This window comes from Oryx dammah, unplaced genomic scaffold, assembly GCF_014754425.2.
Source record: "Oryx dammah isolate SB20612 unplaced genomic scaffold, SCBI_Odam_1.1 HiC_scaffold_21, whole genome shotgun sequence".
Taxonomy (NCBI): Eukaryota; Metazoa; Chordata; class Mammalia; order Artiodactyla; family Bovidae; genus Oryx; species Oryx dammah.
The window spans coordinates 7,355,274-7,424,914 of NW_024070205.1; the positions used below are offsets into that span (position 1 = coordinate 7,355,274).

A 69,641-nucleotide genomic window follows, 5' to 3' on the forward strand; every position below is an offset into this window, starting at 1 on the left:
CTATCCGTCCTCCTCCTTGTCACTGTGGGGTCCCAAGACAGTTGCTCCACCTTCAGCATCACTCTGTGATTCAGGCCAAAAAACAAACAAACAAAGAAAGAGAGAGAGATGTGAGAGGCTAAAAGTGCCCACCAACTGAGCCTGACCCCTAATAAAGAGCCAACAGGAAAGCCCCAGCCAGGACTTCCACTCACGTCCCATGGGCTAGAGCCACGTCTTGGGACCTCCCCTCACTTCAAGAGAGGTTGAGAAATGCAATTTTCAGCTGAGCACAGGTCCATCTCAAACAAAAATGGGGTTCTGTTAGCCAACCACAAGTGCTGGTCACAACGTCTGAGATACAGAGCAGAAGGACACAGTCCCTCAGATGCCAGGCTCCCGACCGCGGGGACGGGATGGGCCATCTGCAAGGCCCTAACTATGACTCCTTCTCCTCCGTCAAGAATGTAAGAAAAGGCCCTCCAGAGCAGGTAGCAGGGAGCCCTGGGGTGACTCACATCCACGGGGGATGGGCAGCCAGCGGCTGTTTCTGGAGAATTCCCTCCCAAGGGAAGGTGTGTCCCTCCTCACCTCCAAGTCTGTCCACACGGGCTGGGCTGTGTGGGCCTTTCTTCTTGGCTGGGCAGCTCTCAGCCAGCACCTCAGACCTCCCCTAGAGTCCACAGCAAGCTCCAGAGATTCTCCAGAGCAGTGGTCTCTGAAAGTTCGGATCTCACACTTCATCGTTAAAACATGATTCAGTTCAGTTCAGTTCAGTCGCTCAGTCGTGTCTGACTCTTTGTGACCCCATGAATCACAGCACGCCAGGCCTCCCTGTCCATCACCAACTCCTGGAGTTCACTCAGACTCACATCCATCGAGTCCGTGATGCCATCTCATCCTCTGTCGTCCCCTTCTCCTCCTGCCCCCAATCCCTACCAGCATCAGAGTCTTTTCCAATGAGTCAACCTTCTCATGAGGTGGCCAAAGTACTGGAGTTTCAGCTTTAGCATCATTCCTTCCAAAGAAATCCCAGGGCTGATCTCCTTCAGAATGGACTGGTTGGATCTCCTTGCAGCCCAAGGGACTCTCAAGAGTCTTTTCCAACACCACAGTTCAAAAGCATCAGTTCTTCGGCACTCAGCTTTCTTCACAGTCCAACTCTCACATCCATACATGAACACTGGAAAAACCATAGCCTTGACTAGATGGACCTTAGTCGGCAAAGTAATGTCTCTGCTTTTTAATACACTATCTACGTTGGTCATAGCTTTCCTTCCAAGGAGTAAGCGTCTTTTAATTTCATGGCTGCAGTCACCATCTGCAGTGATTTTGGAGCCCAAAAACATAGTCTGACACTGTTTCCACTGTTTCCCCATCTATTTCCCATTAAGTGATGGGACACGATGCCATGATCTTCGTTTTCTGAATGTTGAGCTTTAAGCCAACTTTTTCACTCTCCTCTTTCACTTTCATCAAGAGGCTTTTTAGTTCCTCTTCACTTTCTGCCATAAGGGTGGTGTCATCTGCATATCTGAGGTTATTGATATCTCTCCCGGCAATCTTGATTCCAGCTTGTGCTTCTTCCAGCCCAGTGTTTCTCAGGCATATGTATATCTGATCGATACATAGCTACTATTTATATAATGTGTGTAGGCGATATGCGTGCTAATTTGCTTCAGTCATGTCCGGCTCTTTGCGACCCCATGGACTGTAGCCCACCAGGCTCCTCTATCCTTGGGACTCTCCAGGTAAGAATACTGGAGTGGGTTGTCATGCCCTCCTCCAGGGGATCTTCCTGACCCCAGGAAACCCATGTCTCTTATGTCTCCTCCACTGGCAGATGGGTTCTTGACCATAGGCACCACCTGGGAAGCCTATTTATATAATGTATGTATGTAATATTTACTAACACAAAACATATGCAAAAATAGAAATCTTAAAAAGACAAGATTAAAAAAATAAATAAAGAGAAAGTCTAATATTTTTCTCCCTACACCCCAGTAGTCCCGGCAACACATCCCCTTGGGAGACTACAGCTCTACAGTTGCGTGAGAGGGCTTCCCCGGTGGCTCGGTGGTAAACACCCACCTGCCGATGCAGGAGACACACCTGGTTGGATCTCTGGTTCAGGAAGATTCCACACGTCGCGGAGCAACTAAGCCCACATGCACAGCTATTGAGCGTGTGCTCTAGAGCCCGAGAACCACAACCGAACTACTGAAGGCCCCGCACCCTGGAGTCTGTGCACCAAAACCACAGAGGCCACAGCAGTGAGAACCCCGCGGACACAACTAGAGAAGAGCCCCCACGAGCTGCAACTAGAGGACAGCCTGCCCCGCAGCGAAGACCCAGCACGGCCAAAAATACATTTAAAAAATAAAATAAAATAAAGCTGTGTGAGAGGAAGAAGTCAGCATACGTTACACTACTTACCGGCCCTTTGGGACCTGAGTTACAACCTTCCCTTGGCTCAGAGTGCATTCTATTCTTCTCTGAGGATGTTACACGTCGGGTAGAACCCGTATCCCTTCTTGTGGCCCTACCGGCTGTCCAGGGACTTTGCCAAGAGCCCACATTCTTCTTCATCAGTGCCCAGCCCAGAGCACGGGGACACACGTGCTGACCTAGTCCCAGGAGCCTCCCTTCATTTCTTAAGGGAGGTATGTGAACCAAGCTAACTTGCAACATTAAGGGAAAAGAAAAACATAGCCGTGCTCATCAGGAAATGTCTCCAGCAGGTGTGCCTCAGTGTCAGCCTCTCAGCACCCCTGGGTCTCCATCCCACCCAGAGAGTTGCCAGCTCACGAAGGATGCCAGGGGAAGTCAGGACACCCCTTACCTGCTGTATCCTCCTCTTCTAGTTTTTAGACTTTAACTTCATTAACTTCTCTAATTGGTAGACTGACAAGTTTTGTAATTAGATTTAAAATATGTCTAAATTCTCTAGTTTTTCAAGATGGGGGTGGGAGGTAGGGATGAGGACAGGGCAAACATGAAAAGAAGAGGCAGACGGGGAAAAAAAGAGAGAGAAATTTTAAATAAAAGGTGAGATAGGACTTAGAACTACAATGCCCACAGGCAAAAAAAAAAAAAAAAACCAAAGCCAGGAGAAGCAGACCTCGGCCTGCGCAGATCCCAGGACACACAGGGTGAGGATACACTCAGCCAAGAAAGGAGAAGGGAAAATCGATTCCTAAAAAATGAAAGGTACCAAATGAGCACCTGCTGAGTGGGGAGGCTTGGGAGATGGGAGCTTCTGGGAAGGGAGCAAAGGAAACAGAAGTAAAAGGGGAGCACATATTGGGTCATGGAACTACCTGGAACCAACACGTGGAAACAGGACAAGTCAAAAGACACACACCAGCCAGGACAGAAGCTTGAAGGACCCAAGAAATGGCATTGTTGGCTGACCTGGGACTGTTGGTTGGGGCGGGGGGGGGGCGGTGGCTGTGCTTTGGGACCTCTCTCATACTGTTCTTGACCAGCCTGTGGCCCCTGAACTCCAGGTAACAAGATGGATGCAAAAGCTACCCCCTTCCGAAGCAGCAAAGCAGTCCAACCCAGACATGCTTTCCACGGGCCTCCCTTTTTACAGCCAGGGGCGGCAGCGCCACCCAGTGGCTGAGTGAAGGGCACGGTGGACCACGCATCACCAGCATTCCTTACCCCCAGGCTCCTTGGCCCCAGGTTCGGCTCAAGGGCTACCACCAGTCCTCACCGCGTGCCTCACTTGTGCGTCAGCTCTCAGGGCGATTGAACAGCCCCGGAGGGGGCGGGGAGGCACTCGGCCTCCGGTGGGACCACCGGGAACCCCGCAGCCTAGGACACCATTGGCCTTCAGCTGGGGGCAACCGGATCTGTTCAATAGCGACAGCTAGCAGTCATCTTCAAAAGCAAGATGCTCTGAGCCTCCAGGGCAAAGAAACGTCAGGTATGTATGGGGAAACTAAGACAAGATTCTTGGCTGCGAGCGGAGGCTGGCGTATATCCAAAGCCACCCTTGGCTAAAATGGAACTGTAGCCCACCAGGCTCCTCTGTCCATGGGGATTCTCCAGGCAAGAATACTGGAGTGGGTTGCCATCTCTTCCTGCAGGGGATCTTCCCAATCCAAGGATCGGACCCAGGTCTCCCCACACTGCAGACAGATTCTTTACCGTCTGAGCCACTAGGGAAACCCACGTGGAATGTAGGAAACCTAAACTCTTTAAAGTGATGTGCAAGGAAGGACCCTGGCCACCTGCGCAGACACAACTCAGGTCACCTGCTGGGCTTTTGATTCCCCAAGGGCACAGAACTGTTGGTCCCCTGAAGGCACCCTGCTATTCTGTGCCTATGCCCAGGCCATCTCCTCTGCCCAGAATGCTCTTCACTCTCTCCATAGTCTGCTTAACTCCTGCTCACCCTTTAAGACTCAGCTCAACCGTTACCTCCTCTAGGAAAACTTCCGCGACTTCTCCAGGGCCCACCCCTCAAGACTGGGATGGGTGCTTTCCCACCCGTCTCCCATGCTTCCAACAGCTCCTGTATTTGTCTGCCACTTGAGTTCATCAGCGCTAAATGTGCCTCTTTAACTGCCTCTTGTAGTCCCATCCAGGGACTTGCTGTAGTTTGCTTCTCATTGCAGCCCTAGTGCAGAACACAGACACTGGCGTGTTGTTGTGCTACACTGTGTGTTTAGTCGCTTGGTTGTGTCCGACTGTTCTGCGACCCGATGGACCGTAGCCTGCCAGGCTCCTCTGGTCATAGCATCTTCCAGGCAAGGATACTGGAGTGGGTTGCCATCTCCTCCCCCAGGGAATCTTCCCAACCCAGGGACGGAACCTGAATCACCTGTGTATCCTGCATTGCGAGTGGATTCTTTACCCACTGAACACAGATCTTGGCATGTAAAAGGTATTTAATTAACATTTAAGAACTAAAGGACTCTTAGAACCTAATACTGGGAAAGATTTTAGAGGAAACGAGAGCCAAAAAGACAAAGCAATTTTACATCTCAGGAACAGATGGATCTAAAAGTCATTTCTTCAGATTCCAGACCGTTCCTCTTTCACCACTCCCGCCTGGCTCTTCCTCCTCGATAACAGCCGGCAGCACTGAGCCATCACGCTGTGGGAAGGCCCCAGCCGCTCCGCGCCCTCCTGACTCTGCCATCTCCAGCAGCGCCTGTGCCCTCGCTGTGTTCCCTCCTGCCCACCTCCTGCAAACCCTTCTCAGAATGAAATCACTTCTTTGTGAGCAAACCCACTCCTAGATTGTTATCCTCAAGGAAGTATTTTAAAAGAAGAAAACACATAGATTCATGCATGAAGATGCTCACTGGCAACACTGTAGCAAACGCTGTAAGTTAGAAATTACCAAAATCTCCATATAAATAAAGTTCATCCATATAAATCAAATTATCAATCACATCAGGCAAAACTAAAAAGACTATCAACACTTTGGGATACATTTTCTTCCTTCGTGTATTAGCAAACACTTCCATATACTTACTATGCTCAGGCACTATTCTACAGTATTAACACATTTGATTCGGTTCAATAGAGTATAGACGTCAAATGGCCTACCAGACACTTCTCTGGAGGAACTCTGTGAGATGCCTCAAATAATTTTCTTCCACATAGATTGAAAAGTGAAAGTGATAGTCACTCAGTCGTGTTCAACCCTCTGCGACCTCATGGATGGTAGCCTGCCAGGATCCTCTGTCCATGGAATCCTCCCGGCAAGAATACTGGAGTGGGTTGCCATTCCCTTCTCCACCACAGAGATTAGCTCAACACATATTCTTAAAAGAATCCGGTCAGTTGACTTGGTTGAGTTTACACTACCATGTGTAAAATAGCTAGTGAGAAGCAGCTGTATAACACTGGGAGCTCGGTTTGGTGTTCTGTGATGATCTGGAAGGGTGGGATGGGGGTTTGGGAGGGAGGTTCAAGAGGGAAGGGATACCTGTAAACATATGACTGATTCATGGTGTTGTAAGGCAGAAATCAATACAACACTGTAAAGCAATTATCCTCCAATTAAAAATTAAAAAAATTTTTTAAGCTACATATTTTAATTTTTGCCATCGTTTCATGGATGGACAGGTGTCACGTGTTTATTAACCTTTTGAAGTTTGGTAGTTAACCTTTTGATAGTTTAAACATTAACCTTTTAATGTTTAATTAACCTGATTAACCTTTTGATAGTTTTAAACATTTTTCCTGGTAGATATAATTGGAAATTATATCAGATAATTTAGTGTTTCACTAAAACACTCCTTCATACTCATACAACTGCAGGTCCAAGTGAGGACTCATTGCATCCGTCAATAGGTCACAAGGGCTAAAAGAGTACTGACAGCTAACATTTATGGAGTGCTATGTAAGTGTTAGATCATGTAATCCTTGAATAATCCCATCATTACAGTCATTTTACAGAGGAGGAAACTGAGATGTAAAGAGGTAAAGTAATTTACTACCCTGAAACAGGCAGCAAAGGTGAAGCCAGGCTTACAACTCAGGCAGCCCTACCCGGAGCACCCCTGTTGCTCTATTGCCCTAGGCTGCCATTCAGGGAAAAGTGCTTCCCAGTGAGCAACAGCCCTGGAGAGGCGGTGTCAGCTGTGATACATAAAGTAATCTTGTTCCCAAGTTGAACGTTACCCCAGTTCTGAATTTATCATCGCAATTATAGAAAATTATTATAACTCATGTTTTTTTTTTCCTTATGTCTATTAAACTGTATTAACCAGTGGTTAATCACTACCCTGAGCAATGCTAGGGAGGCATAGCGACCATTCAATAGTAAGGAAATTATTAAACAGATCGTAGAGCACAAAAAAATTATGAAAGATGGTGACAACGCGAAAAGGTAAAAATGTGAAAAAAAGGTAAAAACATGAAAACTAGTTTTAACACAGTATCAAGTGGAAAGCAAACACATAATTGTAGATTCACGACACAAAATATGTGCTTAAAAAAAAAATAAAAGATGGGTGCATACAGGCCAAAAGTAGAAGGGAATGTGAAAAATATGAAATGAATTTGTTTGGGTGGTAAGATGAGGTCTTTCTTTTAAGGGTTATCAGATTACCACTTTTCTAAAACTGAAAAGAAAATGAAAGGAAATCAGAATGCTTTCAGACCATTTTATCCACCAAGCTGGCTTCATTACTAGTCTTCAGGTTCCTGGAATGCTCTCTGCAGAACAGGCTGACAGCAACCTAACATGTCAGAGCTCTGGTGAGACCAGCCTGGTGTGGTTTTACAGCATCAGCTCAAATATTCTTGGTTATGAATAATAGATTGTGCTGAGTATAAAACAGATCAGAAAGGTAAGGGTAGAAATGTATAGTTCAGATCAGTCGCTCAGTCGTGTCCAACTCTTTGCGACCCCATGAACCTCAGCATGCCAGGCCTCCCTGTCTATCACCAACTCCCGGAGTCCACTCAAACTCACGCCCATCGAGTTGGTGATGCCATCCAGCCATCCCATCCTCTGTCGTCCCTTTCTCCTCCTGCCCCCAATCCCTCCCAGAATCAGAGTCTTTTCCAATAAGTCAACTCTTCGCATGAGGTGGCCAAAGTATTGGAGTTTCAGCTTCAGCATCAGTCCTTTCAATGAACACTCAGGACTGATCTCCTTTAGAATGGACTGGTTGGATCTCCTTGCAGTCCAAGGGACTCTCAAGAGTCTTCTCCAACACCACAGTTCAAAAGCATCAATTCTTTGGCGCTCAGCTTTCTTCACAGTCCAACTCTCACATCCATACATCACTACTGGAAAAACCATAGACTTGACTAGACGGACCTTTGTTGGCAAAGAAATGTACAAGGTTTATAGAAAACACTCTGGAGCATATTATAGTTTGGAATGTCAGGCCATCTGCAAAATAATTGAGACCATTTAACCAAAGCTGTGGCCAAAAAATAATGACAGTTCAAAAGCAGAGACATTACTTTGCCAACAAAGGTCCGTCTAGTCGAGGCTATGGTTTTTCCAGTGGTCATGTATGGATGTGAGAGTTGGACTGTGAAGAAAGCTGAGCACCAAAGAATTGATGCTTTTGAACTGTGGTGTTGGAGAAGACTCTTGAGAGTCCCTTGGACTGCAAGGAGATCCAACCAGTCCATTCTAAAGGAGATCGGTCCTGGGTGTTCTTTGGAAGGACTGATGCTAAAGCTGAAACTTCAGTACTTTAGCCACCTCATGCGAAGAGTTGACTGATTGGAAAAGACTCTGACAGTGGGAGGGATTGGGGGCAGGAGGAGAAGGGGACGACAGAGGATGAGATGGCTAGATGGCATTACCGACTCGATGGGCATGAGTTTGAGTGAACTCCAGGAGTTGGTGATGGACAGGGAGGCCTGGCATGCTGCAATTCATGGGGTCGCAAAGAGTTGGACACAACTGAGCGACTGAACTGAACTGAAACCAGGAAGGAAAACTGCCAGTTTCAGAAAGAGGATAACACTATTAAATAACCTAGTTTTACCAGAGAGCAAACGTCTCTGGAATTACAGCACTGGGGAGCGCAGTTACTCTTGCTGAGGCTCTCAGAATTCTTGGCTTAAGACAAATGTAGGCTATCGCGAAAAAAACAATACATAATGAAGTAAAGTAAATGAAAGCATGTTTTAAGGAACAGAAGCTTCATATTTCTATTTTTTCTTAAATGACTTTTCGTAGAGGAGCCTGGTGGGCTGCAGTCCATGAGGTGGCTAAGAGTCGGACACAACTGAGCGATTTCACTTTCCATTTTCACTTTCATGCATTGGAGAAGGAAATGGCAACCCACTCCAGTGTTCTTGCCTGGAGAATCCCAGGGATGGGGGAGCCTGCTGGGCTGCCGTCTATGGGGTCGCACAGAGTTAGACACAACTGAAGCGACTTAGCAGCAGCAGCAGCTCAATAGTCTACGTTAAGTAGATTGTTTTTAAACAAGTGGGGTGACTTTCTAGTGATAAGCTAGGAGTTCTCAGAGTCTTGTTACTGGACAACTCCCCCTGGAGAGAGGAGGGCAGTGCTTTTTAATTGAGAAAAAGCAGTACATTTTAAAGTTCAGAACAGGGAATGACATACCTAGGGGGCAAGTCATGGTGATATTTGACTCAGGGATAAGACTTATTTTGTATTCTGGCAGGCCCAAGGGGATATAATCTGAAATGGAGTGTAAAGGGAGAAACTAAATTGCTGTAAAGATTAACACAGTTTCACAGTTTTTCCTTTTAGTCTAGAGGTTGGTATCTGGAAGGCCCTTCTTTTCTGGCCTACCTTTCTCTTTGCTTTTCTATCTGTCCATTCTAACACACACACACACACACACACACTCTCTCTATATATATATACTATCTCAGGCCTTCTTTTCTGGCCTACCTTCCTCTTTGCTTTTCTATCTGTCCATTCTAACACACACACACACACACACACACACAAAATACTATCCCAGGCTTGAAGCTGCATCCTGTCTGGGCCCTTCTAGGTCAAAGCCAGTGAGATGGTCCTTCTCTGGAGCCTTGGATGAAAAGTACCTTGTTTCCTGCTCAGCGCTTGGACCCACAAGAATGAATCTGCAGTTAGTTGTGTCTTAGGGTTAAGCCTTTCAGATTCTCTATAAAATAGATGAATCTCACACCAGTACTGATCATTTCTTACAGCATAACTTGGAGGTTTTATTGCAGAAAAAGGTCCTCTATCAACAATGATAACAGAAAGCAACCAAAGAGGACTGAGAATTCTGTCCTGCCACGAACATGAAGTTGTAACTACTGAAAAGAGGCAGGCTTGCAAATGGAGGAGTTAAGAAAATATTTATTTTCTCCTGATGACTTTAGACTGTGTCATCTCTGAGAATGAATGTTTGTCCTTGGGACGTCTATATGGACATCTGATTAAACAGTTACCAGCTACAGACTTGGAAGACTAAAGAGGAGAGCCTGCACTGTGGAGGATTTGCATGCGAGCAGACAAGTATGTCCACAGGACCGATCTGCAGGACTTGGAGCTCCAAACTACCCCCACCACACACCCCAGCCACCTTCTGCAGAATGTGGACTGCCAAGCCCACCAGGTACTATGCTGTTCAATGTCCATGACCTTATTCTAAAATGAATAACTTAGACTTGAGGAATGCATTGCTGAGAAAATGTTGGAGGGTGCATGGGGTGCCAATTCTGAGGCAAGAACCACTTCTTATGGACAAGGCTGCCATTTCCCCAAAAATGAATAGGATGTCATCCAGAAGGGTGGAAGTGGGGGAAAAGATTAGAACTAGCAGCTCCCATGGCGGGGGGTGGGAGGCTGGGGAGGGGGGCCTATAGAGGGTTAACTTCTTAGCGCTGTTCTTGGCGTACGGGAAAAGTCATATTAACATACAGTTAAAATTTTTCTTTTTCAAAATTGGGATTCCCTTTTGTTACCCCAATCCTACTATAAAATCTGACAGTCCTACACATTCCCGTGTGATGTTGTGAAGGGTAAACCACAGTGTTTTCCTATCCTGTGTTTATCCCTTCAAGGGAGCCCAGAGAGGGCTCAGCATCCATCAAGGAGACCATGTTCCAAAGTTCAGGATTTGACCTTCAACAAAGGGACCCGGAAACAGTGAGGAAAAGCACAGAATGCTGACCAGTAAATGCTAGGTGATCAACTCAACAGGGGCCTGACCTACATCCTCCTCCTCACTAACCCACACCAGAGGAAGGGAACCCTCAGGCAGAGGAGGCTAATGATTAGACTATCTATGGATTAGACTATTAAAGTACCTACCTCTGTGTTGTGCTGTGCTTAGCCACATCTTAGCCAGGTTCCTCTGTCCATAGGATTTCCCAGGCAAGAATACGGGAATCGGTAGCCATTCCCTTCTCCAGGGGATCTTCCCAACCCAGGGATCGAACCCAGGGCTCCTGCATTGCAGGCATATTCTTTACTGTCTGAGCCACCAGGGAAGCCCACCCCATTGCATGCATAGCCCTAAAAGAGATTTCAATCTTCATACTCATTTCTTGCAGTGGAACCCAAAGAGCTGGCCCACAGGAACTCCTACTGCCATCATCCATCCTCTCTTATGTTCTTATGCCCTAAAATCCCAGAACCTCTCCCATTTCTACACCCATAACATTCTCTTATCCTGCTGTCTTGGGCTCCTCAACCCCACTGCCCTCACTCCCATCTCCATGGGTCAGGCACAGGATCTCAGGCAGTTGTCTCTCATCCAGAGGAAATGCCGTTGGCCTTCAGTCTCCGTGCTTGAGAACCCATCCTCAGCACCCTTCTCTGCCTACTCCTTGTTCTTTCTCTCCTCAGAGAGTGGAGGCAGTAGTAGGCAACCAAGAAGGCTGTGACACGCTCCCAGCATGCCGCTAATTGTTACCTTATCACAGCTGCTTAAAAGGCTCATTACGTGCCTCCATGTGAAGTCTTGGACTTCGTGGGAGCCACATAACTCATCCATTCAGACACTGAATGGACCATTCAGACACGGTGAATTGCACAAGGCTACAAAGCTACTCAGTTAACTTGTCCCAAGCCGCTCCCCTCTCCATCATCTTACCCTGAACTTCTTGGGAATTTCCTGATTATTGCATTTGTAATAGTTCCCTTTTAAGGCACACAGACAAACTCCTTTTAGTTTTCCCCCAAATTTCCTAGTTCAGGGGACTAGGAAATTCTCATAAGACTCTGCCTGCTATTGCTCCCCTTATTCCCCAATCAATCAACCATCATCTCTTCACCTTCCCCTATCCCCTGCCCCGATCCCACTGCTTCAGAAAGGAGCAAATTCAGAACTGGCCTCATTTCAGAGTTCTGCAGAAATACCAGTACTTTAGAGGAGCAGAACCTCTTTATGATACCAGGATGAAGAAGAGGTAACTAAAGGGAAGACAAAATCCTTACACAGAAAACTACCTGATACAGATAAAAACCTACACTGGGAACCTCTCTTGTGGATGAAAAATATCTTTTTCCCCCTTTATAGAAACTACAAGATTTGAATCCCCTTTTTAATTTAATTAGAGTATAATTGCTTTACAATGTCGTGTTGGTTTCTACTGTACTAAAACATGAATCAGCTCTGTTTTTACCTACATTCTCTCCCTCTTGAGGCTCCCTCCCCAACCCACGCCTCCATCCCACCCCTCTAGGTCATCACAGAGCACCAAGCTGAGCTCCCTGTGCTTTACAGCAGGTTCCCACTAGCTATCTATTTTACATTTGGTAGTGTATATATATCGGAGAAGGCAATGGCACCCCACTCCAGTACTCTTGCCTGGAGAATCCCAGGGATGGGGGAGCCTGGTGGGCTGCCGTCTATGGGGTCACACAAAGTCGGACACGACTGAAGCAACTTAGCAACAGCAGCAGCAGCAGTGTATAGATATATCAATCCCACTTTGTCAATTCGTCCCACCCTCTCCTTTCCGCACTGTGTCCACAGGTTGTTCTTTATGTCTGTGTCTCTTTTCCAACCCTGCAAGTTGCAAGGTTTGAATCTGACCCAGAGATTCATCTTTGCCTAATCCTGGAAAGGGAACTTTGGTGTGAAACAGTCCTAGAGTTCAGACCAATCGAATAAGAAGAGAAAGGGCGGTTGGGGTGCCCACCGGTGGGAGGAGCTCCTGAGCTCGGCCCTGGAGGCCTCAAGAGTTTAGGGGCCCCTCCGATCGTGCCAGAGAGCAAGAGAGAGGAACTGGGGTGAGCAAGTGCTGTGGCTTTGTCTGTTTCCTGTTTCAGCAAGGCTGCTGTGCAAAAAGAAAGACAGTACCAGGAAGGGAAATGCTCAGAGGGCCCCGAGCCATGGATTGAGATCTTGCCCCTTTGGAGACCACGGCCGAGACCTGCCCAGGAGCTGGGATGCTTTCCTGAGTTGCTGGGGCTGGAGCCTGGGACCTCAGGTAACTGAGAAGGAGAAGGCTTCTGCATCCAGGTTGGGGACCTCCGACTCTGGGGTGGGGCGGAAGACGCTGTCTGCCAGCTTCCCTGGGCTGAATGGGGAGACACTGTCCACTCCGGTGGTTTGAGTGTTGGATGTGGGGAACCAGGGAAGTGTCCCGTGTTGGTGTCCGGAGGCCCAGCTCCCAGCGTCCTCTGCTCCATCCATTGGATGAGACGAGCCGGGAGTCAGACGACTGAGGATGCAGGCTCCCAAGGATGGGCCGTACACTTTACAGCTCCCTTCCCCACAGGGACCCCGTAGCACCCAGCTGCCTTCCCAGCGGCGTGGGTGCAGACCCTTCGCTCCTAGCTCGTGCTGAGAGCTCTGGGCTAGGAAGGTCTGACCATTCATTCATGCAGGAGGCCACTCATCACACACGCAGCCGGAAAGTAGGAGCCAAGACCGGGAAAGGCAGCGACAAAGCACTGTCCAGTGAGGGCAGCGCCCTGACAGCCACGGGGACACCGAGGACAGCCCCCCGGGCCAGTGCCACCTCTTCCCAGAGCTCCAGCTGAGGCCTGTCAAGCTGCCAAGGGCTGCCTGGGCAGTGGCCCAGTGACCTCTCTTTGAACCACACGGGGAGCAGTTCCTTTTTGTCCCACAGCCCATCTCTGTCAGTCAGCCGTCCACATGGCTGCTTGCGTTTAGAGCCAATCGGAATAGTTGAGACCTCCTGGAAAGCTGGGATGATTCAACCCAGCTGTGCCACACCAAATCCCCCCGCTGTGAGAGGATGGGGTCCGGGAGGGTCTCCTCCTTCCCTGAGGAGCCTTTTCTACTGCCACCCCCAGCTTGGGCAACAGGTGTCAACGTCTGCCCCCCAGGAAGTAAAGCGGGGCAGCCACGTGTTTCAACGAACCTCTGCAGACAAAGCCCGTACACTTATCTCCCCTCCCCAGCCCTCTGCTCTTCACAGCTGGAGGAGGCAGGAGTGTTCTCCCCGGCCTCCTCTACAAAGCCTGAGGGATACCCTGGAACCACACGGAGGGGACCTAGTGCCCCACCTTTTAAAGGTGGGAGGCAGGCAGGCCGCACACCAGTTCTTCACTCTCTCCTTTGCCTTTCTGCCAGGCCTAACTGACACGGTGGCTGTTTGTAGACCATAAGGCAGCCCTTTCTCCCTGTAGCCCACACCCAGAAGTCAGATGAACAGAGCAACAGTAAATATGGTCTCAACCCAGGACCAGTATCCCTTCCGTGGGGTAAACAATACCCCTCAAAGAGGAAGGGGGCGGAGGGGATTGGAGGACTGGGCATTCTGGGTCCTGGAGTGCTAGGTTACCTTGGAACCTCTGTCTTATAGCACTGAGTCTTCAATATCCAAGATCCGGAGGATGGGAATAATAATAATGTTATTATAAAAAGCTAACATTTATTGTGTGGTACGTCCCTGACGCTTAGCATGCATTTTCTCTTTAAGCCTCATAACCTTAGGAGGCAGGTTCCCACTTTACAAATGAGGAGACAGAGACACAAAGACAATCAATAGTTTTTCAAAAGCACATGGGTGGTCGGCAGCAGGGCCAGGACAGGAGTCCACACAGCTGAGCCCATGGCCAGGGGTCCTCACCTCCCCCATCTCCGGCAGAATAACCAGGGCCGATGACCTGGGACACCACGAGCATAGCTTCTGAACATGGACTTTACCTGCACATCCAGTCATTCTTAATGTAATAGGAATGGGCCTCTCAGATCCTTTCCTAAGCTTTAAATGGAGAGTGGCAGGTGAGACGTGAAGCAGACCCTGCAGAGTAGGAGCGAGGAGGAAAGCCTACAGAAAGGGGAGAGGCACCCAGGGACAGGATGAGTGGACAGGCACTGACAACTTCACAGTTCTGCCGGGGTTCAGCGCTCCCCAAGACCAGAGGATGCCCCCTCCATGCCTGGAGAGTCAGGCACCGGAGAGCGGACAGGGCCTGACCACGAAAGACCCCCCACTCAGGGTGTGAGCCTGCCCCACCATGACCCCCGAGAAGGAATGGCATGATCACAGAGAGAGAGCAAGAATCCTGCAGAGAGTTCCAGACTGAGCTGGGAGGCGCAGAGGCGTGCCAACGATAAGGGCAGAGAGGCTGCTACCTGTTGAGTCTGTCTGACCTATAGAAAGACCCAAGGGGCCAGAGCCGGCAAACGCTTGCAGGCTGAAGCTGAGAAACCCTTCTCTGACCTATGACGCAGGAACTAGGTTCCCAAGGCAGTGGGGAGTGAGGCCGTGGATGGACAGAAGCAGCAGCTGTAAGGGGAAGTTCCTCTCCCTTCGTGAGTTTCTGGGCTGACTCCAGGGACCAGCGGAGACAGGGACCAGAATTTCCAGGGCTCAGAATCCAGCTCAGCCAAAGTGAAAGTCACTCAGTCATGTCCAACTCTTTGCGACCTAATAGACTATGCAGTCCATGAAATTAATTCTCCAGGCCACAATACTGGAGTGGGTAGCCATTTCCTTCTCCAGGGGGATCTTCCCAAACCAGGGATTGAACCCAGGTCTCCCGCACTGCAGGTGGGTTCTTTACCAGCTGAGCCACCAGGGAAGCCCTGAGTCCAGCCCAATTTAGCCAAGCTCCCCGAGGGTTCTGGGAGAACAGACAAAGTGGCACAAGGTAGGCAAGGGAGAGTAGGAAAGAGACAGCAGGGCACAGGGCAGGAAGGAGGGGTGAGGGCTGGGGGTGACATGAGCAAGCAGGTAAGCTCGTGTGAAAGCACAGCAAGTATGGCCTCTACACCAAGCCCAGTTCCCTGGGCACTTCTGGTTACTGAGTTTGCTTGTTTACTTCTGTTTCATTTTTGAAACACAGCCTTATTTAGGTATAACCCACATGGTTGCAGAAGACACAATCTCTGGACTAAGGAAAGCAGGCATGCCGCCACACTTAGCCCTAACAGGGAGGGGATTTCAGAAAGCAAAGGGACCCTCTGCTCCAAGAGATACGGAGCTGAAAGCTCTGAAATGGCTTTTGGTCAGTAACGGACAGGTGCCCAGCCAATACTGATTTGGGTTGATCTGAACCTGAGAATCAGAGCTCAGTTTATTGGGCCAGGAGTGGAATGTCAAGGGACCAATGTCAGGACCCCACGCCTGGAGGCAATAGTGCAGGGTTTCCCTCCTAAACCACGCCCAGAGCTAGGCTCGAGAGCCAGCTGCTAAAGGCGCTGCTCAAGGCTGCACCTTGCAGGGTCTGGCTGTCTGTCCAGGCCTCGAGAAAAGTCACTCGCCCATTAGTACTTTAGTAACTAGGCCAAGAGAGCATAAAGATGCTGGCCTTCCTTTCAGACTGGGGAAGAGAGAGCCAATTTAACTGCTTCTCTAGAAGTTCCTGGAAAAGGCACACGTCCGCATCCGCCATCCAAAGGGCTATAGGCTTCTGGTGATTTTTATCGATTATTTCTCATGTTCCCCTAACCTGGAGGCAGGCTGAGATGTTTGGTCAAGGAAGAAGTGGCAGCCAGAGGAATCTCGCCACTTTACAGAAGGGGAGGCACAGGCCAGAGAAGAGCAGAGATTAGTCGAGAGACTGGACCCAGAAGTCCCGAATCCCCGCGTGACATCATCCCTGCCTCAGTTTTCAACCCACATTTATGGGTCATGGTGCTGTTTCTGCCCCCTCATCTAGAGAGGTGGTCATTTTTCTGCCCATCTCCTGACCCCTCCCCTTTGCCTCCCTCTTGGCACTGGGCAGACCCGGGCAGCTATTCCAGGAACTGGAAGCCAAGCAACAACAGGTGCTCGGGAGGTCATCATGATCGGTCCAGACCCCAGGCCTGCCCCTGGCTTGGCCCGGTGGGCTGAGAGCTACGAGGCTAAGAGTGAGCGCCGGCAGGAGACCCGTGAGAGCCGCCGCTGCCGCCCCAACGTGACCACTTGCCGCCTGGCGGGGAAGGCCCCGAGGACCCAGCAAAGGGAACAGCTCCGGAGAGCGCGCCAGCAGCAGTTTTTCAGACGGAGGAACCTGGAGGTGGAGGAGAAAGGCGAGGCACAGAGCCCACCAGCCAGGGAGCCAGGCCCCTCCAGGACAGGCCAGGCCACTGACCTCAAGGAGCCCTTGTCTTGGGCCAACAGGATCTCTTCCCCCAGACAGCAGGTGGGCCATGTTGAGGGGCACACTGCCCTGGAGTAGGTGGGCTGCGGGAGCAAGGCAGCAGCCTCGCTGCCTTGGGTGGGCTCAAGGTCACTGAAAACTGATTTAAATGAAGTCCCTCCTTCCTCAGTCATCATAGAGTCTCCCTTAGCCAGTTACTTGTTCTGATGTTTTTCTTCTTGTGGTTTTTTTGGGGGGCGGGGGCACGGGGTAAGAGGGGTTTGTTTACCTACTTTTTATTGTTGTTGTTTTGCACTTGCCTTTTAGGAAAGAGAAAAATAATTTCACAGCTAATTCCTAGTATTTGTTCCAATTCAGTCTATCTAGATATATCTTCTACAGCAGTCATTCATCATCGTTCAAAAAACATTCACTGAATGCTTATTGTGAGCCAGGGACACAAGCCATATCTTCTTAATGTCCTGCTTGAATCTCACACACACACACACATTTCTTGTCTCCATTCTTCTATAAGGCGGCTGTATCACCCACCTTCTCTCAGGCCATCCCAATTCTACTAACTTCACTCACCTAAGGCCATGTCCGGTCCAGGAAACCTTAGCTGCCCTAGCTTCTTCAGGCCACCTCTGCTCTCTGTGGTCCTTATGAGGCTATAAATCCTTGAAGATTATGTAACTCTTATAGGGCCCATCAGTCTGGCCTGGGAAGGAGCAGTGTTGACCAAAAAAAACTAGGGTATGTTGAAATGAGCTCAGCTAGCAAACCATCTGTGTCTTCCTATCCACGCTATGAGCACACGGACAGCGGGGATGGGTCCTTTAACGTCCCTGGAAGTGCCTGATATTGTCCCGTCCCCAGAGTAGGTGTTCTATCAGGCTTTCTTAGCCAGTGCATCTGTTATCCAACACAGGAGGTGCTGTTCAGAAAAAGGATCCTCGAGTCCAACTGTAAAAGAAAACCAGTGGTGTACTTTCTAAGGCAAGAAGGTTTCTGAATCTTTCACGGAAAAAAAAAATAATAATTTTAAGGAGGGAAAAAAAAAAAAACATACACACACAGAGTTGCCTAAAGAACTCCTCCTGAACCCGTCATTATGTAAGATTAATTGAGACTTAATCTGCATGATTAGCTGCCATAGGCATTCCTTAGCCTTTTCATGTTACATTACAAACATAGAATTTCTTAGATTTTAGTTTTCGTTTGTAAGAAGAAAATATGTGCAGACTAACTGTGGCGACTGCTACACACTCCTCCCTGTTGCTGGCCTACTTTCTCTTCAGCGACCCTCAGCCATCTCCCAGCTGGTGCTGAGAGGGAGGCGGTCCTCTTCCCTGAGAGGAAGGCAGTCCCCTGTAGCATATGGAAGGCACCCTGGCGACCATCTGCTCCGAACTCATCGCCACACAGACAGGAGCCTGAGACCAAGGAAAGGCAGGACCTGACCCCGGTCCCCCTCACTCCCTCCTCAGACCAGTTCTCTTTCCACAGTGTCATGCTGGGCGCTTTGTAAGGGGCTGGGATCATGGTTTTGAGAGAAGGTAACAGGAGGCCTGGTGGCTCAGCTGGTAAAGAATCCGCCTGCAATGCGGGAGACCTGGGTTCAATCCCTGGGTTGGGAAGATCCCCTGGAGAAGGACATGGCTACCCACTCCAGTATTCTTGCCTGGAGAATCCCATGGACTGAGGGGTTCATGGCGTCTCAAAGAGTCAGACAGGACCGAGTGACTAGGCCTTTATGCTTTTAACTGGAGACCAGCCCTGCTCCCCATCTGCCTGGCCCAAGGAGGAACTGATCCCACCAGCCAGGACCAGTGAGGGCAGGAGCAAGGGGAAGCTTGGGGCTGGGAAGGCTAGGATGCGTTCCTTTGGTGTTCTGGACCCGAAAGTTAATCACTGGCTCACCTTTCTGCAATCAGCCAGAGAACCCTGCTCTAAGACGCTCTCTCTAGGCTCGCAGCAACACCCCCCTCCCCACTTGCTTTCCAGGTGTCAGGGACCAGTTCTGAGGTCTTTGCAACCCAACACCATCCTCCTTCAGGCGCCTGGAGGGATCCAGCCGGCCACCGCCCCACCCAGGCTAGTGGCCTTCCACCACAGGCCTCTCCCATCAAGAAGGCACCCAAACACCACCGTGGTAAGAGCCTCCCACCCTCACTGGGGCCTGCAGAGAATCCTGCCATAGCTGTCTCAGCTCGCTGGCAGTGAAGAGTCCCTACACCTCCCCACTTCCCTCACTGCCTCTCCCAGGCCTCTTGAATCATCTTATCCTCTCTCTCTCAGGCACTCAGACAAAGGCAGGAGAGACACAGTCAACAATCAAGAATGATGCCAGTCAGCAAACCAAGTGAGTACCTTTCATGTTCCTGGCCCCAGCTCCCCGACAGCCCATCCATTCCTCTCTTCTAAGCTTTCACTTGAATACCCTCCCCTAGAATTTTGTGGAGTGGAACTTTCACATCCACCTTAATTAAGAAAAAGGAGGGCCTTCCCACTCTATTGGCTCTCCAGAAGAGATGAGAGAAGGAATCTCTACCCTGCCTCCTGACACGCCTGTTTCTTTAATCCACTGCCATTTTTGTTTTCTTCTCTTCCAGTTATGGAGTTGCAGTTCTAGATAAGGTAAGAAAATCCTCATGGTGGACGTGTAGAATCACATGGCATCTAATCTTCTTCAAGGTCCAGAATTCACTGGTAAACTTAGCTGGGATGGATGGGGCATCCTCTCCCTGGATGAGCACAGACAAGGAAGCCTGGAGGGACCCTGAGTCCAGGAAGAAAATTCACTTAGCACAAGCCAATCCTGGCTCAGATTCCATGTTCTAGGATTTCGGGAAAGACACAAATCTTCTTAAACACCCTTTTTCTTTCTCTCTAGGAAATCATCCAGCTTTCTGAGTACCTCAAAGTAAGTAGCATGAACTCTCCCCTAAGCTCCTCCGACTGCTCACGTCTCCTCCAGGTTAATTTTAACCCACTTGCATTTTGCCCCTCAGGAGGCCCTACAAAGGGAGCTGATTCTAAAACAAAAAATGGTGATTCTCCAAAACCTACTGTCTACCTTGATTCAGGCCTCTGACAGCACTTGGAAGGTAAGGGAAACCTTTGTTTGAACAAAGCTCGGGGGCTTCTATATGTGTCCATCTCGTTCTTCTTTCCATACCATTGCAGCAAGAGAAGGAGCTTTCTCACTACGGAAGAGGCCGAAGGTAGGGTTAGACATCCAACATGTCACAATAGATATATGGGAGAGCTTGGCTGAATCCAGGGTCGTCAGCTGAGGACCATGCTGCCACTCAACCAGGGAAGACCCAGAATCAAAAAAAGGCCCTCCTTTTTTTAATTTGTTGGAAGAAACAAAAGAAAGTCTCAATACAGTTCCTGTTACTGACTGTGGTAAATATCAACTGTTTTTGTATGGAATTCATATCAATATTAACTTTCAGCCACCATGCACCTACTTCTTGCCCCAGACATGAATGTGAAAGCAGGAAGGGACCTAGCGATTATCTAGTCTAATTTTCTCATTTTGCCCATGAGGAAACTGTCAGGGAAGTCAGGTGACTTGCTAAAGTCACAGTGCTAGTCAGAGGCAGAACTGGAACTAAATTCAGACCTCCTGATTTTAGTTCATTCATTCAACAAATATCCACAGATCACATTCCCTGCACTGAGCACTGGAAATAATGAGATTAATCAGACAGGGTTCCTGCTTTTAGAAAGCTTGTGGCTTTCTCAGGGAGACAGATGCCTAAACAGTGAAGAGATATGAGAAATAAAAGAAGTGCTTTCAGGATATGGCAGAATACAAGGGGAGAACCAGGGAAATATTTAGTTATATTTCAAGGCACTCACTATCCATATTGTATTTTCCAAGCAAATGTGACAAGAACTATATTCTGGTCAGGGGATACCGCACAGGCAAAGAACCAGAGGCATGATATAGTCTCCAGCTTTTTATTATCAGGACACCTTTATATTCTTTAAAAAAGTATTAACATCCAGGGGCTTCCCTGGTGGTCCACTGGTTAAGACTCTGCACTTCCAGTGAAAAAGGGTACAGTTTCAAAGCCTGGTTGGGGAGCTAAGACCCCACATGTAGCATTATTATTGAAAAATAATATTAAAATCCAAAGAATTTTTTTGTTTACCATTTAGAAGTGAAAACAGGAATTTTAAAATATGCACTAAGTTTAAAATAACAGTAGACAGACTACATGGGAACTTAAATTATAGACTGTTTGAAAAATATTTTTAAATAGTGAGAGAAGTGGCACTGCTTTATACTTATGCAAATATTTTTAATGTCGGAACAGAAGACAGCTAGACTCCCATGTCTGCATCTGCACTCAATCTGTTGTTAATACATTGTTTTGTTAAAATATATGAGGAAAATCTAACCTTACACATAAATACAGTTGGAAAAGGGAAGACCTTGTAGATCCTGGATTCCCGGGGGGCCTTGGACTCCACACTGAAATTCCTAGACTGCAGTGTTCAAGCAGTTTGATGCCACCAGAGCAGAAAGCCACAGGTGCACAGATAGAACACACAGGCCTCACAGGCCTCTGTGAGCATCTGATCGTCCACGCAGATGGTGTGCTTAGAAAGCCAGCCCACCCGGGACAGAAAGGCGTGGGGCAAAACTGCAAAGCCTGCAGTGATGTCAGAGACCTCCAAGGCTCAGCCAGCCCTCTTCCCGTCGGTCACTGTACCTGGATTTGGGTGTCTGTATTCAGGGCTTCTGCTGCTTAAGGAAGTGGTTTTCGTAGCAGAGTAGTTCCCTGAGACAGACAGCTGTGCATGCCAGGTGCTTTCCGGGGCTGAACTAAACTGAGACTGTCTCATTCGTTTATTCAACAGACGTCTGATAAGTCCTGACTATATGCTGGGTTGGGTGCGGCAGGCACAGAAGGCGGTAGATTTCCCACAGCAGCCAGGAAGAGAAAGACAAGTCATAAATAAACCTAACTGCCGCGTGCTCAAGCTGTAACAGCACTTTCTACCAAGGGACCCAGACAGAAGAGAAGGGAGCAATTCTTCTGCCTGGGGCGGAACAGAGTGGGCTTCAGAGGCAAGGGGCCACTTTAGTTGCGTCTAGAAGGACTGAGGAGTTTACCGCGACAGAGTGAAAGTCGCTCAGTCATGTCCGACTCTGCGATCTCATGGACTACACAGTCCATGGAATTCTCCAGGCTACAGTACTGGAGTGGGAAGCCGTTCCCTTCTCCAGGGGATCTTCCCAACCCAGAGATCAAACCCAGGTCTCCTGCATTGCAGGCCGATTCTTTACTGGCTGAGCCACGAGGAAAGCCCAACAAAGACAGAAGCAGGAATGATGAAGGGGGAAAGTAGAAAGGATAAGGGGGCTTACGATAAAGCAATCTAAACGACTACAGGCCTGGGAGTAACAGAGCGTGGGGCAGGGCCGAGTGTGACGGAAATGAAGGGATTGTGTCAGAGGAGCTTCAGAGAGAGGACCTCTCTAGTATTACGGCTCTTAAATATTTTCTGCTGAAGAGGGTATGTCGAACTTAAATAGTCATGGATTCCCTTTTAAAGGACAAGTGTGTGTGTGTTTATCATGAGAATGCATGACACCCCAGTCTGAGAAACACTGCTGCAGGCAGTAAGCAGGGTAGCAATGGGAGGTGCTTGCCTCAAGGTCTGAAGTCCTACACTTAGCAATGTCCGCCCCATCCTGAGAAGGAGCTTGTCCAGTAGCTGTGGAGTTGTGCTCATTTAGCAGCATATGTACCAGGGACTTCCCCTGCAGGTCCAGTGGTTAAGACTTTGTGCTGCTAAGGCGGGGGGTGGGGGGGGTGGGGGGGGTGGTGAGGGTTCGATCCCTGGTCAGGGAAGCAAGACCCCACATGGCCAATAAATAAATAAGTAACACAGCCGCTGAACTGAGTTGAAAGCAATGGATCAGCTCTGCATTTTAAATGGTTCTCTAACAACAGTGAGCACTCCGGCTCCGAGTGGGTGCAGGGGTGGGGAAAGCTCTCCTAATATCCCAGGTAGGATACAACCAGAGCTTGAGGGCAGGGAGGATTTATTGAGAGACGTTTCCCAGGCAGACTCGGAAAGCAGTTTCTGCTCCACTCCACACTCCAGCGGCAGGGGAGGGGGCAGGGGTTCCTCCATGGCTGTGGTTTACTCCCTTCCTCCTTCCTCACCAGCTAATACTCACTCTTCTCATCTTCTTCCTCCCCACCAACCCTCAGCTTCCTGTTTTTAAGAAAAATCACCTCAGATTTTCAGTTAACTGCTCTTGCTTCCCCCCAAACAATTCACCCCCTTTTTTCAGCAGAAAGAAAGTCTCAGACTGCAGTATTGGGGAAAAGTAACGAGAAGAGTGTGGCCAGAACAGGGTCTCTGACATTCAGCTACATTCAGGCCTTCGTTTCCATTTGGCCTCCCTAATTTAAATGCCCAGCTTCACAGGTAGCTCCCTGCAAACTCTGTTAGAACACCAGTGACCAGCTCCCTCTAGTGCCTCCAGCCTCCAAGCTGACACTGGGCCTTTTGGATGTGACAGGCCCTGGGGCACTGCAGCAACTCCTGAGCTGGGTCCAAGCTTCAAAGCAGAAATGGTTCAGGCGGTAGAGAAAGCGAGCCCACAGTATTGGGCAGTACAGGCCCGGAGCAGGGCACATTTGGGTTTTTAGTTCTGCAAAGTGAAACTGAGATCTTCAGATGACAGTGCAGTGGGGGGGTGGCCCTAAGCAACCTCTGCTAGAACACAGACACGAGAAGTGGGCTGGCGCTTCTGCGGTGAGGTGGTGGTATTTCTGGAGACCAGGTCAGAGGTAGGGGAAGCCAAGCAGAAGCATCAGGAGCTGAAGCCCGCAGACCGGCACCCAGGTGCGTACAGCCTCCACCTCGTTCCCTTTTACACCCGGGGCTACTCTGCTCTCTGAAACCCAGGTTCCTGGGATGCAAAGCCCACAGTTGGCCCGTAAAAAGTGCTTTTCCCCGTACTGTTACCACTGGGCTTCATACAGAGAAACCTAGGACTCAGAGCAGGAAATTGCACACCCCATTTGCAGCAACTTGGCTGCAACTTTCCTGCCTGACTTGGGGAGTCGAGGAAGGCAGAGCTGCAGGCCAGAGATGTGTTCAAACCTCAGACTTGGGTGGCCCTTCATCCCCACCGAAGGAGCTAGCCTGAATTGTCTTCTATTGCAACATGAATGGAAAAGTAATCTGGGGTGCGGCTAACATACAAAAACAGCTGGAAGAGGCAAAAATATTGGATTAAAACCATACTAAGGAAGCAGAAAGGAGCTACCCAGAAAGAAGAGGAGCCTGGGGGTAATGTAAGAATACAGCCACGGACTTGTTTTCTTCCCAAACTATTGCAAGATAAACCTTCAAGCTCAGTGGGTTTGACTGCATTCTGCATAGTAAGAGTTTGTTGCTCAGTCACTCAGTCGTGTCTGACTCTTTGCGATCCCATGGAATGCAGCACACCAGACTTCCCAGTCCGTCACTGTCTCTCGGAGTTTGCACAAACTCGTGTCCACTGGGTAGAGAAAAACAGAGTCTGACAATCTGAAGTGCAGAGGAGGAGCTGGGGTGCCGGGTGGAGGGAGTCGATTTCAGGACCCTCGGATTAACAATGAACAGGTCACTGAGGGGATTAACTTTTCCCAGTCCTTCCAAAGCCAGGAACAGTGGAAGTCTTTGTCCATCTCTTTTATTGGTCCCAAAGCCCTGTGGTTTATTGTAGATGCCAAATTCCTGACTCTCAGCTCTCACACGAGACGTTACAAAAAACATTAATAGCAGAAGGCAGTTTGAAAAATTATTTTTGGCAAAGCCTTCTTGCTTTTGCAAGACCCAGCTGAGGAATACAGGAAGCAAAAAGGCGGTGGGGGGTGGAGGGCGGTTCGCCCCTTGGCTCCCTGGGTTGGAGGAATCAGCCAAAAGATCAAAACTGTGAGATACCACAGGAGCTGTGAGATACCACTTCCTGCCCCCGCCCCCAGGTGCCCTGAAACTCGCTGAGGGGACAGACCACAGAACAGTCTCCTCTGGCAAGTAACAGACCAAAAGCGGCACAAGAGCTGGAGATGGCCAAGCCGCAAGGCTGAGGGGCCCTGGCGACTCAGGCCTGAGGAGAAATGCAATTTCTAGACCTCACAAGTGTCCCACCGGGCCTGGCTGGAACAGCCCAGGGAAAGGCTATGAAAACCAATTACCCCTAATGAGACCCACAGCCTTTTCTCTGGGAAATTGGCATCCACGGCATGCCCCCTCCTTCCTTCCCCCATCTCCACACATACACACTCACACACACACACACAGAACCTTAAATCATACTCAGGGCTGGAAAAACAAAATCCCTACCTGGGAAAAAGGGAGCCATCTACAGGTGGGGAAAAGAACAAATCAACAAGGAAGTTGTCAGCTGCTCAGCAGAAATACTGAGAAACAGAAACAGGTAACGGGCCTTCCCGCCTGCCTTTCTCCACGCTGGCCCTTGAGATTAGCATCCCTCTTGGTGTGTCCAAAATGCCACCAGACAGATCCAGCTCGTCAACAAACAGTGTGGCTTTCTTGGAATTCTTCTTACCATCGCAACCACACACGCGTACAAAACCTGCCTTAACACCCTTTCTCCCTTTCCTGCTTTCTTAAAAGAATTTCTCATCTTCAGGGGTGTGGGTGTGGGTATGTGCATGTGTGCATGTGTGTGTCCAGGAGAGGACACTATTCACTTGTGAGGGCTGGTGTGTGTGTGGGGTGCAGGGGGGTGGGGGGCTGGGGGCTGGGTGGGTATGTGTGTGTGTGTCCAGGAGAGGACACTATTCACTTGCTAGGGCTGGTTTGGGGGGGGCGGGGGAGGGGTGGGTGTGTGCGTGAGTGTGTGGCCAGGAGAGGACAGTATTCACTTGCTAGGGCTGCTGTAACAAAATGTCACAGGCTGGGTGGCTTCACCAACAAGGATGTGTTCCCACAGTCCTGGAGGCTGCAAGTGCTAGATTAAGCTGTCAACAGGGCAGATTTCTTCCGAGGCCTCCCCTTGGCCTGCAGATGGCCATCTTCTCCCCGTGTCCTCATGTGGCCTGCCCTCTGTGCATCCTGAGGTTCGAATCTCCTCTTTTTCTGAGGACACCAGTCATACTGGATATGGGCCCACCCTAATGACCTCATTTTACCTGAATTACCTCTTTAAGGACCTTGTCTGTAAATATAGTCACCTTCTGAGGTACTGGGGGTTAGGATGTCAACATATGAATGCTGGGGGGGTGGACAGGGGCATACAGTTCAGACCACGTCGGGGATAAGGGAGGGAATGCATGCCCCCCACGGGAGGAGACCCCTTTAGTCTCACTGGCCTTTAGAAGTAAAGGACAATGCACTAGACTGAGAGGAGGTGAGGAGTAGAGGTGCCTAGACAGACAGGAGAGAGAGGTGGTGAGGGAAGAAAAGGGGCGCTTAGAAGCTTTCCTTCAAACAGGCCCCTGCAATGATACCCTCAGCCATGCGATAGAAAACCTTGAGGTACACAGGTGACTGCGGAGCAGTCTGATCCTTCCTTCACCTCTTCCAGAGAAAGGGGAAAAGATGCTCTTCTTTCCAAACACCCCTTGCCGTCTTTCCCCCTCCCCACCTCCTAAAGGAACTCAGTTCCACAAACACTGTTTACTATAGGCAGTAGGCTGGGAATACATAGCAAGTCTCTGCATGCTATATTTTGGCCCAAACTCACTAACTCATTCCATTTGTTCCAGGGCCAGCTTAATGAAGACAAATTGAAGGGCAAACTGAGATCCTTAGAAAACCAACTGTATGCCTGTACCCAGGTAAGCATTCTGGAGGGCGCTGCTCTAGCCCAGGAATCTGAAATTAAGGGAGACAGTGCTTGAACCCCAAGTCTACTCTAGAAACGTCACCTGTTAGAGATTAATGCGTGCACCCTCTTCACCCAGCTCTGGCCTTTACCATTTTCACTTTGGTCTCCAGTTCACTCTATCTTCTTCTCCCTTTCTCCTGCTGTCCTTCCCTTTGCACCCTGAGAAAGGAAGCCCAGCACCAGCGCTTTGCCAGCTCCAGGGAAACCTTGAGAATACCTGGAAAAGCAGGGAGAGGCCCTTGGTAAAGATTCAGCTTATCTGGGCAGCACTCCACAGGCCCTAATTTTAGAAGAGATGAATTAGGTATTACAGTGAAGTCTCACAAAATGATTTTCATCCCATGGGCAACTTCTATCTAGCACCCACCCCTGGGAGCAAGCAAAAGACTGAGACTCCTGGCTTTCTGTGGCACTGTCATCCACCTCCAGTAATCTCCTGATTGCCCTGCTCTTGGATTATAGGAGATAGAAAAAAAAAAAAATCAGTTTTCACACTCAAGAAATGATAGGTTTCTGACAGGTTAAGAGAATGAGGTGGACTAACTAGACTGCTCCCACTTGATGTTTGGAAAATAAGGTGGCCGTGTAGTTAGAATTTTTCAGGGGAACAGTTTTTCTAGTCTAAAGGTTTGCTGATTCACTGCTTTCATTTTTGCAGCATGACCTACTTTATCAGACTCTTAACTAAATAATGCCAAACAAGCTCGTAAGAAACTGACATACAATCCAGGATGCCAGTCTACTCATTTTCAATAGGGAATAAAGCTGGCCAGTGGCCAGCAGGGTTAAGCCCAATAACCTGGACATAGGATCTCAATCAGTAACTTCTGTATCTGGCTTCTAATGACAATTCCAAGAAAAGACCCACTCAATATTTAAATCCAATGGAAATGATTTCATAATGAACTCTAAATTTGCATTATCTAGACTTTCTCTTACCCAGTTGGGTAAGCCAGAATCAACAGTAAAAGCTTCTGGCTTTCCCAAAATCACAGGGCATAAAAATGAAAACCATGGGAAGGGCAAGTGAATCTGCAAAGCTGCTCTGGTGTCTTTTTGATCTTGAAGCCAGGAGAAATTTTTAAAATGCTAGGGTATTAATTTTTTAAACTTGAGATTACTGAAGATTGTTCAGATCACTGAGGCTATAAAAACAATTTTATTTTTTAAAAAATGCTCCCTGCCTCAAAGCAGTTTACAATCCCTTAAAGGAGGCAAATCAGTCAACGGATTAGAAATACAGATACTATGTGAACACCAATAAAACTACCTAATCCATAAAGAGTTGGGGGATAGACCTGGTTAGCCAAATTTATCAGAATTTTTATGATTCTTGGGCTGAATCTTGCATAAGCAGAAGTTAACCAGGTGGAAAGGGTGGGTCAGGATACTCTAAGTAGAAGCTTTATGGGCAAAAGCAGAGGCTGAGAGGCACAGTGCTTAGGGGACCTACAAGCAGTTCAGCTTGGTTGGAGCAGCATGGAATGAAAGTCTCGGCTTATAAGTAACAGCCATGCCAAGGAGTTTGAACTTGAACTTTAGAACACTGGAAACCAATGAGATTGAAGCAGATTGTGACATGATCAGATAGAAGTTGTAGAAAGAAACCTCTAGCTGCAGGACTGAAAAGAGTTTAAAGGGAGGCAAGACTTGAAGACATGGAGACTATATAACCCGTATAATAGTATTACTAGAGTCTGAACTAAGGAGGTGGCAGTAGGTAGAGGATACAGGCATGAGCTGTTAGAGAGGCTGACTTGACAGAGCTTGATAACCAACGGATTCCTTGGAGAAGGTGAGAGAGAAATCAAGGAGGACTCCCTGCTTTCGGGTCTGGGAGACCGGGTAGATGCTGCTGCTGCTCACCGAGATAGGAGCAGGTGCAGAAAGATGATTTCCTCTGGGAAACGCTGGCTGTCAAGTGCCTGTGGAAGGCCCCGGGGAGAATGCTCAGCATGCCTGGTGCAGCTTACCCCCCCTCACTTCTCACATCACCTGAGGGACTCTCCCTGCCCGCCTCCAGCCTGGAAGGCAGTCCACCAGATTACTGACATCTCTGCCTTGTGGGCAAGGACCGATTTCTTTTCACTTCTGCATCCCTGCTCAGGGCTTGGAACACATTAGCTCCATGTGTCTCTGTTGAATTGCATCCAATTTACAGAAATACTCCCCTTGGGGAATGAAAAAGGTGCTATTAGAGATGGAAGACCAGAAAAACAGCTATGAGCAGAAGGCCAAGGAATCACTGCAGAAGGTGCTGGAGGAGAAAATGAGCGCAGAACAGCAACTGCAGAGCACACAGGTGTGGGGATGCTCCGTGGTCCTTGGGGCTGGGAGCCTGGGGTGGTCGGGCCGCAAGGGAGCAGTGGCACGACTCCCTGGAACCCCCGACGCACCTCCCTCTCCTCTGGTCTCCCTCAGCGGTCCCTGGCTCTAGCCGAGCAGAAGTGTGAACAGTGGAAGAGCCAGTACGAGGCTCTGAAGGAGGACTGGAAGACCCTGGGCACTCAGCACAGAGAGCTGGAGAGCCAGCTCCATGTGCTTCAGTCCAAACTGCAGGTACCAGGCCCTGGGGGCAGGGAGCAGGGGAGGGAAGGCAGGATTTAGGGGAGGGAGGGGTCGATAGCACTGACAAGCGAAGATCCTGCTCAGCTGGGAGCCCCAAATCTGGGTTTAGCGAGGATGTCTACACTGCTCATGCAAACAACCTAAGTGTTCATTGGAATGACAGCATCCAAATGCAAAGGGCTGGACTGGAATATTCCTCAGCCTACTGCCACACCCCAACCCACTCTCTGCACCCCATCCCAGGAGGGCATCCAGTTCAGATATGCCCGCTGTTGGCACAGAACAAAAGTCACCAGTTTACTTACAGGTTGACTGTCAACTCACACATCTTGCCAATATGTTTTTTAAGCCATTATAGTGGACTCTTGGCATCCTCAAGGGTTTCACCATTTCCAATCTGTGTTACGGTGGAGAAGTTAACTAACCGCCTAAGCCTCGGTTTCCTCATCTGTAAAATGAGGAGAATAATAGTACTCTATCATAGGACTGTAGTGAGGATTAAGTGAGGTAATCCATGCAAAGCGCTTAGCACAATGCCTTGCACATATAAGCCCTCAATAAACATTAGCTGTTGTTTTTCATCAATTTTACTTAGTTGGATTGGAATTCTGAGGACCCGCCTTTACTGAAGCACGGATCTAGGCAACCTATTTGCTAAGAGACAACAAGTAAATCATCTCATCACAGGAGAGAACCTCACTGGCCACTGCCTTCGCTGTTCTCTTCCTCAAACCACCTACAAGGAAACTCTCACGAAGTCCGTTTCCTTTCCAACCTTAATTCTTTGTGAAAAATGAGCCTACCTCCGCCTTGAAAAAGTCGATAGCGTGAGAAGAAGTAAAGACAAAAAGTGAAGTCGTCTAGAAAAGCCATGATTCAGTATTCCTGAATGTGGGCATTTATCCAAAGGAATCCCTTGTGAATATCAAAAATCTAATCCCTTATTGGTTGTTAAGCATGAGGAATAGAACGGAAGAATTTTTAAATTCTTCCTAATTTTTCCACTCCCCTTAGACTCCGTCTCTGTTACTCTAAAATTTCCCACAGTTTTCTTCTTCCTTGGGATCTGCCCGCTGCCTCCACCCTAGCTAGCGCTGACCTGCCTTTCTGCCCCTCCCCCTCCTACCAGGGAGCAGCCAGCAGAGACTCACAGATGAACCAGGCCCTACGACTTCTGGAGAGCGAGCGCCAAGAGCTGCAGGCCAGGATAGAATGCCTGCAGGAGGACAGAGACCTGTGCAGCTCGGACACCCAGCACCTACAAGGTACCCATGCCCCTGGAGGCTTTGGAGGCCTCTGGGAGCCCAGAGAAAGGGGGCTTGGGTGGAAAGGGGTCAGTCTTTTATTTGTTTGTTTGGTTGACTTGGTGATTTCATTTTACTCTGAGAAAAAGGCAGAGCTGTTTTAATCATCCAAGACCAAGACAGAAAGGATCCAGCCTATCCGTCTAAGCCAGAGCACAGTTACTCCCATAGCAGTCACGTGCCAAGACCGCATTCCTAATTTAAAGGGAAATGTGAGCAAAAACACCAAGCATAGAGGTTTGCCAGTCACGGCCCCTGTCAGCTGAGAGGGGACCAAATTATATACACATGCTGCTGTGCTGTGCTCAGTTACTCATTCGTATCCGACTCTTGTGCAAGCCTATGGACTGTGGCCCACCAGGCTCCTCTGTCCATGGGATTCTCCAGGCAAGAATACTGCATGGGGGTGGGGTGGGGGGGATACTGGAGCAGGTTGCTGTTTCCTACTCCGGTATTGTTCCGGACAATACTAGGAATGTTCCTGACCCAGAGATCGAGTTGGCATCTCTTGTATCTCCTGCACTGACAGGCAGATTCTCTACCAATGAGCCACTTGGAAAACCCTATATACACAAACAACCCGTAACTCAGCCCACTGTCGATCCAGATGAAATCCAAGGCAGTAGGGTTCTGGTTTACCTCTTCAGAACTGGGACAAGCAGAAGAGCGAGCAACTCCCACTAGACACTGGTCAGAGGCCATGGGCTAGACAGCATCTGTTACTAATTTCCAGCCTCAGGGGTGAGCTCTTTAAGTCTTAGGTTCTTCTGTTTTGGTTTGTTTTATTTCATTGTCAGACCAACTAAAGAGGTCAGAGGAGGAGAAGCTCGCCCTGGTGACCGAAGTGCAGCGGCTGCTGAGTAAGTTCCTTTCCAGATTCTCAAAGTAGCACAGGTGGCTTTTGGGCATTCTCGGGGCTCCTGCCCCACAAAAGGCATCCAGAGAAGCGACGGGAAGCCCAGTCCTTGGCATATCCTCTACCTCCGCTTGTCCAGACCCTCTTCTCGGGCAGTGAGGTCACTGACAGTTCGCAAGTTCCACATTAGCCTCGGGCATTTTTCGTTTGTTTCTACTTTTCTCCTCCTTGCCCACAACCACCACCTGCATTTCCCCCAGAACTGCACATTTCAGAGTGTTTTCTAAGGTACTTCTTATTTTATCTATTCTAATTTATTATGTACATTTGTCACACAGACCTCTGTCACTGGGAATGGTTCAGAAAATAAGCTCAGTCTGCTTCCCAATTACATGTCAAGGCCAAAGAGGAAAAGGGGTGTTTCCAAAGAAAAGCTGGCAATTTCTGAAAAGCCAGAGAACCTGAAACAATGCACAGCTCTGTTGGTTGCCTCCCACCTTAACCTCTGATGCCCCGACAGAGAAGTTTCATGCAGAGAGCAATGAGGATAAGAAGAGCCAGGCAGCCTCAGGGGTCAGGGAGGGAGAACACCAGCAAAAGCTGGGCTCCCACACAGTCAGGGCTGAATGGGCAAGTCACTTCAAAATCATGCCTTTATTTATTCAGCGCTTATTTACTGAGCCCCAACCAAGTCCCAGGCACCGAGACACACTCTGAGGATATGGTAATGAACAGAACTGGCATGGTTTCCTCCCTAAGGAAGCTTACATTCTAAACAGACACTATAGTGCAGTATGGAGTTTCTATGAACAAACACGCGTCAGGTATTAACAACTGCTACAGAGGAAAAAACACAGCAGGTTAAAGAGAAAACAGTTGTTATTTCACACAGGGTCAACTGGGAATGTCCTTCTTCTAGGGTAACATTTACACAGAGATTTAAAGGTACACGGTAGGAAGAGATATAAGGAGGGTGTGTTTGTAACAAAGCACCACAAGCTGGGTGACTTAAAGAACAGACATTGGTTTTCTCATAGCTCCAGAGGCTGGAAGTCTCAGATCAAGGTGGCGGGCAGGGTTGGTTCCTTCTAAGGGCTCTGGGGATCCATTCTAGACTGCTCTCCTTGGCTTGGAGAAGGAAATGGCCCTCTTCTCCATCCAAGAAGATGGAAATGGACATCTTCTCCATCTCTTCACGTCTTCCATCCATCCACATCTGTGTCCAAATTTCCCCTTCTTGTAAGGACACTAGTCAATATTAAAATAGGACTCTAATGTCCTATTTTAACTTGATTAAAAGAACCTATCTCCAAATAGAACCTATCTACAAATTCTGAAGTACTGGAAATCAGGGTTTCAACATATGAATTTGGGGTGGGGGGGAGTGACACAATTCAACTACAGATGGGAACAGGATAATTAAGGTCTCAGCAAAGTTCTGAGAAGATACTCTGCAGTAAATGCGCTAGCACAGACAAGTTCCTTGTGTTTTCCAACAGGTCTGCTTCAGAATCAATCCTTACAGCTTCAAAAACAGGAGAAACTCTTAACAAAGAAAGGTCAGCAAACTTCTTTCCACAAATTCTAAGATATTGCTCTTTCCTTGCCCTCCTAGAGGCAGAGGGATGGACTATATGACCCTGTGTCGGGGACTCTTAGGTCAGGGAGCTAAAGGAGCACTTTAAGGACTGACTCATCATTGGCTCTGAGAACACTTTAGCTAGTTAACCTCCTATCCTCCTATCCTATCCTGAGAGGTATATAAACTATGGAAAGGATTTCTACTCCCTCTGAAAACATACATCTGTACTGAACATTTCAATAAATTGATTTTGAACTCAGGATTTTATGTCAATTTTTACCCTTGACTTTCCAAACCAGATCCAGCTCCCCAGGTAGAAACTATGTCACATACAACAGTCACCTCACTCTCAGCCCTCAAGTCTGCTGCCTCAGCTTCCTGAGAACTCACCAAACATCTGGAGAGGGCGAAAGCTCCTCCCTTACTCCCTGCATGTGGCCATTTGTTTTCTCATCACAATCACTGGGTAAAACATAAAGCAGGAAGTATTATGCCCACATAGGATGGGTAAGAAAATGAAGGTAAACGAAGGTAGCTGGTCGTACAAATTAAGGCTGCAGCTATGACAACAATCCAGAATTTCTGACTCCCAGTCCAGGGCTCTCTTCACCAAGATGCAGACTGCCAAGGGGCTGAACAACCAGCTTTAACTACATGAAGATGAATTCTAGGTTATGATGGCCATTCTCGCCATTTTGAAACAAGGACAGAAGGAAAATGCAGTTATACTGGAGCATCCAGCAAACCCACCAGACTAAAAGATGTGACATGCAACCAAAGAAACGAAATAAGCACTGTCTAAAAGTATCTGGCATTACGCAGGACTAACGATGCAGAGAAAAGACACCAACCTCGCCCTCCAGGGGCTCCAATTCCAGCTCTCTGTCCAGGCTGAGCATGGTCCCAATGAGAGTTCTTTAAAAATCAGAGAACTGCCAGCCACGCAGCGTGGCCAGCGACAGGCTCTTCCTTGTTCCCCCAGTCCTCCTCCCTCTCCCCAGAAGGTTCTCTCAGTGTCAGGACCCTTCCTCAGAGGTGCGGGCTTCACTGTCATTGAGAATCTGGCTGCTTTTTTAGATCAGGCTTTGCCTGTGAGGAGCCCAAAGCCCTCCCATAATGAAGTGGAGCCGGAGGGTCCAGGGAAGGAGCAAGACTTGGATTTGAGAGACGAGCTCCAGAAGAAAACTCTGCAGCTCCTGGCCAAGGAAAAGGAGGTGAGGTGGCGACCTCAGACAGGAGGGACTCATCCTCCAGTGACAGGGAAACTGCTGGAAGTCAGTCAGAAAGCAGCTATTTCAGAGCGGATGTTGGGATTAGATGCTTGTAGGTATTCCTTTGCCTGTATAAAAACGTCTTCACTTTCAGCTTGTCGATCTTTTCCTTCTTTATACCAATCTTTATTCAAGGTTTTACTAAAGAGTACTTTTCAGAAAGTCAACCTAAACTCAAACACATTTAATAAACACATTAACTCCTCAAACTCTGTTGTATAATGAGTATCTTAAAACTTTATACAGGGTTTTAGTTTTGTTTTAGTTTAGTTTTAGTTTTGTCTTTTAAATAACAAAACTCTTCCTACCTTCATACTCACAAAATACATATGTCCGGAAGTATTCACATGCAACTCGCTCCCCCCAAAAGAGGCCTGCACTAAGTTCACTTCCAGGTCATCTGTGCTGTAGGAACTTCCCTTTTGTGTGTCCCTATTTAGAAAGCACTTGCACGTAACAACTATCACACACAACTATCACATGTACTTACACGTATAGTACATAATATGCATTATATATAACATATATAATATGCATTAATGTAAAATATGCATTTAAATGAACACATTATGGATAAGCTAGGCAAGACTGTCGAAAGGCAAACTGAAAGCTCTGACAAAGGCTGGGAAGGGAGGATGGCAGTAAAAATGACCAATGAATGACAGGGTAGCTTACACAGGGCCTTCTCCCCTACCTGGGCTCTGTCCCCGCCAGAACTGTGGTGATGACCTTGGTGGTGTTCTCCCCCACAGTGCAGAGAACTGCATTCGGAACTAGACAACCTCAGTGACGAGTACCTCTCCTGCCTGCGTAAGCTGCAGCACTGTCGAGAAGAGCTCAGTCAGAGCCAACAGCCACCCCCCAGAGTAAGAGTCTAACCTCCCACAGAGCCCGAGATGATGGTGGGATGCTCCCTCCCTCCCCCAAATCTTGCCCGTAAAATTGCCCAGCCCCTGCCAACATCTGACCAGCCTGCTCCGTTCAGCTTGGTTTACACTGTACTGACAGTATAGCAACCATGAATAGAAACACTGGCTCATGCCTCCAAGCCCAATTTTCATGGAACTCTTGAGCCTGAAGGGAAAAACTTACTACTCGCTAAAGTATGAAATGGTGTACTTTCAGTGTATTTTGAGCACGGTGGCCAAGAACAGAACGAAGAAAGCAAGAGGAATATAAACAGAGAATAATATAATTTTGCTCAATTGTTTTCCACTTTTGATTTCTATCAGTTTTTAAGTACCTGGCCCCTGCTGGCTGTGGTTTGCTGGTCCACTGACCTTTGGTAAAGTGATTTTATCCCAAGAAAAGTGGCAAAGTGACAGACAGTGATATAAAAAGCTTTCTCTCCTCCACCAACCCAAGGTTTCCTACTGGGCTAGAAGGGGAAGGAGGAAGATTATTTTAGCATGTATCTTCTCTGACCAACCTATGGCCTCTTTCTCTTTTCTCCCCCTTCCTCCTCACAGAGGCAATGTGGCCGATGGCTCCTGATGCTGATGGCGCTGACTGCTATAGCGGTGGCAGTGATGCTGGCCAATAAGGACAGCCTGATGCTCTAACTGGTGACAGCTGCCTTGGGTGAAAATCAGGAACAAGGAACTCAAAAAAAAAAACCAAAAGAACTCAGGTTTGGGTACTTTAAGGTCTGGGTTTTCCCAACACAACTAAGATTTTTGACTATTTTTTTAACCTGCTGTAAAAATAAACAAATAAATTTCACCTGATGGTCTGTCCCGAAGAACTGTTTATTCCTGAAGCATCCCGGTCTACTCTCCCTAGTACAGTTCAGCACAGAAATGATAAATGGATTACGGTATTCTTCCCTAGTGTCCTCGAGATACTCGCAATTGGCACTTGAAATGATTCCCATTTGCCATCCCTGACCTACAGCTGATCATTTACCAAGCACCTTCCACACGGGAAAAGTTAAAATCAGAGGGCCACGGCCGGCAGTGTGACTATCTCAGAAGAGATGCTGAGGTCAGCAAAGTCATTTTGAGTCCTACATCGAGTTCTAAGGTCCTTCTCCCAAGTATTTAAAATGTCCCTCAAGGACAGGAACAGGCTCTCTGGCACACTAAAGGAATACAGCAAGACTGGTGGTTGACAGCACAGCCATGAGATCCGGGCCGTGAACACTCGTAGTGGAGTCTGGGCTAAACAGTTGTCCTCTACTTGGTTCTCATGAAAAGTATAGGGGACAGGATAGCCCAGGAGGATCCCAAACACAGTACAGAGATTCCAGGCCGAGGAACAAAGCCTGCTGCAGGAGACTGCCAGGGATCGGTCCCTCTGCAGCCCCTGCAAATGTGTGATGATCTCCGCCACGAGGACCTTCAAGTCCTGAAGCTGGTCCAGGGAGCAGACGGAAGGGTAAGGTTGAGAGCCAGAAACATCCACAAAGGCTACACTACCAAGCAGCACCTGCTCCAAATGCCGACGCACATGCTCAGGATGGACAATCAGGCTGTTCTCTGCAATCTCAAGGACGTGAAGCCCCTCGGTCGGGAAACCCAGGCCCCGCAGCTTCTCCAGGTAGCTCTGGATTTTGGCTGCCCCTGCAGAGCTGCAATCATACAGCAGAGCTGGCTTCAGTCCCCTGGCCACAGCCAGCACCTCTCCAGCGAGATGAAGACAGACGGCTCTGGGAGGGCCCCGTCTCTTTCCCATGCCCAGGGTCTGCTGAGCAGCTGCCACCAGCAGCTGAGGACTTGGTGTTGACATGAGATCTGGTAGCGACAGTAAGCAGGGCCTTCTTAACTAGTCACAGTTCCCTCCCCTGGGCTGCTTCTCTGACCTCCAGACACTTGAAGAAGGGCCTAAAAACAAAGCAGGGGATTATTAACACCAGCCAGTGACAGGCAGGAAACCTGCCAACAGCTTTTCCTTAAGTCTTACAGCATCTTCCAGAGGTCATTTTCCCCTCTGCTTTGGAATGCTAACCCCACCCAGACAAGACAGGGTCACCAATGCTACTTGATTTACTAGTTGACTTGAGTCTCCATCAGTCCCAAATTCCTGTGTCTTTCTGGCCTATCGTTAGATTTATATTGTAACTGGTGTCCATCCTAAGTTTGACTTGCTGTAATTTACTTTCTCTGCTTCATACTTAAGGGAGCTTGGGGCAGAGAAGAGAGAGAGCAGATTTGAGAAAAATTCTGAGCATTTCACCCAAAACTGCCTTCTGAGGAAAGTTTTGGGTTTCAAAGGTACTCTTTTTCATTTCCAACTCCTCCTTCTCTTCCAGCCAAGAACAGCTGTAAGAAAAGTAATCTAATTAAACACACACTACTAGAATGTGGCCTACCAACCATCTTGCTGCGTGCCTGCTCTGTCCCATCCGACTCTTTTGACCCCATGGACTGTAGCCCGCCAGGTTCCTCTGTGCATGGGATTCTCCTAACAAACACTGGAGTGGCTTGCCCTGCCCTTCTCCAGGCATTGGCAGCCAACTGTGAAGCCACCAAGCATCTCACCGAGACATAAAAGTAAACAAATGAAACCAGCTAGAATTGCAAGAAGGTTGTAATTTAACTTCTGACGGCCCCGCCTTCCGCTACTAATGGACATTTTCGGACTCCGGGACGATGGGCTCACCTCAACCCCCACGCCGTTTCGTGAATATAGCATCCTGACTTGTTAAATGAGGCAGAGTTGTCTCTCACACATACTACGTTCTTCTACTTCCGCTGCAGGCTCACGGGCTCAGGAACTCCTTCCAGTTTCCTGCCCCTGGGCAGGAAGGCCGTGAGGCCCGTGCCCTCAGCAGTAACAAAACTGGAAATGCTTCTCAGCTTGTGTTCGTCCTTCACAGCCTAGGGGCCCCAAGTCGGCGAAGTCGACCTACTGCGCATGCCCGACACAACCCCAGTCCCGCCCCCTTCCCTGACGTCACCCAGTCGGCTCCCGCGCCTCGCGTTAGAACCACCCAGCCGGAAGTATGGTCGCCTGAGGCCCAGCCCTTTCCGGCCAGAGAGGCGTTGGCCCCACCCGTCAGTGTAGGAACGGAAAGGGGAGGAGTGGAGGAAAGCAGGCGCGTGAAGCTGGTCGTCCGCCGCCTCTCCCAGCGCCCCGCCGCTTCCCCACGTTGTGTATTATTAAGTCCAGTGTCCCACCTGACCCGGAGGACAGAAGCAGAGCACGCGCGCCGGAACACCGTTTGATTTGTTTATGGAGAAATTCACTTTCCTTTCCAAACGAAACATCTCAAGATTAGCGACTTGCTTTACAGATCTTTACTTGTAGGTGGTGCTGTGCTGCAAAGCTTTTTTTCACTTTGACTTTCCTAAGCCCTGAATCTGAAAGGCTGAATTCCGAGAAGTGGGTGGACAAGTGTCCTGGCCACGGTTCGTCATCTCTAAATAGGGCGTGAAGGGCATGAGTGTTTTCACTCCAAACAGCTGTGTGCTATGTAAGCTTCTAGGCCCTGGAGGTATTGGCAGCTAAGGAAACAGACCAAGAAACCCACCTTCGTGGAGCCCAGGCTGTAGGAATTCCGTTTGCTGACTTCACATGAGAAATGAGAGAGATGGAGAAGCTTTTTGATCAGGTCATTAAGAAGAAAACGTTATTTCACTGAAAGGTTTACCAGCGATATGACCCATACCACAAAGGGGAATGATTTCTTGGGAAAAATTCATGTCTAAAGAAATGGCCCAAACTTGTTGATACATGAGCACAGCAGAGGCTAAAGGGAACTGCAGGCACCTATCCTGGAAGTTTCACTCCTGGCTGTACCTTGGGTCTTCAGACTGAAGAGAGACCACTGTGGAGTGGAGGCGTGCCCAGCTTGGAAGGAGGACCTACTTATAGGGCTCCCATTTTATTAATGTTCTTAGCTCAGAGGGAGTCAGAAGCAGAGTAGAAACTAATTTTAGAATTTTTTCCCTCCCTGCGTTTATTTTCCCGTAGTAGTTAGCAATCAATCTCTAAAAGGAAAGACTTATGTAGTTCATTCATTTATTCTAACAAATATTTGAGAACATACTATGTACCAGGTACTGTGCTGGGACTGGCAGCACAGTCCAAGACACCCAGTCCTTACCTCCAGCAAGTTTGCAGTCATGCAGGACACAGATACTGAGCAATTACAAGGGAATTGATTATTCTGAAAGATAAGTGTAGGGTGCTCTGAGGACATAGAGCCAGGGACCCAATTATATGACAAGGGACCAGCCCAGATCCAACATTTGCTCTCTCATTTCTACCTACAACTAGTTTTGGGGTTTTTTCCCCCAGTGAGCCGCCATGACAAGTCTTCATTTCACCTCAAGGTTGGGAGGGAAGAAATGTTCTTGTTTGTTTTGCTTATCAGTATGATATGGTTCGTGTCCCAGACCACATTCAGGCAGTTCCAGAGTCTGCTTTTGAACAGGACATGCAGATCCAGACTGTGGCCAAACCAACGGGGAGAAGGGTGGACAGTGAAGAAAGCAAAACGCTGGTGACAGCGCGTGGAGGCACGGAAGTAGAAAACACCAAGGGAGCGTGTGGTGGAGCAACCGAAGAGATAGCGGACTCAGTCTCCAAGAAGGGACACCTGGCAGCAGCACCAGAGAGGGAACACTGAGGGAGACCAGTGGCGAACCCTGCGTGCACTCTCCCAGCCTTCTGCAAAGGATAAACAACACTCTGCTACTGGGTTAAGGCCTCATAAAACCACTCATTCATTCCTCTGACATATTCATAAGCTTTTCATTACAGTCATATACTAAAAGTTCAGTCTTTCTTGGCACCTAAACAGTATGCTCTACACCCTTTGCCAGCTCACATTTTCTGGGCCCTCATCCAGATAGGCAGCTTGTAAGCATCACATAGAAAAAGGGGACAGGCCCGGCCCAGATCCAACAGTTGTCCTCCCAATGTATTTACTGTGGATTTTTTTTTTTTTTAACTTTGAACTATGCAGACACAGAGGCAGCCAGATGTCAATTCCAAATCCCTCACTTCACCCACTCAAATGCTCCCAAAGTATAAAATTTCTATACCTTGCATATTTCCTGGTCTCTAGAAGCCCAACTTCTGCTTTCAACTGAGCACTCAGATTTCTCTTGGTCATACTTTAGTAACAGCAGATCTACTAGGTCCCTTAGAGACCCAAAAACCACAGCTTAAGCATTCCGAATAAACAAGTACCATTGCTACTTGTAATTGAGGGGAGCTTATGGTTTTTGAAATAAAGCTAGCCCAACTTTTTAGCTAGCTCAACTTCAGTAGCAAGTAGGAGGTGGCTTTAAGGATAGCAGGGCAGACATGGACTTTCTTAATACGATATGGCCCAAAATAGGCATCAGCATTCAGGAGGATTGGGGCCTGCAACCAGAGACTAGCCTCTTGTTTTCCATTTTGGGGCATGGAGTTTAAATTATGTAGAATTTCACCGTAAAAAAGGGTCAAGGACAAAGTAAAAGCGAATACCGGTTTGTGGCAGCCATGGCTGCAATGTTCTGCACCACTCGTCACCTTGATTGTTCAAACCCACCTACCTCCACCCAGGAGGGAAACGTGCAGGTTTGTACTACATAAATCTTTTCCAGAAAAGCACTGCCCAGGCCTTCTTCATGCTGCCCTTAACATATTCAACACCCTGTTTTTCCCAACTGCAAAAAATCCAAATGAGAGGAAAACATCTCCATGCACAGAGGAACTGTCCTTGTCTCTTCTGTAGTCAGAGGCGTTTGTCCTGCGGGCCAGTCTCAGGTCTTCCTCAAAGAAGGGAAAGAAGAACAAGGGAGCTTTATCCTCTCTGAAGGCTCTCACTGAGTCATAGACTCTCATCTCTCTCTCTCACACACAGAGAGTGGTACAGACATACCTCATTTTATTATTGTGTTTTGCTTTATTGCACTTTGCAGATACTGTGTTTTACAAATCGAAGGTTTGTGGCAACCCTGCATCAAACAAGACTAGTGGCACCATTTTCCAACAGTATTTGCTCACTTCATGTCTATGTGTGATGTTTTGGCAATTCTCACAATACTTAAACTTCTTTTTTTTGTTACAGTGATCTGTGATAAGTGATCTTTAATGTAACGATTGCAAAAACTATGACTCACTGGAGACTCAGATGATGGTTACCATTTTTTAACAATCTACTTTTAGTTAAGGTACGTACATTTGTATTTTTAGATATACTGCTATTGCACACTTAGACTGTGTCATAATGTAAACATAACTTTTATATGCCTTGGGAAACCAAAAGATCTGTATGACTTGCTTTATGGCAATATTCACCTTATTGTGGTGGTTTGGAACTAGCCTGGCAATACCGCCGAGGTATGCCTGTATTTGAGTGGTAGCAAGTTGAACACCTGACCACAGAATCCCTAACCTTTCTCTATGTCAACAGCTTCCTTTGAGAAGCTCAATTTGTGAGCTTTTACTCCACAGGCTGGGTGACTTTCAGACTTTGGCATCTATTTCTATTTAGATATCAAGCTTAGTTCCTAAGCAACCAGCTGGCACCCCTCCCTCCCTCCCTCTTCCCCCATCAGGGAACCAGCCTACTATACTAGCATAACAGGTCAAACGGAGATCAATCCTGGACAAATCAGTGCTTCAGGGGACTTTAATGAAAGCAAAAAAAAAAAAAAAATGGCGCAAGAACAAGGCAGAAGGGTTCTGTTCCAAGCAGTTTTGCCTTGTACAAATAGAATGAAGTCATCAAGTCAGAGTCTTAAAGCTGGCATTATTTCAGGCATCATTCTAACTCCTTCACTTTACAGTAACAAATATGAAGCCCAGAGGTTAAATGACTTGGTTCAAGGTCACCCCACTGGAAGCAAAGCTGCAGTTAGAACCCTGTTGTCCAGACTCCAGGCTAAATCTCCTTCTATTGATACTACATTATACTACCTTGGGAGGTTTAAAGAAGAAGAGGAAAAGTATGAAGGGTGATTTTTTTCATAAATTAAGTCAACTTTAAAAGCTAGACATACTTGGAGAGTCAGAGACTACTAATATTGTTAGAAAGAAGAAAGGCTTGAAAGCTGGTTAAATCTGAAAAATAAAAAATATTCATATGTACAATATTGTAAAAAAAAGGAAGATGGTATTCATGATTACTGGGTTGGCAGGGCAGCGGGCAGTTGCATGCTGGGGGCAGGCTGCATAGGCTGCCAGCTTTCCTGGGTTTGCAGGATGCGGTACAGCTGCTTCAGCTGAGCAACGATGTTATCCTTGATGTCTGGAGTTGAGATCTGCAGGCGGACACTGCCACTGTCAAAGGATCGTGTGAAGTCACCAGAAAACATCTCATAGATCATCCGAGCCACCACCGGAATGACCTGTTCAGGACACAGAGCACACAGGTATCCTCTGAGAAAAAAGTTCACAGAAAGAAAGAAAAAAAAAAACCAGCAGGAGGGACCCAAGATTGAAGGAAGGACTAGTGAGGCCATAGGGAAGTCCCCAACTTTAATGTCTAGACACGGAATATGCTTTCATCTCTCTGGACTATCCTGCCAAGGTTCACTTTAGAATTTGGTTCAGATGAAGGTAAAGAACCGAGAGGCAGCATCACATCACATACCTAAATAAATAGCTGCTTGTTGACAAAGACTCTTACTCAGATTTCATCTGTTGCCTATCCTGTTGCACAATCCACAGCCAAACCCAAGTGGTCTTGCTGCCACTTTCCAGAATATGTCCTTAAAGTAGCTCAAAAGACTTCTAAAAGAGCTGCAAAGAGTCATATCCTATTAGGCTTCTGCAAGACTCTAAAGTCAGTGAGAAAACAAAGTCTCCCGTGAATCAGTAATTTGCCTTGAGGACTGTCTATACTCCAGCCTGGTTCTACTGTACAATATACAAAACTTTGTTGCTACTCCATCTAATAGGATTAAAATCCACACAGGCTGATGGATACCTCAACTCAGGGCTCAACCCCAGACCTATGGGCTAAAGCATTGATAAAAAGGCAAAGAGTTGTCGACAATTATCTCCTCACCTGAACCAAGATGAGTTTCCTTTCCTGGGGTTTCCCATCTGGCCATTCTTCCCCAAAGCATAAGTAGATCTCAAATGGTGGCTGCTTCTCTATCTGTCCTTTCTGGTGGGCAATGAGATCTGTAGAATATGGAAGGGCAGTTTGGTGTACTGGGTCATTCCATATCCACTCAGTAAATACCAGCTTTTATGTTCTGTTGTCTGGTACAGTAGCTACTTGCCACATGTGGCTACTGCATTTAAATTCATTAAAAGTAAATCGTTCCTTAGTCACATTAGTAACATCTACGTACTCAACAGCCACACGTGGCTATTGACTAACATGCAAACCACACAAACATAGAAGATGTTCATCATTTCAGAGGGTTTTATCAGACACCACTTAAACTAGACTTGGGGTTCAAATCACATTGGAAAATTTACATCTCATTCCTCTCCTTAAATATACCTGCTTGAATTTGCCACTCAAATATGTCCCAAATGAAAAAACTATATGTTTAACCAATTATGATGAGTAGGGTCACCTTCTAAAGTGAAGGATAAATAAGTTGGTGGACTCTGGGGAGCAGTGAAAGGCTGTCTCCCTCTTCTGCCAACAGAGTTACCACCACCAGCCTAAAACTGGCTTCACATATATAGCTCTGGAGTGGAACGTCCTTCTGCCCCGGTCACCTTTATTTTTCAGAATCAAGGTTCTCTTCTACCTTGACTTCAGCCGAAGAGACTGTTTCCTTAAGATCTTTGCAGAGCCAGGAGAGGCGGGGCAGGAAGGAGGAAGACATACTTGCAGGGAGCTGTTCCTACCCATCAATCCTCTGAAAAAAGACTCACCACTCAGGAACGTTTCCAGACAAAACAGTTTGACCTTCTTTTGTCTCTCAATCAGGTTGGGGGCAACAAGTGATGGGGCACAGGGCCCAGACCAGTACACCTTGCACTGGCACAGCCTGATGGCATAGATGGCGTGCCCGCTGACCTCCAGAATCAGTCCTCTATCCATGACGTCTAGCAGCTTGCTGGTGAACAGCTTCTGCTTCTCATTGGTGATGTGCTCTGGCCCCGGGAACTTGACCTGTTCCAGGCTGACGGGACCAAAGAGCTCCTCCTGGTCAGGCATGGGACCCAGGTCCCCATAGAAGAGCCGGCAGCCTTGGGGGTTGCTCACGGTCATGGTCTGCCCATACTCCTTCCCACGGTACTGAAACTTGATGTCCAGGTCAGTCACTGCAATGTAAGACGGGACAGTGAGAGTCCTGCTCCACTGCTCTGCCCGTCCATACCTAAGACTCGTGCAAGTCCATTAGAATCAAGCCACCTTTCAGCCAGCATCCAGGAAGGCCACTGGCATAGTTATCCTTCCTGCAACACAAGGAGACATCAACATATCCTGGGAGTATTCCCTCGAAAGGCTGCCTTGAAGCAAACAGTTCAAAGTCCATCTGTACTATCTAGGTTCAATCTCCACTCCCTAAGAGCTAGAATTCCTCCAACCAAAGTTCTGGGTCCTAGTCTCCCCATTTTGTACTGAGTCTTTACATCAATAGGCGTTGGAAGGAGCTGAAAAAACTAAGGCAGCATCTGGTTTGTGTTATCATTTTTGACTCACTGTTTAAAGAAACCAGAGAGACAATAAAAAGTACCAAGCCATCTTTCTGAAAAGTACACAGATGAGCACACACGGTCGACCTGTTCTAATAACACATCACAAAAGGACACAGTTCACAGCAAAGTAAATTTTCACTCAGCAAATGTCTACTGAAAGCTATCGGTCTTATCAAAGCTATCAGCCTCTTGGACAAAATGATAGTCCCCCCCCCTCCCCACCCCCCCCCCGCCCCGGCCCCCACTGTGTGTATTGTGAAAGGGAGAGGCAGGACTTTGATTCTTCACTGAGATGGATTTGTGCACAATTCAGAAAGATATCCTCTGGATCCTAAAGCCCCTCAGAACCCAAGAGCCTCCTTGACCAAATCCAGTCATTAACTTCCCTATCCCACAACGAACCTGGTCCCCAAATACCCTAGGCAAACTGATAAACCCAGGCCTTCCACCCACCTAAGAGGTGAGTAACACAGAGCTGCACAGCAGCCAATCAGAGGATCTCCTTGGGCAAGCAGGTATGGGCTAATGTTTCTTTACTTCTTCCCCGGTGACTCATCAGCCAGCCAGGAACCAGACACAGAGGCTGCCTGGGGGACTATTCTATACAAGGCAAAGAAATGGAGGCAGAAGGTGGGGCAGGAAATGGACTATAATAGGAGCTGAAGATCCAGATAGGAAACCAAGGCTTACTTACTTGGGAGCGAGCTGATCCACAGCTCTGGAGAGCTATAGAAAGGCTGTATAGGTGCCTGGGGCACTTCCATCTCCAGAGGTTCTGTTTTGGGCCACACTGCTTCAGGGCTGCAGTTGCCCACACTGCCTGGTGCTATGGGAGAACCTAAAACAGAAGGCTGTGGGTGAGCTGGCAGGGTCCCTCTCATGCATACCACCTGGGTCAGAGGCTTTAAATTAAAGGTCCAACACTAGACCACAACTCAGAATAACAGCCCATCAATAATTCCCCCAACAAACACCAAGGAGAAACAAGGTTCTCCTGTTTCTGCTTCCTAATCTTGTTATTTCTGCATCCGACTCATAATTCTGACAACGTACATTTGCTGATGACTAACAGACAAGTGGGCTTCCCTGGTGGCTCAGAAGTTAAAGCATCTGCCAGCAATGCGGGAGACCTGGGTTCGATCCCTGGGTCGGGAAGATCCCCTGGAGAAGGAAATGGAAACCCACTCCAGTATTCTTGCCTGGAGAATCCTATGGACAGAGTAGCCTAGTGGGCTACAGTCCACGGGGTCACAAAGAGTCGGACACGACTGAGCAACTTCACTTTACTTCAACAGACAAGTGAGTTTTCTCTGGGATTAAATTAGAATGGGTATGAATGTGAGGTTCCCTGTTGCAAAATTTGGGCCCAGCAATTAAATAGAAGCTGGTTGTCTTCTGTAAAATGAACTCAACTAAACTGGTTGAGTAACTTTGAGTGTTAATACACAGAAATTCGTTTAAAAACAAACAAATACTTTATATCCATGAAACTTCTAAAAGGATACTCAAGAAACTGGTAAGATCTGTCTCCTCTAGGAAAGGAACTGTTTAGAGAAAGGATGGAAGGAAAATCTTTCAGCTGACTTCCTTTTTGTATCATTATGAATTTAAACCATGTAAGAATATTATTTATTCCAAAGTATCCAGTTAAAGAAACTGAGGCTCAAAAGGTCAAAGGACTTGATTTTAAGTCCCATAGTAGCAAAGTGAAAAGAACTTGAGAGAATGAAAAACCCATCCTATTTCCCTGCTATTGTCAAAGTTGGCTCACTCCAGAGTTTTCAGATTTCTCCTCCTAACCTCACCTTTTATGCATCTATTCTTCAACAATTCTTCTTTCTCTGCCCAACAGCTCTGAAATCACAGAGGTTAATGTTTCTTTGATCCTTTGTGTACAAGTCTGGTTATATCTATGTACCCGTTTTACTTTTGTTTTTAATATATGTTCACGTTTCCATAAAGGATCCAAGGTAGCCCGTAACATAAGGCCACAAAACAGAATCTTTAATAAGACATGAAAAGAAATAGGAAATCAGAAAAATAATTTTTTTAATAGTAAAAAAAAAAAGTATATATATCCTGGAAATGAGTTGTATCCTTTTAAGGGGTGAGAAGAACAGAATGAATCAGCCAAGGATTTGGGAAAGGATCTCACATTTCCAAAGGTCCAAATCTTAAAATTTCACTAAATGGGAATGTATCTGTGGCAATATTAGCCTGAGCGAGCTCTATGATGACTGTCTTTACTCATCACTTGGCTGCAAAGTTAAAATGACAAGGTAAGTGAAGGAAGACAAGTAGCTAAGAGTCATTTCTTGACTCTCCGAGGAAGGGGCATCATCTAGTGTCGGGAGCCAGCGTGAGGAATCCCACCCGTGACAAGGTCATGAGGGAGGAAGCTGACATACGCAAGGCCGAGATCAGACTTCAGGAGTTCCCCCTGGCAGTTCCTGAGCATCCACCCCCCAAAAAATAAGAATCTGCCTGTTTTTCCACTCTTCTGACTTTCTCTGGAAAAAGTCAATTCAGGGCTTTAGTCTTCTGCATTTGAAAGAGTGTTTCAATCCAAAAACCCCTCTGATGGCTTTCTAGCCTGCCTGCAGGACTCGTACAGCTGTGCATGTGATTGTTTGAGGCCTCCAGATCGCAGGAGGCACAGGAAGCTTAAAACATCCTAGGAATGTAAGGGCTTCCGAGGAGTCAGTCATTAGAATAGGACTGATTAAAAGTTTCATTTGTTGAGCCAATACTTGCTGCCAAATTTTCATATCCTTTATTTTTAGATATAGTTGGTATATAGAAAAATAAGTAGTAGACCTGGTATTAGCAACATTAGATCTTTGAGTTAAGTACCTTCTTTGTTATAACCCACTGCGCCTTTGTTCTATAGAGATGTAACTTTAGCGCTTTAAGGAGATGCAGATTAAAGAAAAACACTTAGGGGAAACAAAATTAACATTCATTAAGAAAGAGAGCCAAAAAGTGTTAACAAGCCTGTTGGCCAAAAGATAATGTAAATCACCTGAGACCTTTTGTATACAAAAAGATATACAGAAAGAGTCTGGGCTGTTAACACTACATAATTTTGTATTACCCATTGATCTCTATGTATAATCAAAAGTATAAAAGGCCTTGAAGGACAATAGAAGGGGAGCCAGTTGCTGGACTGGTTTCCCCCGTGTCTCTCTCTCTCTTTTTCCCTCCTCTTTGCCTTAATTTCAGGCCGAATTTCCATCTGGGGCGCGGAGGCTCGCCAAGTCTACTTACTTGCCCTGGCTGTTAAGACCCGCGTGAAAGGGAGCCTAAGGCGAGGCACCTTTAGATATTCAAGCACCGGTGGCCCAACGTAGACGGTGCAAATTCCTTGTCTGGAATTTTATTGGTCTTCTGCGTAATCCAAGCTATTCAGCCCTCTTCCTCCACTTAATCTTTCTACTACACTATTGTTTCCTAATCTAATCTTATATTAATAAGTAAATAAGTCTTTCCTCGCCGACTCCGTCCACCCTTCGAATTCCCTGGATCCACCGGGGGCTGGACCCCGGCAATCTAGAGTAGGGTATTCCAAAATCCTAAAGGAATCATCTTGCTATACTGAATTTTCTAGGTGGCAAAATTATCTCATTTGACCCATAGCAGCCAGGTAGCACTAGTGGTAAAAAAAAAAAAACTTGCCTGACAATGCAGGAGACATAAGAGATTCGGGTTCAGTCCCTGGATTAGGAAGATCCCCTGGAGGAGGCATGGCAACCCACTCCAGTATTCTTGTCTGGAGAATCCCATGGACAGAGGAGCCTGGTGGGCTACAGTCCATGGAGTCGCAAAGAGTCGGACTCGACTGAAGCTACTAAGCACGCGCGCACACAGCCAGATGGAACTTAGAAAGGCAGTGAAAAGCTGCTCAACTGAGGGCAAGTCACATGTCTAGGAGCATATCAGTGGAAAGTTCAAGTGCAGCTGCTACAGAAGAGCAATTCACCCTGTGTTTGAGAATCCTCAGTACAACCGAAAATGCAGTACCTGCTCTGTCAAGCAGTGACCCTCAAACCTCTCAACTCATTTTTCCTGGGAAGCTGAATTCAAAAGGTTAAAAAAAGAGATAAAAGTCTGTCTAGTAGATAAATTTTATCAGAGCCTAGTATTAAGAGCTGTAGAAGCCACAGGGGTCCCATGATACAGTCTTAGACCCTGTTAAGGGAGTGACAGAAAATTTATACCAAGACAAACAGCAGAAGAATTAGCCTACAGTTCATGAAAATGATGTCTGCACTTTGACCTGAAGGAAATCAGCAAAAGTTATAACAGCTGGTGTATTTGTATGTGCGATTGAGAACGAATTTCATTTTTTAATTTCTCTGAATTATCACTTAAGACTCAGAAGATGCTCTCTATGCCTAGAAGCCACCCCACTGGGATAACCAGGCCTAGGAATTCCTTTGCCTATGACCCCTGCTTGCTAACAGACTGGCGACCTGGCCACAGGGTCCGGTCACTGCTCCCAGGACAGCAGTGGATATAGTGTCAACAGTTGCAAAATGAAAGCCCCTTTCCTCCTCTTCCTCCTCCACACCCCCCCGTCACCCCTCTCACCATTGATGTTCAGGAAGGGGAAGGTGTCCTGAATGGGGACGTGGTGCTGTGACTGGTCCAGCTCATCTTCCTCATCTTCTTCATCCACGTCATTGTCTTTCTCATCCCAAGGAGCAGACCCAGTGGATCCTTCCCGAAAAACAGACACACAAGCCCACAGGTGAGCCGCTCACTCTTCACCGTCATCCTGGTAGCTGACCCACTGTTCAAGCTAGCCACTGCCAGCACAGAGGCTCCTGGGGTTCAGCGTGCATCCCCAGTGCCCTAGCCAAAGTGGGGGGACCGAAGTTGTTCTCCCCGCCTTCCACCTCCTTCTCTAGAACCCTAATGTAAGCTCTCATCCCCTCCCCTACCCAGGAGCTGCACACCCTATTCCCTTCTAGAAAACTTTTAACTTCTACTCTAAACTTACTTTGATGCATTAACATCCTTTTTAAGGACTCAAGGACCACAGCTTCTCTCCTTTGTAAACTTAATGTGAGGACAGAAACTTCCCTCATGGCAGGGCCTCCCTAGATTCACTGGGGGTCAAGTCTAAATTATCTGGCTCTTAGTTGGATCTTACCCTACAAATTCAATGACATTCAACCATCATTTATAAAGAGAACTTATCTAAAGAGAGCTTTTAGAATGTCATGTTAATTGATTCTTAAAACAGCCTTTGAAAGATGAGAGGAAAGATGAGAGCCCGGGTTTTATAATGAAAGAAACTGAGGCTCAAAAGGTCAAAGGACTTGATTCAAAGTCCCATGGTAGCCAAGTGAAAAGAACTAGGTTTAGAACTCAGACCTTCCAAGTTTTAATCCCTCCTCCTCCTAAGCTATCTGGCCTCTCTTCTCAGTGTTGAGCCCAGAGAGAAGCTATTTTTATAGAACTCTATGCTCCCTCCATTTTCTAATGCTTTAGTGTTCCAATAAGTGAGCAGGAACTCCTTGCTGAGTTTGTATCTTTTGTTCTCTGAGCCTTTCTAGGAACAAGATTTCTTGTTCAGCAGTCATAAACATTCTAAGCGAGGCAATTTTCAAGGCGACTATCTCTTGAAGGGTCTAGCCAGGAACGCAGCACACTGTCCACCTTCTCCGCAGCAGCTGGGGCCTCACCTGGGTTAATGATCGAGCCCTGGGGCTGGGGGATGTCACACACTTGATATATCTTCACTGGGTTCATGGGCACCTCCTTGGTGCCATCATACATGAGGTTGAACTCTCTGCTCTTGTTGAGAGCACAGCGGAGCTGGGCCTTCCATTTAGCTGGGTCGGGGTCATCCACCCCTTCCTGGTACTTCCCTGTCTCCACAGCCCAGGCCTGAAGGACAGGAAACGGCAGTGAATGCCTGCTGTTGCCCAGACACGCTGCAAAGCATGCCCACCCTCCCGCAGGCAGACACAGATACATGTGGCCCCGTCTGGCCGCCCCAGCGTCCCAACCCCAGTGTACAGAGGCTGCAGCAGGAAACACCAGCTTGGAGGACCAGGCGAGGGAGGGCCGGAGAGAGATTAAACCAGATGCAAATATAATCTTGTGAAAAGAGGAGCCTTATCTCAAGCATTGGTGCCAGTTGGTGACTACAATGGCCATAATGAAGGGCTGAAAATAAAGAAACATCTGAAACAAATGTACACTAAGATACTAATGGTAACTTTGAAAGCAGGATTGCAGATAATTTTTTTTGTTCTGTTTTACTTTTTTTTTTTTTTTTGACGAGTTGCTTATATAACAAGAAGAAAAAGGAAGATGGCATATGATTTGAAGAGTGTGGTCTTGCTGTTCCCTCCCCTTCCGTCTTCAATCTGATGCACAAATAACTGCAGAAACCAAGTGCCTTTAGGACTAAAATAGCCTGCAGGAGGGCAGGACACGCACTCTGAGAATTCAACTTGCTTCAGCGGGCGGCGGAGGGCCTCAAGTCCTAATAAACTCACACTGCCTGCCTTTCCCTACTTCCCCAAACTCCCACATTGGGAACATTTCTCTGGAAACACCAGTGGCTGGTGGCCTGGGCCAAAACCCCTGTGACCTCGCCGCTGTGGTTTTCAGTTTCCAGGTCTACCAGGCATCAGCGTGTCTGCTTCATGAGCTATCCGCCCTTCCCCACCATGAACATATTCTCCATGTCTGCGCTTTCTTCAGGGCTGTGTAGTACATCCTGGTGCAGAAAAGGGGGGTGTCGTCTGCCGAGGACTCAAAATCAGGAAGCACATGGCAGCCTGTTCAAGCTGACCAGGCCCGTCGCTCATCCAGTCCCACCTCCCCGCCTCCGATCCTGACTGTGGACTTCTTCCTCAAGCCCAGACAGAGTTTTCCTCCCCCGTCCTCTGAGCACTCTGGTCTCTCCCTGCAGAGTCTCACAGTCATGAGGAAGCTTCTTCCAATGGCCAACCTGAATCCTTCTCCTCCAGTTCACTCATTTCTTCCTACCCTCTTCTGGGGCCAGAGGGGGCTCCCCTCCTTGCTATGCGGTATGGAGTGAAGAGGGCTGACAAGGCTGCTGCCCTCAGCATAGCAGGCTCCATTGCATCCAGCCCCCGGTAGGAGAGCTCCACCTCACTGGCCCCCAGTGTCCAGAGAGTCCTATCTCCAGTTGCGCCTGGCGGTGCCTAGCGTCTGCCTCTCCCTGTTTTCCCCTCCATTTGTTTGACCTCCAGGTCCACTCACCTTCTGGCCCCACTCAGCTGGCTTGGGCAGTGCTGACTTTGGCACAGGTCTGCAAATCTCTGTGGCTCCCTGAATCCCTGCCCCTCCATGAAGAGCAGCCAGACTAACCCAGAGCCCTTTCTGCTCACAGCACAGCCACCCCCCAGGGCCCATTCAGACTCTGTGGAGGACCTGAGGCTGATGCAACAGAGGGTGGTATCCACCATGTGACAGCCGTTGTCTTCATAAACAACCCGTGTTCAAACCCATTCTGAGGTTCTGGTCACCGGGCAGGTCCCTATTTCTCTTCCAAAAACAGACACAGTCTCTGCATTTTTATGGCAATTTATGAGTCCCTTTCTAGACGTTTATTTCACTCAATTCTCACAACAATCTCGTGAGACAGGCAAGACTGGTTTTATCCCGATTTTACTGAAGGGGAAGTTAAAGCCTAAAGAGATTATGTGACTTGTTCAAGACCACACATGCGAGTGACGGTAGTAGGATCTGAAGCCAGGACTCACAGCTCCTGGTCAGAAGGGGCTGTCTGATAATGGAGGGGGCAGCAGATAGGCCTGGGTTCAAATCCTGGCCGCACCACTTATTGGCTATGTGATTTGGGCAAGTTACATAGCCCCTGTGAGATTCAGCTTTTACATCTACAATAGGAGGGTAAAGTCCTCCTTCCAGCGACGTGGAGAACTAAATGAGATAATGCGCCTATAGTGTGGAGCAGACACCCTCTTAATTCTGGTCATCACCTCGACACCCTTATCCTGCCAAAGGCCTGCCAGAGCTTGGGATCTGTGAAGGCACCCTCATTCTCCTCCTGACACCCAGACTTTCCCTTAGCATGCCACAAACAGATGCACAGATGTAACCAGGACAGAGCGGCTGCCCACAGCTACCTTTTCCTCAAGCCCTAAGGATTCAGAACATTCTTGTGAGTGGAACCTTCGGGAACCAGCCTCTTTCGCCATGGCCAGCCACCACCAGGCACTTCAACAGCAAGTCTGGCTGCAAGCCGAGGAAAGAGGCCATACCAGGCCCATCCTCCTCTGATGGCTGCTCCAATAATTGGTGCTGGTTTCCAAATGGTTTCCTTACCACTTTTATATCATCATTACATTTTTAAATTAAAAGCACTGATTTACTTTTTAAGTATTCACAGGCCAACTTTTTCTCTACCTCTTGTCTCTATACCCAATAGAACAGCTCTAGGATGGCTCTCCTTTGAGGTATGAGTTCACCTCTCCTGGCCCAATCTCAGCCAGAATCTGAGGCATCAGTCTTGAGAAGTTCAGGACAGACCCTGGATTTCACTTGACTTCCAGCTGCTAGTCAGGGAAAAAATGGAGAAACTCATTTCTCCATGTTTTGGAGGTGCAGGAACTAACATTACTCAAGAGAGAAAAGACTGACCAGCACAGAGAAGTCGGTCTGGAGTGGAGGCACAGGTTCCAGAGTTACAAACCACATAACAGCCCTTCCTACAACTACCTTCTCACTGACTTCTGTCTTAGATTTTGGTTTCACTCACATTTTATACAATGCCACGTGATTCAATCTTGTTTTCAGTTAAGCAAAATAACTCTCACATCTGAGCTATTCTTTAGTTAAGAAAACATTTGTAGAATAAAAACCTGTAATTAAATCACCTTTCATTTTTTAAGATGGCTCAGGGGTAAAGAACCTGCCTGCCAATGAAGGAGAAGGAGTTTCGATCTCTGGGTTGGGAAGATCCCCTGGCTCACTCCAATACTCTTGCCTGGAAAAAATCCCATAAACAGAGGTTTCTGGAGGGCTATAGTCCATGGGGTCGCAAGTCAGACACAACAGAGCATGCATGCATAGATGGATGAGCCAAAATGTTTTAATTTCAAAGGAAACTTGCAGAGGGCCCTCAACACCCATTCTACAGGCTGTTAGGAGCCTGCTGCCACTCAGTAGTTCTGCCTGGGTTTGGATAGCCATTTCCAGGCCAGAGCAAAAGCCTTGAGTGAATGAAAGATTGACTGCTGGCTGACCCTCCAGAGCTCTAGAACAGCCTCAGCATACAGGCAATTAACAGTATAGCCAGTCACACGTGCCATCCCTTGGGATGTGAGCTGAGTACCTTGGACCGATGAGAAAGAATAAACGGCCTCGACCATAATGACAGACATGCCCCAACAAGAGAAATCACTACGCCTGCTAAGTCTGTCCCCCACCCGCATCAACAACATTCTGCTGCCTCAGCATCTTGCATCTAGTACCTTCTTCACGCCAAAACTGAAAACAAGACAACAAAAACCCAAAAAGGCCTGAGAACTGGAAAAACGTTTCAAGTGAGACGGTAAAAGAAGACCTTTACCTTGAAAATGGTGTTTTCCTCCTCTTGCTGGGGGCTGTGCCGGGTGGCATGTTTCCAGGGGATCTGGAAGCGTTTGGAGTCCCTGTGTAGCCAGATGAGCCCTGGGTACAGGCCACTGTCCACTTGGGCCACCAGCCAGGGCTTCAGCCGAACTCTGCGGGGGTGGAGGGCCATGATCTGGCTTGCGGGGAAGGGGGAGAAGTGGAGAGAGGAGAATTAGGCCAGCCCCTGGGAAAAGTTCCCAGCCACTGTTCCCGTATGACAGAGCTACAGTTTCATTAGATTACAGCAAAGAAACTAAATATGGGAATAAACTGTGCCAGGTGGGGAAGAAAAGAAAAGAGGTTAAAAGGTTCTTTTGATTCTTATTTCAAAGCCATTTATTTTTCATGCTCCAGCCAAATCAGACTTATCATGTAAGTAGATCACATTTCTTCTATTTAAATCCTGAGGCAGAAAAATAAAAAGATGATGTCATCCCTGCTGGAACACAGTCCTTCCTGAAGTACCAAGGGAACAGAAGGGAAATTGCCCTTTTCAATCTCATCTCAGGAGAGGGAAGAAAAAAGTTATGGAAACAGCAAAGGATAGACAAGAACTTGAAGCGCGCGCTCTTTTTTTAGACAACTACGGAATGACAGCATCGTGATGAGAGAAGTAGGCAAAGGGGTGGGTCCTGGTTGCAAAGTCCTCACTCACATAGATGAGCAGGCAGTGTATCCACAGGAATCTGAGAGCTGGGCCTCAAGTCAGGTTTCCTTTCTCTGGGCCACCCAAAGGTTCTGTACAGGGGAGAAAAAGAAGGGAAGGGGAGTATGAGCTGGTTATCCCTAGAACAATCCAGTGCTCTGTAACTGAGTCTGGTAAAGCTCAGAAGCCCCGGAATAATCAAATATCACAGTGCCTAACCCTAAAGTCCGAAAACAGTCATGAGACACGCTCCCTGCTGCTAGGACAGCCTCCTTACCTGGGTCTGTTTATCTCCCCTACAGAGGCTGAGTGGAACTGATTGGCTACAGTAGCCAGCCTGGGTAAAGTCTGCAATTGATCCTCATAAAAATAGAAGGGCTCAGCACAGCCTAGCAGATAACATTTGGTGCCAGCGGGGGAAACAAAGGCCTGTCCCAACTGGGTGTCTACAGGAAAGAGCAGTCCCTGGAGAACTGCTTGCCTGGGATGTTGCATTTAGTCTCTTTTTTTTTTTTTTTTTCCTTCGGTGTTCTTATCTCACTTTGTTTTTAAAACAACGTTCATTCAACAAATGTTTGTTCATCAGCTACTGTGTGACAAACACGAGGTCAGTTACTAAACACAATGTTTTCATCAGACTGCCTGAAGAAATCCACACTGGAATTGCTCAAACCCCACAAAAACCTGAGAAAAGGAAGATATTTAAATAAGTCACCTTCCCACCCAGAAAGATTCCCACCGGGGTTGCGGTTCAGAAATCAAACCAGTTGAGTCAGCTTAAGTCTCCCCCTCGGAGGAGCTTAGCTGAGGGGGTGGCCCCTAATGCGTCACTTCTTTCCCCGGGCCAGCCTGACAGCACACGGGAAAACGCAAACCCAGCTGGATCACCGGCACTTTAAGAGCAAAGCAGGACCTGCCCTCACCTGAGCCTTCTGACCCAATTACCAAGCCGTGCAACTGAAACCTGCCCCCCCTGGGAGCAGAGCTCCCCATGGGCAGGAGAGGTGGCATGGAGTGTTCAAGTGCCCTCTACCCCCAAGTTCTTGGCCTTGGTGTAGGTTGCTCCATAGAGCAGCAAACTGAGCTATCAAACCACGGAGAACATTTACCTTTTAAGGAGGAGGGAATGCATATCCTCCGCAGGGCAAGTTCTAGCCTTCCTTTCCTCAGTCCTGGCCTGTGGTGATGGGGGGATGGGGCGAAGGAAGAACCAAGAGAACTGGAAATGGGTGGCAAATGGGTCCAACCTAGTGAGGGGCTTTTGAGAAGATCTATTGCAATACGGTCAGCCTTCCTGTACTGTTTCCTGGTGGCTCAGGAGGTAAAGAATCTGCATGCAACATGGGAGACCCAGGTTTGATCCCTGGGTCAAGAAGATCCCCTGGAGATGGGAATGGCAACCCACTCCAGTATCCTTGCCTGGGAAATCTCATGGGCAGAGGAGCCTGGCGGGCTAGAGTCGGTGGGGTCACAAAGAGTTGGACACAACTGAGCGACTAACACACTTATTGTAATATGGCCAGTCCTGTGTCTAGGACTGGCAGACATGTGAAATCCACCCCTTGAAGGACTGCAGGCTTTGAAGAAGAGAGTTCCTCCTAGTTGATCCACGGCACATCAAGAAAAAAATTAAGGCAACCAAGCGAACACAAGGAACTGCACACAGAGTGATGGGGAGGGAGAAGTAGCCACGCATAGAGATCAATGATTAAGATCTAGAGCCCTGTGTTCTCAGCATTCTCGGAAGACGGCAGCACGCAGGGGCAACCCTGCCCAGCCTCCTCCTCCCTACCCCACCTCCATCACAGCTAACCCTCCCCATCTTCTCAAAGCCGACTATATCTCCACCTGCCACCCAGTAACTAAGACTACAAAAACAGGCAGAAAGGGAAAATTGGGAGGCAACCAAAATAACAGGGAAAAACAGCTAATCAGACATTCATAGGCTGCAGTATCAAGCAGCTATTAACATCGAGGCATCTGAAGAATTTTTATTGGATTTGGGAAAATGTTTATATGTACTTAAGAGGGAAAAGGCATCATACAATATTGACTGGATAGTATCTCTTCCATCTTGTAACATAACATGCACTTGTGTATATATGCACATAGAATTTTTAAAAGGGGTAGAAATAAAATATCGATGCAACAAGAAGTTCTTAGTCATTACCCAAGTAGTTACCTTAGTAATGGCAAGATTGTGGGTGACTTTCACGGTTCCCTACATACTTTTATATGATTCACATTTTCCTACAATGACATGTTTTGATTCGTAACTTAAAAACAGAACACTACAAGTAATATATATATATTTTTTAACCACAGGAAGCTAAGGCATTTCTTGGCCACTGTTAGGTAAAAAAGATGATGGCCTTCAGCTAATATAAACCATGGTAACAACAATCCTCTATATCTACACATAGGCTTTATAGTTTTCACGTACACTTTTACTTAATGTGTCTGACCTCATCCTCATGATCTAGAAGTAGTATTGTTATCATCCCCATTTTACAGCTGGGTTAACTGAGGCACAGCAAAGTGTTTTATCTGGGACCTGGACCCAATACTTCTGAGTCAGAGTGTGCTGTACCATAACCTGCCACTACACCCAGCCCTCCAAGTCTCTCCCTTCTTCTGTACACCAAGAGAGTAAACCAAAAACATCGACAAAGATCCAAGCAGCACAGAGGGCCAACAAAGTGCTTAGGGAGGAGGCTGCACGACAACCACCCTTAAACACACCTAAACCAAAGTTTTCTTTCAAAACACTCTTGCCACCCAAATCCCAAGGCCCACAGAACAACCCTAGCCTAGTTGAATTCAGCTCTGGTTATCTCTAGCCGCCATTATAGAGGCTAGAAAATTCAAGGCCTGAGTCTCCAACAGGTATTCAACCAGCCACAGAACAAAGATGCTAACCCAATCACTCCCCTCACACTGGGCCCTGAGCACAGATGCTTTCAACCTCCCCAGGGCATGAACTGTCCTCTCTCACACCCCCAATCCAGGGAACAGGCCCCCTAGAAACACCCGCACTGCCATCTCTGCAGCCCCTGCCCAGACTACTTTCCAGGAACACGGCCTCCCCGAAGCCAAGACTCAGCTGTCAATGATTTTGCTCAGAGTAAAACACACACACCCTCATTTCTTGCAGACAGGCTTCAGGGAATGGGCCTGCTTTTCTTCTCCCTCCTCCTGGAGGGACCTGAAATGCCATCTTCCAAGTTCCCCAGTCTTTCCTCCATTTAGTTCAGCCCTGTTTATGGGTAAATTCTGAGCCTCTAGCCATAATTCCTATGCCCTTCCTCCCTGCTTGATTGAAGCTGGGGGCTGGAGAGAGCTAGCGACCCTGTATGGGGTGCTGGTGTCAAGTGTTATACAAACATCTAAGCCTAAAATACTGTCCTGGGTCGGCACCCCGCCTTCACCAACCCCTGCTCAAACGCGCCTTCTTCATCTCCCTTCCAGGCTTCCACTTTTGACAGCCACCAAGACAGCAGGGTCGCGTTGGGATGACCCCTTTACCACACAGCAGGCTCCCCGTGAACAGTGGCACCGCGGGCCTGCTTTCCAGCCCTGCCTGGAAGACTTTCCCCACTTCTCCACACCCGCCCTCCAGCCCCTTCAGGCGAAGAGAGCCTCACCCCCAGAGCAACCACACCCGGCGCCACCCTCCCCAGCACCTCGTTTGGCTACTTGGAAATCCACGGGTGTCTCCCAGGCTCAGGGCGAGGGGTCTGACGGTGCTAAACAAATTCCAGGAGAGAAAACAAACTGGCCGAAGCTACTGGTTGCCCCGACCCGCAATTTCCCAAAACACCCACCAAGATCGAGGGCCGGGCGGCCGGCCGGCCTGGGAAATTCCCTCTTTGGGCAGCAAGAGCCGGCGGAGCGGCGATCCGGTAGGACCAGAGGGGTGGAGGCGCCTTAGCGCGCCCCGACGGTGGGTGGGTGGAGGCTGGGAGCCGCGCACTCCCGCTGGGCGGGGAGGGAAAGGAAGTGGACTGAAGCGAGGGGTCGGGAAGGGTCCGGCGATCCCAAGCTGGGACTGACCATCCAGGAGCCACCTGGGTCACAGGGACAGGCATCCAGCCCTAGAGGACGTCGCCCGACGCACAGATGTCCCTAAGCAAGCTCTCCTCACCCCTGCAGGCTCTGGAGGGGACCCTTCACCAGCGGGCGTGCCCTCCCTTCCCCAAGCTAGTCTCCGGACTTTGGCGTTCCCACCTGTCTTCAATCCGGCTGCCAGAAGCGAACGTCCCTCCGAACCAAGTCCCCAGGTACGATCACCCGCCGCCACCGCGCTCCTCGACCCGTAGGGCGAGCAACGCCTGGCTGTGCGCTGGTAGGGACTGCGGGCTCCTCTCCCCGCCCCGCGCCGGCCCTCACCTGCCCGGCCCAGGTGAGCCAGGCTCACGTCAGCGCCTCGCCCGGGGACGCCGCGGCCCCCGCCTCCGCCGTCCGGCCCCGCCCCCCAGGTGTGGCCCCTCCTCCCAGGTGTGGCCCCTCCTCCCAGGTGTGGCCCCGCCCCCGCGTCCGTGATTGGCGGGTCGCGAGAAATATGATACTCTGTGTTCCTGGGAGGCCCAGGCCCTCGCAGCGCCTTCCCCACCGCCCTGCCCTGCTTCTCATTCAGGCTGAGAAAGTAAACGCCAGGATTCAGGTCTAGACCTGACCCCTCGGGGCTCGTGGGCTTGTGCATTGGAAGCGACTGCGAGGAAATCTAAGTCGAGATTTAGCTCTAAATCGAGAAGGGGGCCTCCCTTCCCTTCTGCCCAATAATCACCCCTTCGGTATGGAGGTGGTGCTAGTAGTAAAGAACCCGCCTGCCAAGGCAGGAGGCATAAGAGACACGGCTTCAATCCCTGGGTCGGGAAGATCCGCTGGAGGAGGGCATGGCAACCCACTCCAGTATCCTTGCCTGGAGAATCCCGTGGACAGAGGAGCCTGGCTGGCTACAGTCCGTGAGGTCACAGAGAGTCGGACACAACTGAAGCGACTTAGCATGCACGCCTGGAGACAGTTAACTACAAATAAGGGTTTAGAGACTGCTGGTTGGCCTTATTACCTGTGGGCCTGTGTAAGTGGAGCAGGGTGTGGGGAAGGGACCCAGGACACTTGGTCCCTTCTGAGGAAAGCCCTGTGGCTTCCAGGGCAGGAATTCTGCTTCTCCTCTGCCCCTTACCCCTGTGCCCCTGAGTGAGTTCCTTAGCTGCTTGGTTTCGACCTTCCTCATCTAGTCAATGAGAATAACTCTCCTGCCTTTTCCAAATACTATCTGGTAATGATTAAAAGCATGGCCTCTGCAGCCAACTATTGGGATTCAAATCCAACTCCATCAGTTACTATAGACTTGGGGAAGTTTTCCTAAGCTGTCCGTGCTTCAGTGTCTTATCTGTGAAAAGTGAGAGTCATTGAGTCGTTTCCTACTCTTTGCTACCCCATAGACTATATAGTCCATGGAATTCTCCAGGCCAGAATACTGGAGCGGGTAGCCTTTCCCTTCTACAGGGGATCTTCCCAACCCAGAGATCAAATCCCAGGTCTCCCACATTGCAGGTGGATTCTTTACCAGCTGAGCCACCAGGGAAGCCCATCTGTAGAAGGATGTAAATAATCATATCTACCTCAAAAGGGTATTGTGAGTATTCAAAAAATTACTTCATATAAAGTGCTTGGAATGATACTTGGCACTTCCCAGCTGCAGTTGGGAATAACATTTTTATTGATATGAAGATAAAAAGTGCCATAGAGGCAGTATCTCACTGAATAAACAGACATCTCCTACTATTAATTTTTATTTATGTATTCATTTTTAAATACATATTTTCACTTATTTATTATGAATGATTCTTATAAGCTGTTATAAATGGGTCATTTATAATGAATTGTTTATTTTATCCACTTGCAGCGCTGGGCCCTCTGTGCTACATGTAGGCTTTCTCTAGTTGCGAGCAGGGGCTACTCTTCGTTCAGCGTGGTGGCTTCTCACTGTGGCGGCTTCTCTTGTTGCAGAGCATAGGCCCCGGGAGCACAGGCTTCAGTCACTGCGGTGCATGGGCTCGATAGCGTTGGCATCCGGGCTTAGTTACTCCAGCGCGTGTGGGATCTCCCCAGACCAGGGCTCAAAGCCGTGTCCCCTGCATTGGCAGGTGGATTCTTAACCACTGGACCACCAGCAGACAGCTCTTACTATTACCTGAAATTCAAGGCCTGTATGTCCCCTAATGGGTGTCCGGTAAACGTCCCCTCCCCTTTTCCACAGCAGAGAGCCTCAGTCCGTATAGAGCGCGTGTGTACAGTGAGCTGAGTACCAGCACGTGGGATGCTGCAGCACTGGGCTGTCACAGGTAAGAAGGGGCACAAGCAGGGTACTTAGGTTTTGGAGTTTAAAGCAATGAGTGAGAGACCATGGTGAAGTAGTGTTATGGACTGAACTGTGTCCCCTAAATCCAGATGTCAAGGTCTGATGACCCCTTGTGTCTCTGAATGTACTCTGACTTGGAGAGAGGGTCTTCACAGAGTTAAACAAGTTAAAATGCAGTTATTACAATGTGCCCTAATCAGATATGACTGATGTCCTTATACAAAAGGGAAATTTGGACATAGAGACAAACAGACACTGAGGAAAGAGGATGTGAAGAGACACAGCGAGGAGACATCCATCTGCAAGCCAAGGAGAGGAGCCTGGGATAGACCCTTCCCTCCCTCGAAGTCCTCAGAAGGAACCAACCTTGCTGAGACCCTGATTTTGAACTTCTGGCCTCCAGAACTGTGAGACAATATGTTTCTGTGGTTTAAGCACCCCCAGTCTGTGCTCCATTGTTCCAAATGCAAACTAATATACCTAGGTTGGAGAGCTCCAGATTGGTAATAATGCAGACTGGGTTCCTAGTCCCAGTTCATCCTAGGGACATGGCCAGCAAAGCCCTGAAAAGGCAGCAAGGTCCAGAGCCTGAATCAGCCACTGCTTGTGGCCACTCTTACCTTCATGCAGGGAAAGGGGAGGGCTATCTCATCGGCACAGCCAGCCTATTACTGCTGGTGAGCTCACTGGACAAGCTGTACCGTCCATCTGGCCCAGGGCTGGGCTCCTGAAACCAAACAAACAATCCCCTGCAGGTATATAAGCGGGATGCAGGGGAAGACCACCAGGAAAGTGTCATTTGAGGGGAACCAGAAGCTGAAAGCATGAGTCCACACACAGACACTCACTTTTGCAGTAGCTGAAATTACCATAACTAAGGTGATTTCTTAGTGATCTTCTTTGAAAGGCACTTTCTTTTTTTTTCTTTTTGGCTCCTTTGCATGGCCTGCAGGGTGTTGTTCCCTGACCAGGGATTGAACAGCTGAGGACACAGCAGTGACAGCTTCGAGTCCTAACCACTGGACCACCAGGGAATTCCCTGGAAGACATATATTTTAGAAGCAGAAAATTTGAGTTGGGAGGGCCCTTCAAATCCTCTGGTCTACGGGGGAATTAGAGATGTCTCTTGACCCACAGAATTGTTTAAACATCAGGAGATTTCACAAAACATCCAGAGTCTTAGCATCTCTTGAAGAGTTGAATGCCTGGGACAGCTTGGGTCGGCAGCTCCATCAGGCAACAGCTGCCCATTTAGAGGGAGTCTACATGTAACAGTCGGGACAACCCCGCCCTACTGGATTCACTCATTTACTTTAATTGCCTGATCCTGCTGGCATATGACTTTGCAACCTCTAGTCCAGATATCTCTTTTTTAAAGGTGAGAAAAGTGAAGCCCAGAGAGGTCAAGTGGTTTGCTTGAGGTCACATAGTAAATTAGCCGCAGAGCCAAGACTAGAACTCAAGCCCAGAGCTCTTTTCTCCTGGATCCTGTTCAGCACCCTAGCCAGAGTCCATTCTGACTGTGCTGCACTGGTTGCTAAAATTTTTTTAAGTTACCCATGCATCTGGACTCTGTTGATACTATGGTGAACAAAGCATGGTTCCAACTCTTGTGTCACCCTACTGAAGAACCAATGAGAGGGGATGAAGCAAGAGGAATTAAGGTAGAAATCAGGAGGAACTTCCTAGCTCTTCAAATGAGAGCTGGCAAGAGGCCGCCCTGAGGTCTCTTTTGCTTGAGACGTACCTTATCTGCTTGGTCTGAGGAATCAGAATATCTTATGAGTCCCTATGACAGCGCTTTGAAGCTGAAACTCCAATACTTTGGCCACCTGATGGGAAGAGCTGACTCATTTGAAAAGACCCTGATGCTGGGAAAGATTGAAGGCAGGAGGAGAAGGGGACGACAGAGGGTGACATGGTTGAATGGCATCACCGACTCAATGGACATGAGTTTGAGTAGGCTCCGGGAGTTGGTGATGGACAGGGAGGCCTGGCGTGCAGCAGTCCATGAAGTCGCAAAGAGTCGGACACGACTGAGCAACTGAAGTGAACTGAACTGTGAGGGCCCTAGAGGAATCTGTTCTACGATCTCAAAAAGAGCACTCTCAGGATTCAAACATCCCCAACGTGGCTTGAACCTACAGTGTTCCCAGCCTTTTGCCCTCTGTCCCTGCTCAGGTGAGGCACTGCTGAGTCACTCGTGAGTCTGAGTTTCAGGCAGTGGGATGTACGTTTCAGCACAGGCGTCCTGATTCACAACTATAGGAAATTGGGGAATTTCCCTCTCTGGCTCCCAGGCAACTCTTAGCTGGTAGTGTTGTTTAGTCACTCAGTCGTGTCCAACTCTTTCGCGACCCCATGGACTGTAGCCCACCAGCCTCCTCTGCCCACAGGATTTCCCAGGCAAGAATACTGGAGTGGGTTGCCATTTCCTCCTCCAGGAGATCTTCCCTACCCACGATCGAATGCACATCTCCTGCATTGCAGGCGGATTCTTTACCACTAAGCCACCAGGGAAGCCCTTAGCTGGTGAGGTGGAGTCTTTTTCATGACCCTGAAGCTTTAGCCTCTGCAGTATGAAACACGTGACAGTAAAGCCATGTGACGCAAATCCTACTCTCTTCTTGGCAGGGTAGAGGGCATGGCAACTGGAACTTTTCCCAATGGCTCAGTACAGTGGAGAGTGTTCCTGGAAGCAGTGACAGCAAATAAGTTCTGAGACGAGCCTGAGCGTCCGTGGGGCTGCTAAAGAAGGGGTGGGGACTGCAAGCTAAACAGTCCGATTCTCTGCTCTGTCAGAGGAACTCGGACCCCAGCCAGCCTCTGGAAGGCAATTCTGGAGCCCATCAGGTCTACCCACAAGTCCTTTCAGTGCCCTGGTTTATCTCTGGCTCCACCAAGGGTTTCAAGGGACTAGGGCTACAAGGAGCCAAACACACTGTCTGAACCACAGCCTAAATTGTAATGCATTTTGGCGTTGCCTCTTCTTCTGTCCCCTCTCCCTCCATAGACTGCACCCCAGAATGCCATCCAAATCCTAGAAGCATTGAGATTTCTGCAGCAGAAATAAATGCATAAATGAATCTCACGTTCCAACCTAGACAATGACATAGACTTTGGCTCGAGGCTTTAGGAGAATTCCCAAGAAAGTGTTCACGATTATTTGTTTCTGACTCTTTTTATTCGTGGACCAAGCTGAGCCGTGGTAAGTGTTCTCAGAGAAGCAGCTTTCTTTATTCCAAACCTGGGGCTGTATGAGAGGAGCAGGAGGAAAATAAACAAGACTCAGTAACTCCCTTGGAAGTACAAGAGTCCACTTCCATCTCCCCTGGCAAAGGAAGCTTTAGACCTGCAGACAAAAGAACCGAATAACAAGTTACAAGCACCTTGAACATGAATGTTCATAGTCCCCATTTCAGATACGCTGCTCTGCTGGGATAGAGTGGTGGTGTGATTCTAACTTCATGGTCAGCACCAAACAACGGATCCTGTGCTTATCTGCGGCTGTGAAAGAGATCCTGGATATGAAAGCTCTCTGAAATTCACAAGTGGGTGGGAGGGCTTCTTACTGCCATTATCTACTTTTTGTTTCCTCCTGTAAATCATTCTCTCCAGCCTCAGTCTGGTCCCTGGGGGCAGCAAGGCACAGGCCAGACAGAAACTGGTAAGCCAGGAGCTCCCAGCACAGGGCCAGGCGCAGGGTAAACTCCAGGAGCACAGGGCAATGTGTTGACTTCAGAAAAATAAGTCGTCTGGGGATACAGGATCTTTGGGGGGCAGTGTGGTGAGAAACTGGATTTTTTTGTTGTTGTTCAACGAGACTGATTGACCGAATGTGTTTTGTCTTGTCTCCCTCCCCAGGCCATTCCAGTAAAATGACAATGAAGGAATTTTAAAAAAAAAGGGTATTAACCCACAAGGTTGAGGGAGGACAAAAGCACAAGCAGGGAGATAAGACGGGATGAAAGATTTCAACAGAAAATATTAGGAGATGAAATATTATTTCAACAAAAACAAGGAGTGGGGAGGTCTGATATTTTGATGATAAAGGTTTCAGTACTTTTTGATTTTAAAGCAGACAGACATAAAATTTAAGAAACGTTTTAATATGAGGACTTCTTTCAAAAGAAAGGAAAAAGGGCCCTAGGGAGTCAGGAGAGGACTGGATGTCAAATCTTTCTTTGGTACTTGGTGACAGCAGAGCTTGTCCCTGTTGCTGTCTGAGCCCAAGCCCCTTCCTCTGAAGGAGCTGAACAAATCCCACAGTTGCCTTCTAGTTCTAACAATTACCACTTCTACAGGTAAGTTCTATGGGCATAACTGACATCCTCAGAAAAACCTGTACTTTGGAATTAGTCCAAACTTGTCTCGAATTTCCCTTCTTGCAATTCCTAGCTGTGTGAACTGAGCCTCAGTTTACTCAGCTCACGCACGAGGATACTGCCCATGTCTCAGAACTGGCAAGGGATCTGGTCCCAGGGATCTGGCACCAGGCATTGGCTTAGTTAAAACCCAGAGGGTTCAGAAATGAGTTTGGTTTGGCTTTGGTTTAGTTGCTAAGTTGTGTCCGACTCTTTGCAATCCCATGAACTGTAGCCTGCCAGGCTCCTCTGTCTGTGGGATTTTCCAAGCAAGAACACTGGAGTGGGTTGCCATTTCCTCCTCCAGGGGATCTTCCTGACCCAGGGATCGAACCCGGGTCTCCTGCATTGCAGGCAGATTCTTTACTGACTGAGCTATGACAGAAATGAGTTACAGTGTATTTATTCTTGGGGCAGAGAGAATAGTGAAGCACCTCATTTCTGTTGATTGGACTACAGGCAAGGTCCAAGTGTGGATGTCAGAGGCTAGTGAATAATTCCTTTGGGGAGATGTCGTTAACTAAAGGGCAGACAAGGGAGGGCATAAATGAGAGGTTCTTTGACCAAGTACCTGCCCCACCTCCACCCCCCATCTCTCCACCCCTTCTCTGTGGGAATCTCTTAGCAGAGTCCACATACCCAGCCTCAACCTAGATTAGCCTCCTATTCAATTACTTGTGGTTCTGCAGAAAAGGTAAAGATGGTGTCCACAGGGATTTCCACTCTCTTGAGTGTCTCTGGACTTGCACACTGATTTCCACACTATGGGCTTCCTTCCACACTAATTTTTTTTACATCACTTGAAACTTTAGCTGTATAACATTCAGAAAGGTCATCCGATCTGGAGGCTGTCCCTGGGCGCTTACAGCCTGAACCACATCTCAGTTCCCGCAGCCTGAATCCCAGTTTGTCTAACCTAAGCTGAGGCCTACAAGGTGACTAAACAAGATAGAGGGTTAACCCAATCCAGGAAGAAAGAGAAGATATACATACAAACATAGGAGTTCAGCATTAATCTCATGTTACTCCTGACCATGAGAACCTGAGAGTCAGGATCAAAAAAGGATCCAGATCTTTTCTAAGACAGACCCGAACCAGAGCCCTGGGTCCATCCCACGTGAGATACAAGCATCATTCCTTCATTCATCCTTCAGTAAATATTTGTTCAGTGCCTCCTGTTCACCAGACAAAATCCCCACCATCAGGAAACTTACTGCCTCCCATTGTCTTCCTCTACTCCTACTGAAGCCCTCTGTTTAAACTTTCACTTATATATCCTTCTACTATTGTGCCCCCCCACCAGCTTCCACCCCCACCCTAATCTCTCCTAAGGCCCTTTGTGAGCTCTAATTGGTTTACTTTCCTCATTGAAAACATTCTGTAAGACTTAGAGGAGGAACTTACAGTTGCCAGGGGGAAGGAATAGTTAGGAAGTTTGGGATGGACATGTACAGGCTGCTATGTTTAGAATAGATAATCAACTAGGATCTACTGTATAGCCCAAAAAACTCTGCTCAATGTTATGTGGCAGCCTGGATGGGAGGGCAGTTTCGGGGCAAATGGAAACACATGCTTGTATGATGTGAGTCCCTTCGCTGTTCACCTGAAACTCTCACAATATTGCTAATTGGCCATACTCCAATATAAAATTAAAAGTTTTTAAAAATTTCTGTGACTCCTCAATGTTTATTGAGTCAAGAACCTTGATTCACTCATCCAACAAATGTTTACTGTGTATCTACTGTGGGCCAAGCTCTATTCTAGGTGCTGAGAATACATCAGTGAGCAAGAGAGATAAAATCTTCTGTTCTCCTAGTGCTTATATTCCAGTGGTGGAGACAGACAGTAACCAAGATAAACAAATACAGTAAGAAAAGTCAGTTGGTGATAAGTTCTAAAAACAAAAAGGACTTCCCTTGTGGCTCAGCTGGTAAAGAATCCGCCTGCAATGCACAAGACCAGGGTGTGATCCCTGGGTTGGGAAGATCCCCTGAAGAAGGGAACGGCTACCCACTCCAGTACTCTGGCCTGCAGAATTCCATGGACTGTATAGTCCATGGGGTTGCAAAGAGTTGGACACGACTGAGGGACTTTCACTTTCACACTTTCAGGAAGAAGAGGGGGTGAGGGAGAAGTGGAATTTTAGACTTACCAGAGAAAAGATGACAATCTGAGTAAAGATCTAAGATCGTGAACCCTGGAGATAGCAGAGGGAAGATGGTTCCAGAAAGAGGGGCTGACAAGTGCAAAGGCCCTGGGGTGAGAGCACACTTGCCCAATAAAGGATGAGCAGAGAGGTCGGAATGAAGTCCGGTGACTGGCAGAGAGTGAGGAGAGAATAGAGGTTGTTGGGCTGTGAGATTTGAGATCTGATAGCTGCAGCTTTCACTCTAAGAGAGGGGGGCGGGCCACTAGGGGCCTTTGAGCAGAAGAGTGGCAAGGGGTGACTTATTTTGCAGGATCAGTCTGGCTGCTGTGTTTCAGGCAGAGAGAAAGGAGAAAAGGGCCAAGCAGAGAGACGAGTTGAAAGGCTCCTTGCTGGCCCTCATCTGTTTGTCCAGTCGCATCTCTTACTATTCCACTGCCGCCCTAATCAACGCTTCTTCCCTGAACACACTTTGCAGCTGCTGACATATCACCCTTGATGAAGCAGCCTCTGCTTGAAATAATCATCATAACCCAAATAATTGCTGCTTCTTATCCAGCATCCATAATTCCATTCGATTTAAGTTTTGTCTAATTTCACTTACAGACATGGTTTCGTTTAATGTTTCTATTTTGTCCCTATTTCTTGGGAAAGCTGAGGTTTTTTACAAGTTGTTGCCAATGGCAAGGTCCTTGGGCCCAATCATAATATATAGAACCATCGACGCCTCTTTGTTCTCAAGTGAACCATTTGATTTCTTTGCAGGTCTCCAGACTGTATGATCCTCTGAGCAATGCCTCACAGGAATGACACACAAAGGGAGAGGAAGATGTTTAAGATAACCCTTGAAGATCAACATCAATTATCTGCATAGAAAAACCAAAGCAAAAGACATTTTAGGCAAAGAAAATAGCACTGCAAAGCACCACACAGAATGGTCAGGAAGTTACAGTTTGCTGGCACGTAGCATTTATAGGGAGGCATTAAGCAGGAAGCTATGACCAACCTAGACAGCATATTAAAAAGCAGGGATATTACCAACAAAGGTCCATCTAGTCAAAGCTATTGTCTTTCCAGTAGTCATGTATGGATGCGAGAGTTGGATTATAAAGAAAGCTGAGCACCAAAGAATTGATGCTTTTGAACTGTGGTGTTGGAGAAGACTCTTGAGAGTCCCTTGGACTGCACGGAGATCCAACCAGTCCATCCTAAAGGACATCAGTCCTGGGTGTTCATTGGAAGGACTGATGCTGAAGCTGAAACTCCAATACTTTGGCCACCTGATGCGAAGAGCTGACTCATTGGAAAAGACCCTGATGCTGTGAAAGATTCAGGGCAGGAGGAGAAGGGGACGACAGAGGATGAGATGGTTGGATGGCATCACCCACTCAATGGACATGAGTTTGGGTAAACTCCGGGAGTTGGTAATGGACAAGGAGGCCTGGCGTGCTGTAGGCCATGGGTTCGCAAAGAGTCAGACATGATTGAGCGACTGAACTTAACTGATTAGGCAGGAAACAGAACTGAAAGGCCTTGAAGTTTATAGCAAACAGCTGGACTTTCTCTTGTT

The 69,641-nt window shown here is 48.0% G+C and overlaps 3 protein-coding genes across 8 annotated transcripts; 1 reads left to right on the forward strand and 2 right to left on the reverse strand.

Moving 5' to 3' along the window:
• Positions 1–12,663: 12,663 nt before the first annotated feature.
• TRAF3IP3 (TRAF3 interacting protein 3) lies at positions 12,664–36,103 on the forward strand. 4 transcript variants are annotated; one of them, XM_040263079.1, is made up of 16 exons: positions 12,665–12,858; positions 16,574–16,975; positions 18,920–19,067; positions 19,214–19,277; positions 19,528–19,552; positions 19,809–19,838; positions 19,927–20,022; positions 26,674–26,745; positions 28,957–29,097; positions 29,217–29,354; positions 30,493–30,628; positions 31,465–31,527; positions 33,023–33,082; positions 34,183–34,319; positions 35,129–35,242; positions 35,846–35,992. In XM_040263079.1, the coding sequence occupies exons 2-16, from the start codon at positions 16,634–16,636 to the stop codon at positions 35,936–35,938; spliced, it is 1,659 nt and encodes a 552-aa protein (XP_040119013.1). In that variant the 5' UTR covers positions 12,665–12,858; positions 16,574–16,633; the 3' UTR covers positions 35,939–35,992. The 4 variants fall into 4 exon arrangements, with proteins under 4 accessions (XP_040119016.1, XP_040119017.1, XP_040119013.1 ...); XM_040263082.1 differs by lacking the exon at positions 33,023–33,082 and having other exon boundaries at positions 12,664–12,858; positions 35,846–36,103; XM_040263081.1 differs by lacking the exon at positions 12,665–12,858 and having other exon boundaries at positions 16,043–16,975.
• CUNH1orf74 (chromosome unknown C1orf74 homolog) lies at positions 34,546–38,309 on the reverse strand. Of its 2 annotated transcripts, none has more exons than XM_040263088.1 (2): positions 38,054–38,309; positions 34,546–37,198 (listed from the first exon to the last, which is right to left on the reverse strand). In XM_040263088.1, the coding sequence occupies exon 2, from the start codon at positions 37,101–37,103 to the stop codon at positions 36,312–36,314; it is 792 nt and encodes a 263-aa protein (XP_040119022.1). In that variant the 5' UTR covers positions 37,104–37,198; positions 38,054–38,309; the 3' UTR covers positions 34,546–36,311. The 2 variants fall into 2 exon arrangements, with proteins under 2 accessions (XP_040119022.1, XP_040119023.1); XM_040263089.1 differs by having other exon boundaries at positions 35,936–37,198; positions 37,977–38,242.
• A 3,619-nt stretch (positions 38,310–41,928) lies between these two features.
• Positions 41,929–59,617, reverse strand: IRF6 (interferon regulatory factor 6). Of its 2 annotated transcripts, none has more exons than XM_040263092.1 (9): positions 59,422–59,617; positions 55,204–55,286; positions 54,505–54,685; positions 50,618–50,822; positions 49,518–49,646; positions 45,622–45,765; positions 44,157–44,549; positions 43,327–43,445; positions 41,929–42,664 (listed from the first exon to the last, which is right to left on the reverse strand). In XM_040263092.1, exons 3-9 carry the CDS (start codon positions 54,676–54,678, stop codon positions 42,440–42,442), a joined length of 1,389 nt encoding a protein of 462 aa, XP_040119026.1. In that variant the 5' UTR covers positions 54,679–54,685; positions 55,204–55,286; positions 59,422–59,617; the 3' UTR covers positions 41,929–42,439. The 2 variants fall into 2 exon arrangements, with proteins under 2 accessions (XP_040119026.1, XP_040119027.1); XM_040263093.1 differs by having other exon boundaries at positions 54,505–54,681; positions 59,422–59,569.
• Between the last annotated feature and the right edge of the window lie 10,024 nt (positions 59,618–69,641).

Excerpts from the sequence above, each read along its gene's own strand:
- CUNH1orf74 (XM_040263088.1), bottom strand. The coding sequence starts at position 37,103 with ATGTCAACACCAAGTCCTCAGCTGCTGGTGGCAGCTGCTCAGCAGACC.
- TRAF3IP3 (XM_040263079.1), top strand. The coding sequence starts at position 16,634 with ATGATCGGTCCAGACCCCAGGCCTGCCCCTGGCTTGGCCCGGTGGGCT. Across the intron at positions 31,528-33,022 it reads CGAAGTGCAGCGGCTGCTGA|GTCTGCTTCAGAATCAATCC; the intron begins GTAAGTTCCTTT and ends GTTTTCCAACAG. Across the intron at positions 34,320-35,128 it reads TCCTGGCCAAGGAAAAGGAG|TGCAGAGAACTGCATTCGGA; the intron begins GTGAGGTGGCGA and ends TCTCCCCCACAG.
- IRF6 (XM_040263092.1), bottom strand. The coding sequence starts at position 54,678 with ATGGCCCTCCACCCCCGCAGAGTTCGGCTGAAGCCCTGGCTGGTGGCC. Across the intron at positions 49,647-50,617 it reads GGGCTCGATCATTAACCCAG|GATCCACTGGGTCTGCTCCT; the intron begins GTGAGGCCCCAG and ends TTTTTCGGGAAG. Across the intron at positions 44,550-45,621 it reads GTGGATCAGCTCGCTCCCAA|TGACTGACCTGGACATCAAG; the intron begins GTAAGTAAGCCT and ends CTTACATTGCAG.